General features: G+C 38.5%; 3 protein-coding genes across 4 annotated transcripts; 1 reads left to right on the top strand and 2 right to left on the bottom strand.

Annotated features, from left to right (window-relative positions):
• Positions 1-16,767: 16,767 nt before the first annotated feature.
• Positions 16,768-17,430, bottom strand: LOC110801982 (uncharacterized). The gene has a single exon (XM_022007396.2). The coding sequence runs from the start codon at positions 17,428-17,430 to the stop codon at positions 16,768-16,770; it is 663 nt and encodes a 220-aa protein (XP_021863088.2).
• A 15,986-nt stretch (positions 17,431-33,416) lies between these two features.
• Positions 33,417-52,558, top strand: LOC110801986 (KH domain-containing protein HEN4). Of its 2 annotated transcripts, XM_056840274.1 has the most exons (9): positions 33,417-33,610; positions 36,327-36,563; positions 39,055-39,789; positions 40,354-40,809; positions 40,927-41,181; positions 41,470-41,805; positions 41,899-41,975; positions 42,076-42,187; positions 52,099-52,558. In XM_056840274.1, the coding sequence occupies exons 3-9, from the start codon at positions 39,085-39,087 to the stop codon at positions 52,240-52,242; spliced, it is 2,085 nt and encodes a 694-aa protein (XP_056696252.1). In that variant the 5' UTR covers positions 33,417-33,610; positions 36,327-36,563; positions 39,055-39,084; the 3' UTR covers positions 52,243-52,558. The 2 variants fall into 2 exon arrangements, with proteins under 2 accessions (XP_056696252.1, XP_021863093.1); XM_022007401.2 differs by lacking the exon at positions 36,327-36,563.
• Positions 52,559-52,731: 173 nt separating this feature from the next.
• On the bottom strand, positions 52,732-55,189 carry LOC110801985 (pentatricopeptide repeat-containing protein At4g19890). Its single transcript, XM_022007400.2, has one exon. The coding sequence runs from the start codon at positions 54,987-54,989 to the stop codon at positions 52,884-52,886; it is 2,106 nt and encodes a 701-aa protein (XP_021863092.1). The 5' UTR covers positions 54,990-55,189; the 3' UTR covers positions 52,732-52,883.
• Between the last annotated feature and the right edge of the window lie 16,900 nt (positions 55,190-72,089).

The following is a 72,089-nucleotide window of genomic DNA, read 5'->3' as shown; positions in this document are numbered from 1 at the left end:
ACTCTCAGACTTAGGCCAATTGGACCATAACTTTCGTTGGTTGACACTTTAGATTTTAACCCTTGGGTGTTCATTTGTCATGCGCCATTTTGCTTAATGTTGGCAAGGTAGTTAATTGGGGAGATCGAATTTTTATTTTTGCAAGGCTAGAATCATTAGTGCGGCTTCTCTCTTAGTGTGTATTGCTTTTACCCCAATGGTAGCCTTATGGTATGCCGATTTGGGTATTTTCATGGTTGGTCATGTTGCATTCATGGAAAATCTTTTAGTCCGTACTTAGTAGTATTTCAAGGAGCGAGTGACTCGAGAGGACTATGATAGTCGTGACCCAATGTGATTATAAGCCTTGGGGCCATTAATTTCTCTTTGCCAATGGTATTAACACCTTAGGTTCACTTTGGGGGTTGTGCGACTATGGGGGAATGATTTCCAGAATGTGACCGTTTCCATTTCACAAATACTATAATATATTCTTTTTATTTGTGAGAGAGAGTATTGAGGCCGTGGAGTCCTAGCAAGGGATGACAATTACATATGGGTGCTTATTGATTTAAATGTTAGGAAGGGAGACTCAATATGGTTTAACCTTTTAGCTTGCAGAACAATACCAAGTATTAGGACCGATTCTATGGGTAAGACAACTAAGATTTAGGATTTAGATTGTACTTCGGCATAGCCTAGTCTAGACTCGGATTTACTAAGTTTTCATTTGAACATTATTTTTTTTCTTTGAAAACTTTATTCGAACATCATTTTTTGAATACTTTGCCCATGTGACATTCAAGGTCGTTTAATTAGCATGCTCGGTTTTGGTGCCGAGCATTTTCTTCGTAGGAGGCCTAACAACGACACAAAGAGTTATTTATTTTTATTTTTTTGTCGCTTTTAGAATCGAGTGCCTTTTCATACGCCCTTGCAGCAATTTTTACGAAAAGTTTTTTTTTGCTGCGTGTTTTTTTTTTTGCGAGGGCACCGAGGCTGCTGTGCCTGACCAAAAGGCCAGGCAGCAACTTCAGCGCCCAGCAGTGGGCGTGAGAAATTTCGGCGTCCAGCCAGGGGCGTTGAAAATGCGTCCCTGGCTGGTTCTCGTTTTCTGTTTGCGTATACTTTTGTTTTTGCGACTTTAATTTTGCGTGCTTGCCTTATAACGTCCTTTACGCATTGTACAGCGTTTGTGGGATTCGTTATGGGCCATTCCGAACGTTGCTTATTTTTGTGGCGATCGTTCGGGTTTGCGGAACGCGTATTTCGGTATAACTCTTTGGCAAATTAGTCTATGAATGTTTGGGCAATTTTTAAGGTCGTTGGTTTTCTAGGATAGTTTGTCACACACAATCACATATTTCGCTACACATAACTAACATTCGTCATGAGGCGATAATAACATGTCATGTAGTTTATGATAGGCTTCTATGGGTAGTTATTTGCGCCTGGCTTGGTACCTCTTCTATCGTAGATCCAACACATGCCCCGGTCGAGGTAGTGTCTTCAACAGACGAATTTCGCTCAAGAGGCCAACCCGCAAGTGCAAGCCAAGGGGGCATGCAGGCGAGAGGGACCTAATGAGCGAGCGATTGGGTTCGGGATAGGTGTACTACCTGCACAAGTACCGAGTGGGCAACATGCGCGGCGTATGCACCCCCCTATTGGCGGAAAAAGGTATCCTTGGTCCCAACTCCCGAGGGAGCCGAGATTCGTTATGCTGTTCTGCCCGTTCACATTAATATGTTGATTTTCAGGTCGTCCCAACTTGATGGGGAAATAAACGCGGGGTAGGATCGTTTCACCCTTCGGTTATTTTGATTACCTACAAGCACGAGTATTTCCTTCACTATCCCCAGTGGAGTCGCCACTGTGAGGGGGTCGAAAAAGCGCGAGGCTAATGCGTGACCTCGTCCCTCGTGGGTGTGACGATTCTTTTTATTCAATCAAGTGTAATTGGATTTCCTGTGAGTTTACACCCAATTGACTAGTAATATAAGAGTCGCCATTCAGTTTTTAACAACAATGAGAAAAACTGACAAACCCGGTTATCGTGACAAAAAGGGAGTGCAATTATGTTTGACCACGACGGCCGTAGGTTCTCTTGTGATCCCTGGTGTGGGGATCTCTCAACATACACCCGCAAGGTAGAGATTGGGGGTTCGGGGGACTGTAACTACCGAGAGGAGTACTCGCTCTTCGATAACTCCAGAGGCAGGATATCCTTACTAGCTCAGCATAAATAATTGAAGGGACATGCGTTAACTATTAAACTAATCTGAGTTGATTTTAGCAATATGCAACATATAATACTAGATCGATCGCGATTATCTGATTTAGACTGCATTAAGGGACCTAGCATGATAATCCAATTTTCCAAAAATATTATATTTGTTAGGCGTGGTAGAACAATCAGATTTAGTTAGTTTAACATTTCATAAAAAGGGCGAGGAAAGCGATTAAATCATCGAAAAGGGACACATTACGACGCACCCTTGAGAGGTGCGTCACGGTTCTCAGAAAACTAACCACTTTGACTTTGCTATCTCTCCTTTTTATTTAACGAATCTCAAATTACGGGACAGGATATGTTCTGTTCGATTTATGGATCGATTGCGACAGAACGCGTGATCAATTTTGTAGCGTGAGGCTTAGGCTTATGGGTTGGAGTCAATACTCATAATATGAATTGTGTGTTGTGTGTTCCTTTCACGTCGAATTTGGGGCTGTATTTATAGGGAAGAGTTCGTGGAAAGATAGAATTGCAGAGTTCTAATCCACAAAGAATTAGGAAAAAACACGTACCCAGGTATTTTCAGCGCCCAGCTCTGGGCGTCAAAGATTTCGGCGCCCAGCTCTGGGCGTTGAAAATAGGACCCATGCAATTTCAGCGCCCAGGGCTGGGCGTTGAAATTGATGTTTGGGCTGTTTTCTTAGTCAGATTCGGATTCCTGAAATCCGTAGTGTTTGAGACTTAATCGAGTCTTTTAGTGCGTATCAATTTCATGACGGAATGCGTCTGGGCCCATTACGAACTCTAGGATCGTTAGGATTTCAATCAATACATGACTCTTATTTCCGAATCATATTAGGAATAGGATTCTCGCAGTTTTCTATCTCATTTATGATTTATGTTGGAGTGCAACACCTAATTCTGACATGTTTCTATCTTTTATGACTTGCCACTTTTAGAAGCTACCCTTTACGGTAGTTACTATTTTTAGCAGGTTTCCATAAATAGCAGGTTTCGGGTGAAATGAAAAGGGGAATTGAGATTCGTTATTTTATAGGAGATGCGTTGTCAAGTGAAGATTTATGTTTTTATCATCGAACCTTTCCCTTTCGGGAATGGGGACAAAAGTAGGTGTCTACAGTTAGCCCCCACTTTGACTGAGTCTTGGAATAAGACGATGGTCAAAGTACTAGACGGAGTGCATCACACAAGCCATGGTGACCTGTTTTTGCGAGGGTCTCACGAGCCCCCGAGTGATAACATTTGACTTAAGGGTCATCACTTGAAATGTCGACATATCCCTCACGTGTCATTGGGATTTGTCAACGGATAGTATAGAACACTCCCTCACTTTGTCATTGGAAGTATCTAAAGAGGCGTAGGAACTCCCTCACTTTGTCATTGGGAGTAGCTACAGATGTTTTCGAAATCAAAGCTATAAAGTGTAATTGGGCCTGGCCAAGCCCAATCACGAGGTAAAATGTTTTTAAAAATTCTCATTTTCAAGGCTAGTTAAACGAGAAAACCCCCTTGTTTTTATAGGACGTAAAACGAAGGAAAATCCAGCACCCTGGTTTTTATAGGACGTAAAACGAAGGAAAATCCAGCACCCTTGTTTTTATAGGACGTAAAATGAAGGAAAATCCAGCAAAAGTTATCGTTGCAGCGACTAAGGACCTGCGCGGTTTAATGGCGCAGACCCCGCCGGCTAAAGATGGCGAGCCTGTCCGCTAAGGGTGGACACCCCGTCCGATAGAAGTGGACGAATCTGTTTTTGAAATTTGAAAATAAGGACCTACGCGGTTTGTGGCGTAGACCCCGCCGGCTAAAGATGGCGAGCCTGTCCGTTAAGGGTGGACACCCCGTCCGATAGAAGTGGACGAATCTGTTTTTAAAATTTGAAAATAAGGACCTACGCGGTTTGTGGCGTAGACCCCGCCGGCTAAAGATGGCGAGCCTGTCCGCTAAGGGTGGACACCCCGTCCGATAGAAGTGGACGAATTTGTTTTGAAATTTGTTTGTGCTTTTTTGAAAATAAGGACCTACGTGGTTTGTGACGTAGACCCCGCCGGCTGAAGAAGGCGAGCCTATTTTAAATTTGAAGACTTTATTTTTCGAAAACTGAGGACCTGCGCGGCTAGTGACGCAGACCCCGCCCGCTGAAGGTGGGCGAGCCCTGTCCGCTAAGGGTGGACGCCCCGCTCGCTGGAGGTGAGCGAACCTGAATTCGTCTTTTCGATTTGGGATTCGCGTGGTTTGTGACGCGATCTTGCCAACTAAAGATGGGCAAGTTCCTATTTCTTTTATTCTTTGTGATTTCTTTTGAGAATTTCTTTTTATTCATTCTTGTAGGAGCGAATTCTTTCGAGGGATGCTCGGATTTAGTTGTAACCTGAATGTGGGTTGGCAACGTGCTTAGACGGACCATTGTCTTGTGGTCATCTTCCTTCATGGTTTTGAGCTAGTCCTTACGGCTCAATTTTGCCACTACCTGGGTCCTTGATTGGGGGACCATGTATAAGTATCAACGGCGACCTTTGTCTTGAGGTCGTAAACCGGTTATTTTTCTTTTGAGATTATCCAAACACGGGACTTTGTACAGCGTAGTCTGGGAATATTGTTTTAACTTTGCATACCCTTTTTTGAGATATATTTTTTTTCTTTCGAGCCACCAAGTACTCGTGCTTGGCGGTCAGTTCTTGTCAAAGAGGTTCTTTGGGGATACGCATTTTGTAATGTCCTTGATCGTGTTTGGGATTGTGCTCGTAAGTGCGAGCGATCTTTGTAGTGGTGTGCTACTCTTAACAAAGTCGTGAGGTGCGAACTTTAGTAAAGAACTCGGCAATTTTCGAGTCGAATGGATGCGGCAGGGCCCAATAGAAGTTAGGGCCTTTTTTGAGCCTGTGTTTATTTTCGGCGCCCAGGCCTGGGCGTTAAAGATTTCGGCGCCCAGCGCTGGGCGCTGAAAATGAATCCTGACGAGGTTTCTTTATGACACAGTTGGCCTCTTGTTCGTCCGTTTTCCTTTTTTTTCTTTTGAACGTGTTCGTAAATGTTCGATACTTAGAAAAGGTGATATGTGTGTGCGAACGAGCGTTCATAGAATGGCCGTGGTGTGCGGTCCATTAATCAGTTTGCTTGAATTGTTTCAATTTTTTTTTGAGCAACGACTGATTTGAATAGTTTGCTTAGAAGCTTGATAGGGTTCAGGCCCATTCATTAAGTGGGCTGAAGCATCGTGCCCTTCTTGATCGTTCAAACATTTGCTTCGAGTTTTTTTTATTTTGCTATTGTCGTTTCGTAGCTTGGAGCCCCCAAGTATGCATGTTGGGATGCTTCCTTTTGGCGTACGATTTTTGTAGGTTCTTTCGAAAAAGATGCCTTGGGGTTCCTGCTCGTGTGGGTGCGAGCTATCCCTTCCGTGGTAGGTGATGTTTTGCTACCTTTAATCCTTAATGTAGAAGTCGTGTGGCTTGCATTTTGAATTTGGGCGATAAGTAATCTTTGCCTCTTTTACACATGCTCTTTGGTCGTGCTCGCATTAGTGCAATATGCCTCACTCTTTTTTAGACTAGTACCGCGGGATGGTTGAGCTTATGGTGCGACGTTGGCTTGTGTGGCCTAACCGCATGTATTAGAACACTTCTCCAGGTGTTGGGATATCATTATTATTTTTTGCATTGGAGTACTTCATCATGCCTCGTTCAGGTGTCCGAACAAGTGTAGCACTTTCTGCGTGGGTTTGCATGGCTTATTACTTCGTTCGATGCGAGGATTCATAGGTGTTTCTTTCTTATTTTTATATCTGGGCAAAACATGGCTAGCAGAAAGATTCAGCGCCCAGGCTGGGGCGTTAAAGATATCGGCGCCCAGCTCTGGGCGTTGAAAATGATTTCTGGGCAGAACTTTGACAGTTTTTTTGATTTTTTTTTCTTTCGCTTTTGCTTTGGAACGATGTAGACTATGTAACGGGCGCTTGTAGGGCGAGCGTTTATGTGCAGTAGTTTGATCGGAGTTTTGGTGACTCGCGATTTTCAGTTACCCTTGTTAGTGGGGTGACTTTATATATTCTAAGTAGCGCTTAGAATTTGGGAGGGGTTGTAGCCATTCTAAGGTTCGTTTTACATGATTAGACCTTAGGATCGTGCCCCTATGATGTATGTATAGCATTAGCGTCGAGAATTTGCGATAAAATCGTCATTTCGAGCATTTTTAGAGTGTTTTTCTCAAGCCCCCAATTGTAGCTACGGGATTGGCTTGGTGCTATAATGCTTTGCATACGTTTTTATGCATTCATGGTGACATGGATCATGAATAGTTTGAACCAGACTCGTTAAGTGCGAGGTACGTTCGAGTAGTGATTTTGCTGCTTCTCTTGTAAATGTCGTATTGTGCGACATTGCCATGGTCAAGGTAGTCACATGTTGAAGTGTGCCTTGTCCAAAAGCTAGGTGCCTCTCTTTACCCATAATCATATTTGGAAATCTTTTGACTCACTTGCAACATTGAGATAAACGCATACTTAGCTTAAACCAACGACACTTTATTATGTTCGAAAAAGTCTTTGAAAATTATTTTAAAATCCGAATCCTACTGTGTACAATCCGAGGTGTCCTAAGTAGGTTGACTTATAGAAGGGTTCGTACAGGATTACATGAGTGAATCAAAATACTGTTACGATTTTTGGAATGTTGTCTAAGGATTTGCTGGAAGCCAGGGTGCAGGCGTCAAGATATTACTTGTGCCCGTGTGACACATGCTTTGGGCTTTTAGGGCCATCTTTTCCAGAATTTGCGGGAATATAAACCGTTTTCAAATCGACTTATATTTACTTGGTGTATGTCTGCATAAAAGGTCAAGGTATATTTAGTTCTTTCCCTAGCTCTTCCATTTCAATTTTTTAGCCCCCAGTTGCTGTTATGTTTCCCATTAATGATGCTTTTAGATTTCGATTTTAAATGCCCGTGTCATATGTCTGCGTAGGGTGAGCCTTGGTTAAGTGCCAAGTCCTATTGACAATGTCTGTTTTTTCAAAGGGGATTCGCTACCATTTGAATTACCATGAACGGGTGCCCTAAGTTCGAAGGAACAATGGGGCAATGCCGTAGAACAATTCTCTTTATTGCAAGCTTACTGCCTTTACTACTTGTTGGCGATTATGACTATGTCTAATGGTGAAAGAAGGTCTTTAAGCGAACGACTATGTCTAGTGGTGAAAGTAAGTCTTTAAGTGAGTTAGTTCGCTTTAGGGAGGGTCAAGTCGAATACTTTAGAGGTCATGGACGCTTGCGCTAGCCCCCCCCCCCCCCCCCCATTCAATTGAGGCAAAGCGATCTTTTGAGTCTTGGCTAAGTGCCTAGGAGTGTGAGAGCTCCTTCTGGCAAGGGTACGTGCCCTTATTATTTTTCGATGTGTGCTCATTAATTTTGGCATTTTGATGACTTGGATTCTTCCTTTGACTGAAATTTTTCTTTCGACTTGGATTGCAAGTAATTAAATTTCAATAAGGGACTTCTATTTTTTATTCTTGTTTTTCTATAGGCTTTAATATTTTTGCAAATTGGTTGGACCGAATCATGGATTGCCTACGTATCCGCCTTAAATAAATTTAATTTGGAATCAGGTCTTGCGTAGTTCTTAGCCTAGAAAATGGTTTCTTAGAATGCTGATTTTAAACAAGTACGTTCTGAGGTGGAACCGTAATGTTTGAAATAGGATGAGATAAGTGAAGTTCATTATTATTTTAATCTGCTGCTTTGCCGTAAGCCAAAAATTTATTTTATATTTTTTTTGAGTACATGTATTTTTTGATGGTACGTATATCTGAATACGTGCTGTACCCGTCCAAGTGTTCGTTATTTTTCCGTGCATGTGCGGCTAAAATGACGAGCACTTCTGGACAAAATTTGGCGAGCAGAGAGAATCGGCGCCCAGGCTGGGGCGCTAAAGATTTCGGCGCCCAGCTTTGGACGCTGAAAATTATTTCTGAGCGGATCTTTTTTTGGTGCGCTAAATGCTTATTTTTCTCTTTTTTTAGACTAATTTTAGTGGCGCTTTGCAAAGTTTCCTTTTTTATTATTCACATTTTTTATATATTTTTTATGTTAAGCGTAGAATGTACTTTTCATTTGTTTTCTTTTTTTTTACTCGTGACTCAAGACGGTTTGAAAATTGGGTTGAATGAGATAGGATAATTTGTATAGGTATTGGTCAAGCATGAGGATTATATCTGCTAGGACTCACAATTTGCAGCCTCGAACTAGTGTCATGAGTTTACATCAACCAAGGCCAATGAGTATCATGGGGACGGCTCAAGGGAATATCAACAGGACGCATTCAAACAAGTTATATGGTCATTATGCTAATGGTGGTGTAATAATGGGTTTGGGCTTTAGAAATAACGGGTATGACGCACGAGTTAAGGCCGTGCGTGGTTTGCGGTTGACAACAAGTTCAAGAACAAGAGTCGAGGTAATGGTTTCTTAGGTTATGGCAATGCGAACATGGATGGGTTAAATGAGCTGAACAGGGGCCCCAGAGCGAAGGCGTCTAAGAACATAAGGATTGGAAAGGGTAGACATCGTAGAACTTTATGATTTGGATTGGTTGACTCAATTCTTTTCCTTCGTTTACTTGGGTAGATTTCGCACTTTGGGAGGTACGGGCTAAGTATTTCATGGCTCTTTTCGCTCTCCCTTTTCTCTTTCTCTTTTTTCTTTTGCTTGGGATTTCTCCCCAACATAAATCCTTCAAAAAATTTTATTTGGGCTAAGAGGTAGATGGTTGTGGTCTTTGAGTCACGAGGCGAGACTGAGTGAGCCTCGTTTGGTAGGCCTATAGTGGGCCTGTAATTTTAGTAGGCCTAGGGTGGACCTTTAATTTCAGTTGGCCTAGGGTGGACTTTTAAATTGTTTTACTTTGCAAGCGTATTTAGTCGTTTCTTAAAATGTGCAAATAGCGTAGATTCAAAATGTTATTTTTACCTTATTAAAATTTAACGAAAGAATTACATCGAAAATAATTTTTTTTTGCTTCTTTTCAGATTCCAGTTTTACGGGATTTAATTGGAAGTTGTGATTTAGACTCGAACTTTCATTAATTTTCTGATTATAACCCGTGTATGAATATAAGGAGGTGGCCTAGACTCAAAGTAATGACGTGGCGTAAGCCTATAATACTTGACCAAGCAAACTTTCAGACTTAGGCTAATTGGACCATAACTTTCGTTGGTTGACACTTTAGATTTTAACCCTTGGGTGTTCATTTGTCATGCGCCATTTTGCTTAATGTTGGCAAGGTAGTTAGTTGGGGAGATCGAATTTTTATTTTCTCAAGACTAGAATCATTAGTGCGGCTTCTCTCTTAGTGTGTATTGCTTTACCCCAATGGTAGCCTTATGGTATGCCGATTTGGGTATTTTCATGGTCGGTCATGTTGCATTCATGGAAAATCTTTTAGTCCGTACTTAGTAGTATTTCAAGGAGCGAGTGACTCGAGAGGACTATGATAGTCGTGACCCAATGTGATTATAAGCCTTGGGGCCATTAATTTTTTCTTTGCCAATGGTATTAACACCTTAGGTTCACTTTGGGGGTTGTGCGACTATAGGGGAATGATTTTCAGAATGTGACTGTTTCCATTTTGCAAATACTATAGTATATTCTTTTTATTGGTGAGAGAGTATTGAGGCCGTAGACTCTTAGCAAAGGATGACAATTACATATGGGTGTTTATTGATTTAAACGTTAGGAAGGGAGACTCAATATGGTTTAACCTTTTGACTTGCAGGACGACACCAAGCATTAGGAACGATTCTATGGATAAGACAACTAAGACTTAGGATTTAGATTGTACTTTTGGCATAGCCTAGTCTAGACTCGGATTTATTTGAACATTTAATTTTTTTCTTGAAGACTTTATTCGAACATTATTTTTTGAATATTTTGCCCATGTGACATTCAAGGTCGTTTAATTAGCATGCTCGGTTTTGGTGCCGAGCATTGTCGTCGTAGGAGGCCTAACAACGACACAAAGAGTTATTTATCTTTTAATTTTTTTAGTCGCTTTTAGAGTTGAGTGCCTTTTCATACGCCCTTGCAGCAATTTTTACGAAAAGTTTTTTTTTGCTACGTATATTTTTTCATGCGCGGGCACCGAGGCTGCTATGCCTGACCAAAAGGCCAGGCAGCAACTTCAGCGCCCAGCAGTGGGCGTGAGATATTTTGGCGCCCAGCCTTGGTCGTTGAAAATGCGTCCCTGGCTGGTTCTCGTTTTCTGTTTGCGTATACTTTTGTTTTTGCGACTTTAGTTTGGCGTGCTTGCCTTATAACGTCCTTTACGCGTTGTGCAACGTTTGTGGGATTCGTTACAGGCCATCCCGAGCGTCGCTTATTTTTGTGGCAATCATTCGGGTTTGCGGAACACGTGTTTCGGTATAACTCTTTGGCAAATTAGTCTATGAATGTTTGGGCAATTTTTAAGGTCGTTGGTTTTCTAGGATAGTTTGTCGCACACAATCACATATTTCGCTACACATAACTACATTACAAACATGGATTTGAAAATTAAATATGCCACGTAGTTTATGATAGGCTTCTATGGGTAGTTTATTTGCGTCTGGCTTGGTACCGCTTCTATCGTAGATCCAACACATGCCCCGATCGAGGTAGTGTCTTCAACAGACGAATTTCGCTCAAGAGGCCAACCCGCAAGTGCAAGCCAAGGGGGCATGCAGGCGAGAGGGACCTAATGGGCGAGCGATTGGGTTCGGGATAGGTGTACTACCTGCACAAGTACCGAGTGGGCAACATGCGCGGCGTATGCACCCCCCTATTGGCGAAAAAAGGTATCCTTAGTCCCAACTCCCGAGGGAGCCGAGATTCGTTATGCGGTTCTGTCCGTTCACATTAATATGCTGATTTTCAGGTCGTCCCAACTTGATGGGGAAATAAACGCGGGGTAGGATCGTTTCACCCTTCGGTTATTTTGATTACCTACAAGCACGAGTATTTCCTTCACTTTCCCCAGCGGAGTCGCCACTGTGAGGGGGTCGAAAAAAGCAGGAGGCTAATGCGTGACCTCGTCCCTCGTGGGTGTGACGATTCTTTTTATTCAATCAAGTGTAATAGGATTTCCTATGAGTTTACACCCAATTGACTAGTAATATAGGAGTCGCCATTCAGTTTTTAACGACAATGAGAAAAACTGACAAAACCCGGTTATCGTGACATAAAGGGAGTGCAATTATGTTTGACCACGACGGCCGTAGGTTCCCTTGTGATCCCTGGTGTGGGGATCTCTCAACATACACCCGCAAGGTAGAGATTGAGGGTTCGGGGGACTGTAACTACCGAGAGGAGTACTCGCTCGTCGATAACTCCAGAGGCAGGATATCCTTACTAGCTCAGCATAAATAATTGAAGGGACATGCGTTAACTATTAAACTAATCTGAGTTGATTTTAATAATATGCAACATATAATACTAGATCGATCGCGATTATCTGATTTAGATTGCATTAAGGGACCTAGCATGATAATCCAATTTCCCAAAAATATTATATTTGTTAGGCGTGATAGAACAATCAGATTTAGTTAGTTTAACAGTTCATAAAAAGGGCGAGGAAAGCAATTAAATCATCGAAAAGGGACACATTACGACGCACCCTTGAGAGGTGCGTCACGGTTCTCAGAAAACTAACCACTTTGACTTTGCTATTTCTCCTTTTTATTTAACGAATCTCAAATTATGGGACAGGATACGTTCTGTTCGATTTATGGATCGATTGCGACAGAACGCGTGAACAATTTCGCAGCGTGAGGCTTAGGCTTATGGGTTGGAGTCAATACTCATAATATGAATTGTGTGTTGTGTGTTTTTCACGTCGAATTTAGGGGTCTATTTATAGGGAAGATTTCGTGGAAAGATAGAATTGCAGAGTTCTAATCCACAAAGAATTAGGAAAAAACACGTACCCAGGTATTTTCAGCGCCCAGGCCTGGGCGCCGAAAAGGCGTTGAAAATAGGGTCTGGGCTGTTTTCTTTAGTCAGATTCGGATTCCTGAAATCCGTAGAGTTTGAGATTTAATCGAGTCTTTTAGCGCCTATCAATTTTATGACGGAATGCGTCTGGGCCCGTTACGAACTCTAGGCTCGTTAGGATTTTAATTAATACGTAACTCTTATTTCCGAATCATATTAGGAATAGGATTCTCGCAGTTTTCTATCTCATTTAGGATTTATGTTGGAATGCAACACCTAATTCTGACAGGTTTCTATCTTTTATGACTTGCCACTTTTAGAAGCTACCCTTTACGGCAGTTACTATTTTTAGCAGGTTTCCATAAATAGCAGGTTTCGGGTGAAATGAAAAGGGGAATTGAGATTCGTTATTTTATAGGAGATGCGTTGTCAAGTGGAGATTTATGTTCTCATCATCGAACCTTCCCTTTCGGGAATGGGGACAAAAGTAGGTGTCTACACATCAATGATCTCACAATGAATGAATTGCTCATGAGTCTTGTCAATTTTAACTGTGACAAGGCCAGGTTGCCACCCTAACCAAATCCTTCCCCTACTACAAAAAAGATAATTGTGTTCCCACTGCCATTGAGTGCCAAACTTTCTGGCAATGGTCTGAAATTTACTGCTCTTTAATCTAGTTTCTAGTATAGCTATAATAGTAACATTATTGTGACTTATAAGTTTTTTTACCTCAGTAATCTTAGAGGGATCATTCATCCCTCTAACATTCCATGTGCATAAGCTTAGCATAAAGGATCTGGAGGAAATACAATCCCATCCCCTTGTCCCACAGCAGTATCCCCATCAATATCATCATCAGTATCAGGAGTATCGGAATCATCCTCAACCAAAGTGCAGAAAGTGTTGCTAGTAGGAACAGGCACACCCCTATTTCTTGTGCTCTTAGTAGCAACCCTCCATCCTACATCAGCACCAGAATGTGTGACTGCAACTGATTGGTTCAAAGGGGTGGATGTAGGTGTGGGTGCACCAGCAGCTACAGGTTGTTGTTTCTTGGGAACCCACACCTTCTTCACTTTCTGTGTTTCTTTCCTGATGGGTTGATGGTGAGTGTAGCTCACTGCTTCACAATTGTGGCCTGGCATTTGACATTGGTGACAGTATGTAGGCCTCCAATCATACTGAACCTTCTGTTTGAACACATTGCCACTTATATCTTAAATCAAAATGTGTTCTGGAAGTTCAGCAGTGACATCCATTTCAACCAGAAGCCTTGCAAATGGTACTCTTTGTTGCTTGGTAGTACAGTCATCAACACATACAGGCACTCCCAGTAAACTGCCAATCCTGCTCAGTGAATCACAACTCCAGCAGTTAAGGGGTAAATTAGGCAACCTAATCCATAGGGGTATGACCCTAAGAACCTCTTCATAAAAATCAAAATCTGATAACCAAGGCTTGATGATTATTGGTCTACTGAAGAATGTATAAGGACCTCCACTCAGCACTTCATTTCTCTCTTCAATAGAATTAAAATGTACTACAAAATACCCATCATCATGTAAATAGATACTAGGGGAACTAACATGACTCCAATTTGCAGCAATATATCTTTTAATAGAGGCAATAGTAGGTACTTCACCCACTATGTATAACACCAGAGATCTAATCCACTTCTCAGTCAAGGCATCAACCTCAGGTTTCTGCAGTTGAGCCATTTTCTTCCCTTCCTTCAGAATTGGGGCAACAAATTGAAGGGAAGCACCCTTACTAGTTAATGGTGAATGTTGGAACAGACTGGACCAAGCAGGAGCAGTTGTAGCAGTTGCCACTACAGGAGGATCCTGCAAATTCAGCCTTCTTTGAACCTGCTGATTTCCAACAACTCCTTGAATGGGTTCACATATCTGATTACTTTGGACCAAAGTTTCCTCAAGTTGCACAGCCAAGCTTCTAATCCTCTCATGAACCTCCTCCCCTCCTTGGGAACCTCCCCTATTTCTACTAGCATGACCTGAAATCCCACCCCCCTCCAGATTTGAACCCAACGGCTCATTTCGATTCACAGTAGGAATAGGGATGCCAAGAGAGTGATGATATTGTAAAATAGTATTGTGAAGTTCAACAGGTATTAAACCAGCACTAGCATGAACCAGGGGGGAAGAAATCAACTCACCCGACGACTCCATGGAAGCAGAGCTACCAGTTGCTTGAGATTGAGATGTAGCTGAATTATGGCCTAAAGTTGCGTTTTTGTGGGTTGCATTGTGTTCCAGAGAAGCATCACTAGCTTGAGGTGAAGAACGGTTCGTAGATTTCTTCTTCTTACCCATTAATGGAGGTGGGTGCACGATAGTAGTTTCGCCCTAACGTGCGCCACCAGGTTATCTACTCATTTAGAATTTATGGTGGTTTTTAATCATAGGATCCTAATTAAATTATCAATTATTTATAAAAATTGATTTTGATTTTGTCATCAAATCTTTGATTTTGATTTTGATTTTGGCATCAAATCTTTGATTTTGTCAAAATTTTAAAACGTCGTTTATATGCGAAATTTACTATAAAAAAATAAGATTTCGACCATTATTGACAAAAAAAAAAATCTTGCGAACATATAATCAAATAATCGCACGAATTTGCAGTCAATTACATCCACGAAATTAATCACCCCTTTAATTCATTGCAAATTTATAAAATTTAATCCAAGTTAACTATAATTGACTGTGGAATTAATTAGAGGCTCGTGGTACCACTGATAGGTTATGAATAATACAATAATATAGTTAATGCGGAAAAACCATAAAGCCAAAATCCAAATTAATTGCCACATAGTCAATTAGCATAATTTAGGCTACATACAATGTGATGCCTGCCTTCCCTAGCTGCTCCCGAACCGAACAAGAACAAGTCTTTAGAGCCCCAAACATTGCCCCTCCGTAGAAAGTCCACAACACGTTCGGATCCACCTTAGGTTCAACCAACTAGGATTTTACTTAAGGTTTTATGTATTCGGGTTAGGCTATATTATGTTCTCCCTTGAACACAATGTAAGTAAAGAATATGATTTTCTATGTATGTGAAATTATGAGGGCCTATCCTCATATTTATAGGGTAGGAAATAAGGAATTTAAGTCTTACTAGGAAAAGAATTACCAACCCTACTAGGATTGAAATTCTTATCCAATTAGAATTGTAACATTAATTAAACTCTTAAATAAACCAATTCTACTATGACTAGGAAAACTAATACTTAATCCCAAAGTTACTTGGAAACTAAGTAATCGGACTTTTCTTGGAGCCCAAGACGAAGCAACCAACGCAGCCACAATGGGCCACGCTGGTGCGGGTGCCTGCCTAGGCCCAACCGCAGCCGTAATTGGCCAAAGGCCCAGCACGCAGCAGCCTTGCCTTGGAGGGCTGCTTCTCTGTTGCTGCTGGCATGCTGCTCGCGGCCCACTGCGCTTCCAGGCCCATCTGCTGAGCGCTGGCGCTAGGCTTCGTGCTCAGTGCTATGCGCTCGCCCTTTTGCTTGTCGAGCAATGGCCCGACTCGCTTGTCGGCTTGTCGCTTGTCGAGATTCCAATTCATTTTCCGATTCCGGAATCCATTTCCGTTTCGAACAAATATTTACGTTTCCGTTAATATTTTCGATTCCGGAAATAATTTCTTTTTGCGACAATATTTTCGATTCCGGTAATACTTTCGTTTCCGGCAATATTTCCGATTCCGGCAATATTTCTATTTCCGATAATATTTTCCGATACGAACCATGTTTCCGTTTCGGCAACATCTACGAATTGGATAATATTTATATTTTCGTTATGAACCACATTTCCGTTTCCGGCTATATCTTCATTTCCGTAGTATTTCTTTACTTTGCCTTTTGACGATTTCAGCTCCCACTGGAACCAAGATCCGTCATTTCCGAATGATCATAAATAGAGTACTTAATGAATAATATATTCACTTAAATACTTGATCCGTTCACGTACTCTTTGTGTGACCCTACGGGTTCAGTCAAGAGTAAGTTGTGGATTAATTCCACTTGACTGAAGCGGCCTCTAGCTAGGCATTCAGTTCACTTGATCTCACTCAATTACTAACTTGTTAATTAATACAAAACCGCATTTATTAGACTTAGCATTAAATGCATTAAATGCAAACTTGGACCAAGGGCATTATTTCCTTCATATGATGCGTGGTGTCTTATTGTTTTCCTAAGACACCATACATCTTAAATAAATGGTGTCTTCATCTAAGAAACCTAATAAGTGACTTAAGTGGTGTTATAGATGTGGTTTCTTAGCCTATTTTTGTAGTAGTGGCTGAATGTTTGAATGCATGGACGCTCAAACAAAGGGCCTAATACAGTAAACACAAAACTATGGGGAAGTCGGATTGACCAAAAAGAATAAAACAAACAAACTTCAAGAATAAACCGTAAAACAGCTTGCAGGAATTTTTTTTTTTTTTTTTGGCAAATAAAGATTTTATTAACCAAAAAAAGAACCACCAAACAACACAGCACCAACATCAGCTTAGGACAGCCCCCAAGCTTAACACAGATCAATATCTATCTTGTCTACAAGCAGCTCTAAATAGAATACGATTAACTACATTACTACAAGAATCTAACTTGTTGCTGAAAACCTTAAAGTTCCTTTGAATCCAGATTGCATAGATTGACTCAACAAACAGAATGTTCCTGTAAGAGTCAGTATCGTTAGTGCTTCTACTCTTCTTAGCCATCCATTCAATCAACTCAGGCCAATTCTGGTTCCACCTTTGATCACCACTGAACTGAATCACCTTGCTCCAAATTGCAGCAGAATACTCACATTGAAAGAACAGGTGGTGTAAAGTCTCTGGACTCTTCTGACAAAGAACACATTGACCATCAATATTCAGATTCCAACTCAATAATCTATCTTTTGTAGCTAGCCTGTTTTGGAGAGCAAGCCAAACAATGAAGGCACTTTTTGGACTGGCCCTGGTATTACAGATGATCCTTTTCCAATGCACTGAGGTAGCTTTAGGTTTAAGAAATTGATAAGCTTTGCAGATTCTAAACTTTCCACCATGAACAAAACTTTGAACTCCTCCAGCTTGAGCAAAAATGTTCCTCTGGTGCCAAATTTTCCTCATAGACCAAGTTAGGCCAGTAGGAACATCCATGGACCAGAAGTCTTTGCTTTTTATATAGTATTCATGCATCCACTTCACCCACATTATGTCTTGCTTCATAGCCAAGGCCCAACAGTGTTTCAAAACAGCTGCTTTATTCCAAATGGTTAGGTCTTTTAAATTTCATCCACCACAACTTTTTGGGAGGCACACATGTTCCCAAGCAACAGGAGCTTTCTTAGAGCCATTATCAGACCCAGCCCAAAGAAAGCATCTGCAAAGTCTCTGAATTTCTTTCATCACCTTTTTTGGCATAACAAATATTTGGCACCAGTAAAGTTGAATCCCACATAAGACAGACTTGATAAGTTGCAGCCTGCCTGCATAGGAAAGAAGTTTAGCTGACCAGCTTTGAATTCTTGCTAAAGTTTTCTCAATCAAGGGTTTACACTCAGCATAGCTCAACTTTCTTGTGGTGAGAGGAAAACCTAGGTATTTGAAGGGAAAGGATCCCCTCAAGATCCCTAGTTCATTAGAGAGCATCTCAGCAAAGGAATCTGACACCCCTGCAATATATACTTCACTTTTTTGCAAGTTGGCCACCAACCCAGAAGCTTCTGAGAATTTTGTGAAAGCATTAAACATTGCCATAACAGAGGGATTATCAGCTCTGGAAAACATCAAAAGGTCATCTACAAACATCATATGTGTGATCCCTAATCTCTTGAATTTAGGGTGATGCTTAAAGACAGGTCCAAGGGAGGAAAGACATCTTGAGAGATACTCCATTCCAATGGCAAAAAGAAAAGGTGACATGGGATCTCCTTGTCTAAGCCCTTTTTTAGCTTGAATTGGGGTAGAAGTAGAGCCATTAACCAGGATATAGTAAGATACAGTATTTAAGCATTGCATTATCCACTTCACAAATTTATCAGGAAATCCCAATTCAGACATCATGTTCTGCAGAAAGGGCCATTCAATTGAGTCATAAGCCTTCTTCAGATCCACTTTGATCATACACCTAGGAGAAATGTGTTTTCTAGAGTAGCATTTTATAAGTTCAGAGGCCAGCAAAATGTTATCTGAAATGTTCCTGCCAGGTATAAAGCCAGATTGAGCTGAATCCACAACTTCACCTATGACTGAGTGCATCCTATCAGTCAGGATCTTTGAGATGAGCTTGTATACAACTGAACAACAGGCTATAGGCCTGAAGTCTTTAACACTGGATGCATTAGGTACTTTAGGAATGAGGGTGACAGTAGTGTTATTCACCTGTTTTAACAGGATTCCTGTTTCAAAGAACTCTTGGATTGCTGTGTACATATCATCTTTCAGAATCCCCCATGTCTTTTTAAAGAAAAAGCTATTCAGGCCATCTAAGCCAGGTGCTTTGTTCACATCTATGCCTTTCAAAGCCTTATCAATCTCTGCAGCTGTCACTGGTCTAACCAAACTGTCAGCAACAGCAGGTGAAAGTTGGTTCCCCCTCCTAACAACCTCAACATCAATACCAACAATTGATGAAGCTGCAGTACCAATCAGTGCAGTATAAAAGTTTCTGATTTCTTCTGTAATCTCTTTATTGGTATTCAGTTTCTGCCCTGCACTGTCAAACAACTCATCCATACTATTCCTGGAATTCCTTTCCCTCATAGCACTAAAGAAAAACTTGGAATTTGAATCACCCAGTTTGAGCCATTGTATTCTTGATTTTTGCTTAAATGCACTCTCCTGGATTAAAAGGAACTTCTTTAGTTTGGAGCTCAAATCCTTTTCATCACTCTGCAGTTAGCTATCTGTGTGGTCAATAGCTAGTTGACTTTGGATTAGGTTTAAGTCAGCTCTAATATTTTCAATTCTCTCCTCTAATCCAGCAAATTCCTGCTGATGCAAAGCTTTGAGTCCTGTTTTGATGCCTTTCAGCTTATTCCAAATTCTAAACATAGCAGTCCCTTGAATTTCAACCTGCCACCTTTCTTGCACAATTGTCAGAAAATCTTTTTGATCTTCCATGTAATTAAAAAAAAATTGAATGGCCTCCCTCCTTGTTTCACATTAACTTTGTATCTCATAATGAGTGGGGTGTGATCTGATAAACCAGGGTTAAGGTACTCCACTACTGAATCTGCATACTTATTGTGCCAATCAAGATTACCAAAAGCCCTATCAATTCTTGAACAAATTCTCAAATTGCCTTGCCCTTTGTTAGTCCAGGAGAAGAACTGACCAAAGGTCTTGAGATCAGCAGAATTAATACATTCTTCAAAGTCTCTTGTTTCATTATTAGTAACAGCAGTGCCATTTTCTCTATCACCTGACAGCAGAACAACATTAAAATCTCCCATCACCAACCATGGTCCAGTGATGGTGTTCTTCAAACTACAAAGATCAACCCACAGTGGTTTCCTGTTTTCAATGGTGTGAAGCCCATAGACAGCTGTAAAGTGTGCTGAGAATATACCATTCTTTGCAGAAATAATCCCATGAATCAGTTGTTCAGCCACATATAATGTCTGGAAAGTTAGAATGCTATGCTTCCATCCAATCCAGATTCTCCCCCTAGGAGAGAAATTATAGTTTGTCTCCCACCTCCAAGTACCCCCAAACTTCTTTTGCACCTTTGTACAATTATTCTCTTTAACTCTAGTTTCAATAAAAGCTACCAGAATCACTCTATTATTGCTTAAGTACTTCTTCAACTCTACTATCTTTGAGGGGTCATTCATTCCCCTCACATTCCAGGATGAAATATTCATGTTGCATAGATTGGCATGACCCCCATGTCATCACCTCCCTTTCCACCACCATCATCCCCACTTCCTGGCACATCTTCATGGACTTGAGCTAACCCCACACTGCTAATAACAGGTCTGGTTTCTCTATTCCTCCTAGTAACCACTCTCCACCCTTCATCATGTGTGACAGAAGGATTGGTAAGAATAGGATCCTCCTGATTCACTGGCATTTGGTCATCCTGAGCCTTCTCAACATTCTCATCTTCTTTTTCCTCCACTTGCTGGTTCTGAACAGTTTTCTTAGGTTGCCAAACTTGAACAGTCTTCTTTTGATTTTGACCTGCTGGCTGAAATCTAGTTGTATTGCCCTGTGTCTTCCCACATACATGCCCAACAGTTTGGCATTTAGAGCAATATGGGGGCAACCATTCATACACCACTTTCTGCATAATTGTTTTACCTAGATGATCCTGAATAGCCACAGTTTTAGGTAAATCTTTTGTCACATCAATTTCTACAAGCAACCTAGCAAATGAGATTCTCATCTGCTTTGATGTGCACTCATCACCATACAGTGGCACACCAAGTAAGCTGCCTATTCTGCTAAGAGAATCATTCCCCCAACAGTTCAAGGGGAGATTAGGTAGTCTAACCCACACAGGTATCACCCTCAATATCTCCTCCTGGAAGTTAAAGTTTGCAGACCATGGCTTGATTACCATTGGCCTACCAAAGAATGTATAAGGTCCCTCAACCAACACAGTGTCTCTTTCATTTCTAGTTTTAAATCGAATGACAAAGTACCCTTCATCATGTAAATAGACTTGTGGTTTAGTAACACCCCTCCATTCCTTCTCAATGTATCTAATAACAGCCCTAATAGAAGGTTTCTCTCCTACTACATACAATATCATTGCACTATCCCATTGTTTAGCCATTTTAGCAATGTCCATTCTATCCAAAACAGCTACTGGTTTACCATCAGTAATCGAAGGTGCAATGAAAGATAGAGATGTACCTTTAGAGGTAAGTGCTGCTCCTGAAAAGAGGCTAGCCCATGGTTTCTTGGGTTCCAAGTCAACCACTGGTGGATTACCAGTCATCTCTTCCACATGCTCTGTTTCTGGGTTAGGAACTTCATTGCTCCTACCATGGTTAGCACTAGAGCTTCTAGTCAACCCCAAAGCATTATTCACACTTCTCATCACTTCTCTCATTCTAGACATCGCACCACCCTCAATCTGTTGCCCACCCTGCAATTTCTCAACTGCATCTTCGATTAATAGAGGGGTATGAACCATGGAAGCTTCGTGAGTTTGGAGGAGAGGTCTCCTAACTGAGTCATGATAAGCTTTAATGACCTCCATTAGTTCCGGCGACGGTGGTCCGTTACTTGGGTGAGGGGGCACAGGTGTTCCCAGATCCAACATTCGAACTCCAAAATCGCTGGGTATGGCATTACTACTTTGTTTAGCATTCATTGTTTTCATGGACTGTACAGGAGGTTGAGGAGATGATTCCCCACTCGAATCTCTATTTTCTGGCTTGCTTTGCTTCTTCCTCCTAGCCATGGCAGAAGTGGGCGCACGATAGTAGGAGACCTTATCCTACACCCTTATCGCCATACTAGAGAGAGCTTCGTTATGTTTTTTGCAGGAATTTCTAGCGCGCCAAAGGCTTGCGCTAGATATTATTAGCGGTGCTCATCCCATCTCTGGTTATTTCTTGTGCACTATGGTTCAGTTCATGCAAATGGCTTCTAAACATACTTAATGCCTAAAAATGATTTGTAAGTGGTTGTTAGTCTTCTAATAACACTATTGTCCAGCATAATACCGTTCATGCTAAAATAACTTTTAACGTTCACCTAAGCAAGTTTTCGAAAATCACTTTCCAAGAATCATCCCTGGTTTAGACTAAGTTCTGTCCAAGTAAAATATGAAATCCTAAAACTAGTTGTCTTATACATAGGGAAGACTCCACTGCTTGGTGCCGATCTGAAGGTCAAAGATTAACGCGTCTCGAACCTTCTACCCCAACTTTCATCCTAATTGCAGAAGTAGTAACTCCTATCTCTGCTTGTCATTCTCCTTTCCCAGGGTCTCCAATCTTTCAACCTCAATTCTTTCCTATACCAGCTATAACCATGTCGCTTGAAGATCTCCAATCATAACTCAAACAAATGGCTACCATTATGGAACATCTTCTCAATGAAAATCAAACCTTAGCAGTTGTCCAGGTCCAACATGAGCTCGATAATGAGAAGAAGATTGAGAAAATGGTCCTTCAGCAAACCATGGGTGTGAGAGGGATCGAAAAGACGTGTTTAGAATATCTTCATTCTTTCCCTCGCGGACGTGGCAATCAATATTAAGTAAACAAGGACTATCTGGGTGGTCCTAGCCTCCTCTTTACTAGACCATGGAGTCATCATTCAGTTTTCATCGACAATGAGGAAAACTGACAAAACCCGGTTATTGTGATTCGAGAGTAACAACCGAAACTCAGGCTCACATATTTTACCACAACGGCCTTAGGTTCCCTTGTGATCCCTGGAGTGGATATCGCTTAATGTACATCCGCAAAGTAGAGATTGAGGGTTCGGGGGACATTTACTAATACAGGGAGTGCCCAACATTAGCCCATGTGAAGGTCCTTACTAGTTCAATGTAACAATGACGTACGGGACATGCGTTAGACTACATTACTAATTTGGATTTATTTAAATGCACACTAATTAACTAACGGGCGTCGATAGGGTGATTTAGATTAGTTTAAGGAGCCTAGCAATAATCCGGATTGTCCAAAGAATATCTTATTAGGCATTATCAATAATCAAATTATGTTAACAGTATATAAGGGTGATTAAAGTAATAAACGAAATACGACACATTACAATATAGTTTAGGCTATATTGCGGTTCTCACAAACTAACCACTTGTCTTTGCTCGTTTTCCTTTCCTCGTCGTACTTTCCTCGACTTGACTTGACTCTTGGGTAAGATCCATAACTTCCTTTAGGATAGGGAATTGGAAATACCTTCGGCAATAACTGGGATGATTTGGATGCTTAAACGGACCTACTTTTAGAGAAAGAAAGCAGTAAACTTTACTACCTTATTTTTTAAACTTGACTCACGAGTCATCGGATATCTGTTGATTAAACTTATACCTTCTCACAATGTCATTGAAGGTGTTCATAAAAGTGGAACTTTTCGGAAACAGATATTTGAAACTTGGGGTGGACTTACATAGATGGAAAACTTAACGGTCCTGCTTTTTGAAAGAAAGCGGAAAACTTTACTTGACGGTCCTGCTTTTTTAGAAAGAAAGCGGAAAACTCTACTTGACGGTCCTACTTTTAGAGAAAAAAGCAGTAAACTTTACTACCTTATTTTTTAAAGAAAATGGGAAAAACTCGACTTTAACTCTCGCTTTTTAGAAGCGGAAAACTGTACTTAACTCTCGTTTTTTTTGGAAACGGATACTTGACTCTCGCTTTTTAGAAACGGAAAAATTGATTCTCGTTTTTTTATAAACGAAAACTTTCAAAACTTAGCTCTTGTTTTATAGAAAACGGAAACTTTTAAACTTAGCTCTCGTTTTGTAGAAAACGGAAAATTTTGAAATTAATTCCCGTTTTTTAGAAAACTAAAAATCTTGAACTTAACTCTAGTTTCTTAGAAAACGGAAAATTCTGAACTTAACTCTCGTTTTTTAGAAAATGGAAAATTTTGAACTTAACTCTTGTTTTTTAGAAAACGGAAAATTTTGAACTTAACTCACGTTTTTTAGAAAATGGGAAATTTAATTTTGGAAATAACTTGGGACTTTTTAGTTTTTAGAAATAAGGAATTCCGATGAAAATGACCGGGGTCGTGACCGGCTAGTGGATCACGATAATTTCCCGAGAGGTCGTGGTAGTTGGGCGGAGGCTAAGTGGTCCGACCCCTTTTTATCAGTTAATCTTGTAGCGCAAGATTTTTTCGACGCTTAACAGGGTTGCGTAATATTATTCTTGCGCTGACATGGTGGGCACAAGAATTTTCCTGCGTTCTGCTTCTTTAAAATCGAGTTTTGACGAAATGTTTGTCATTTCTGTTGATGTTTTGTTCGACATCTTCGTGGGTCGTTTTAACATTTCTTGCTCATTTCTGCTAGGATTTGTTGCATTTTTCACTGTCTTTTGGAGCAATGATGGAACTGCACGAACGGATATATGCAGAGTTATTGTCGTGCACGTTTGGTGCAGTAAGGTGATCAGAGTTTTCAGAAACTAACGACATTTGGAACAGTATTCGACCTCCTGGGACTTAGCTGTGCCTATGGGGTTACTTTGTATATGTAGAACATATATTATTTTTCGTATTTGCGTTCACTTGTCAGGCACGTACGTATGTAGTAATACTTTTACTTTTCAGTACTTGCATTTCATTTTTGTCCATCCGAAATCACAATTTTGCGAAAATAGGCCTATTTTCGTGGGCCTTAAATTGCCTTATTTAGATGGAGGCATTTCAACTCACCTTCAGAGAAAAAACATAAAAACGACGAGTGCGAATTAGAGTTTTAAAGTCAACGATATACTTTATTAATTTAGAAGTGATCGAAAAAAGTTATAAAAATATAAGTCCAATGGGATTTAGGCATTGCGTACAACCTGAGTTGTCCTAAATAAATCGAATTATGTAAGAGTGTGTATAGGAAATGAATTAAAATAATTCCAACAAATCACGGTTTCTTCCTATGAGTTTGTGTGAAAACTGCTACTTTGGGCGCAAGAATTTGCTTGCGCAGCTGAGGCTGTGTGAGATTTTTCTTGCGCATACTTCCAGGCGCAAGAAAGTTCTTGCGTTGTTGTTCCAGTTTCCGTAGGCTTCAAACTCGTTTCATTTTTCAGATCGGTTTAGGATGTGCTTGGCTAGGCTGTTTAAATAACGACTTGATGTGCTCATTGTTCTTCACCTTTGCTTTCATATTTGTTTTGCTTTATTTTTTGAGTAATCCGAAGGCCCCAATTCTTAGTTTCATCGTGTCTACTTCTACCACGTCTCGTAGGTCAGTTGTAGGGAAGTGGTTATGTGCACTTAGTCCCATTGAGAAATATTTGCTAAAAGAATATAATCTAGATGCATTCTTAGTTTTACAGCAAATAAAAATAGACTTTAGTTTTCTCCATGCTGGTCTGAATTTTTGGATTCTCGATCACCATGTCTTTGGTTTTAGAAATAATGAGATAGTCCATTTGCTTGACGAATTTGCTGCGATACTTGGTTACATTGTTAATGCTATTCTTGTCACACCTGCCACGACTGAAGAGGGTAGGGATACAGTAGGGAAGTTGCTAGGTCTAGATGATGATGCGATCAATGACATATTAGGAGAAAAGAATTTCTATCTCACTAAACTCATTAAACATTGCAGTGTCTCCATGAACAACATAACTACTAAAAATTTTAATGTGCATGCTCTTTGCTTTTATTTGTTGAACTGCTACTTGTTCCATAATAGTGATAGCATGTTGGGAGACATTAGGCTGATCCCGATTGTTTGTCAGATGGAGAATTGTTATTCCATAATGACCATTGTTGCTGAAAACTATTCTTTGTGCAGATGCGTTGAAAAAGGATGCCAAATCTAAAGCTTTCGGAGGAAGCCACCTATTATTGCAAGTGATCAATCATTCAATGTAAGATGTTGTTTAACTTGCGTCCAATATATATTTTTTTGTTTCTGTCGAATGCGTGAGAAATTTATCGCGCCTAAAGCTGGGCGTAGTAAATTTGTTGGGCATGCCTCGTATATTGTTGGAACTGACAACTATGTGACTGTGCGCAACAACATTTTATTGCTTGCAGTTATGCGCAAGTAATTTCTCGCGCTTAGCCTGCATGCGCAAAAATATTGTCGCGCCCTATCTCGCCCAGTTGCTTTGTTTTGTTCGTACTTCGTATTCATTTTATTTAATTTTACGAATTTTTGCGAACGATGTGATTGATTCATGTGTATTTTTTAGATATGGCTTATGGAGTGTTTTAGACTGTTAGAGGTTCCAGCGAACCCTCAAGTTTACTTCCCTAAGGCTCTTGCCGGTAGGAAATGCTTGAACAAAGGGAAAACAAGGCCATGTGGACCTCTTATTTCACCCACGGCCTTTGCTCCATTAAATGGGTGATACCATGGTGGAATCTGTGACCTATGGTAGGCGGTTCAGAGACCATTGTTTTCACCTGATTGCTTGGGATGACACATCGTACACATATATCTTTCCTTATTGAGTCTTGAGACAGTAAGGTATGAGGCAGAGCATACCTTTTGCGGACACTACACACCAAATACAAAAAATTTCCCACGGAATCGCGTCCTTGCATGGGCAAGATACTATAATGACTTACCCCGTCGGACTGTTACCGTTGACGGGAATATTTCCCTTTATGAGAGCTACAAAATCTGGATGAGTTCTGATGATGCAGCAGAGAGGACCAAGGCTCGTAATGCTGAACCGACTGAGTTACTTCACCCAAGGAGCAGAACAAAGCATGAGCACATTGGTACTTCTAGGACTCGCGAGGCTAACTCTAGGCCTCCAAGGAGGCATTCTGATTGTAAGCGTAAAGGTTACCATCAGCGTTCTGAATCTAAACCCGAAGGATGCCCGTTGAACCTGCCGTAGCTGCGCCCAAGAAGGCTGCGGTAGATTCTGCTAAGAATCATCGTCATGAGAAGAGTAGGAAACAGGCGTGGGGGAAAAGGGTTCAAGCCCTTGTTGCTATGGTGACTGAGAATCCGATTGTGGTTGCACCCATTTCAGTTACTGTCCCTGTTCCCGAAACTGAGTTGGTGGTTGGTCTTCAAGATGCTAGGGTGACTGAGGCCTTGGAAACTATGGAAGTAGGTACAAAAGATCCTATTGTTTCCATGGACATTGATGCAATAGCGGTGGAGAAGCCAGTTGATGTAACTTCTGCGAATGTCGATCTCTACAAGACTTTGTTTTCTGAACCCGAAGAATTAGAGTAGTATAATTCAGGATGCTTGTAGGGTGTATGTGCCTTTTAATTTTCGATATTGGATTTTTTTTTTGCACTTAGTTTTTTTTAGTTCAGTTTTCCAACTTATTTAAATTCAATAAAGGCATTGTTTTTATTTCCGTCCTTGCTTACAGACTTATAAAATTTTTGCAAATTATTTGGACCGAATCCTGGTTTGGATTTCCTACGTATCCGCCTCAAGTAAACTTAATTTGGAATCAGGTCGCGCGTAGTTCTAGCCAGAAAATAGATTTCTAGGTGCTGAATTTAAATGAATAAGTTTGAATGAAACGTTATCGTTAAAAATTGGTTAAAATTGCACGAAAAAACTTGGAATTTCGTATCTATGTACCCCCCCCAAGTGTTCCGATTTTCTCCGTACGTGTGCAGAAAATTTCAGAACACTTTTAGAATTGGCGCTAGAAAATTTTAACGCATAGTGGTGGAGCGCAAGAATTTAATTCTTGCGCCTACCTGGTATACGCAAGAATTTTCTCGCGCTTGGATGGGTAGTTTGCGTTGTTCCTGGTTCGTTTTTGTGTTTGATTGTCGACTTTAATTTGCAAAATGTCTGTGAACTTATGAGATCTTTGAACGATTTTTAAGGTGCTTTGAGAATCTTTTTGGTCCTTGAGTGTGAGATGCTCAATTATCCGTTTCTGATTATCCTATTCGTGACTTAAGACAGCTTTGTGGGAGAAATTTGTAAGGGTAAGATATAGTTTTCTTTTGTAGGTATTGGATAGGCATAACATCCTTTAGTCTCACCGCAATGTTAAGTATTTTTATTTTTGTGAGCCAAACTTTTGATTGCCTCTTTGTATCAACTTTTTGTATAGGTGTAATCCTGGGCCTTCCTTTTTGTTGCTCTTAGTGCATTTGGATATTTCTGTACTTTAAGGATGGTATGGTAAGGGTTATAGATTTTTTCTTTCTTTGCTTTTTTTTTCGCTTCTTTTTTGTTTTGATTTTTTTTTGCTAATAACAAGGGTATGGGTTATTTGTTTTGTCTTAAGTTACTTCGCCCGACTGAGTGAGTCTCCATTTGGTGGGTCTAGAGTGGACCCTTGATTATTTTTCTTACTTGGCAAGCATGTTTAAATTATCGTTAATTTATGAAAATAGTGTGGACTTGAATCATTGCCTTTATTTTAATGAATTTAAATTAAAAAAACTACATCGGAAAAAAGGAAAAAAACTCCCCGGATGATAACCTTCGAGACTTATTGAGAAAACATAAAGAAATGGGTCTCATATGCTAATTACTTCTAGACTTTGACTCAGACTTTGGGTTGGTTCTGGAAGAATTTTGGTCCTTCTCCGGTAGTCGTCTTGAACTCGATCCCTCTTGCGTTGATCCATTGAAACGATTTGTACCATCCGTGCTTGACCTCTTCCGCCGTTGTGGGTGACAAGACGATTAGTTGGGTTGGATCAAATCCTTCGTCTTGCAGGGCTAGGGTGGTGACAACGACTTCATCTCCTATTGGCCTCAATTCGTTAAATAGTAACCGTAAAGCTTGGTCATCCAAGGCTTCTTCGGCGTTAGATTTAGTGTTGGCAAGGTGAGGTGCCTCGTCCAACATATCACAGTCATGGAAAATCTCAAACCCCGACTTTTGTATGCCATCCTGAATGAGCGGTTCAGGAAATATATAGCAAGGGTGGTCCTCTCCTTCGCGCACAAACATACTGTTTAGAGTCCGTTGGTATGGTGGCAGAGTTTCGTGTTCGTTTTTATATTTGGCCTTTTAGAGACGTACTTGAGATAGACGTCGTATATGTCGTCTTCTGTTGGCTTATAACCCAAACCAAAGGAAGTTGAAACACTAGGTAGAGGAGATAAGAGCAATCCTTCTCTCTTAGGCCTAATGGCATCCCCGGGAAGTAGCCCTGAGATAGTAGCATGTTTGGGATGATCCGAGATGCATGTGGGTCCAGGAATACTAGATCATATTCTTTGATCACTTGGATTATTTCATCCATTTATAACCCGTACAAGTCCTCTTGCGCGTCGGGCATTTCGACCATAGAGCAACTGACGTCGAAGGGTGGGGTGTGTATGGCCATATCCACTCCGTTATGGTTAAGTTTGACCATTTGGTGCAGAGTTGATGCTACTCCTACCAAGTCATGGAGCCATGGGTGTCCAAGTAGGAGGTTAAAAGTGGATTTGATGTCCACTATTTGAAATTATGTAGTTCGTGCTACAGGTCAAGTTTGAATGGTAAGATCAATTTTGCCAAGCACTGGTTTTCAGGAGTTATCTTACGCTTGTATACGTTGGGCAGAAGGCTGAAAATCATTGCTATATAGTCTCAGGTATTGAGCGTTTCGTAATGGACAAACATTAACGGCCGAATCGTTGTCTACGAGTGGGATGTTCTAACCTTTGCATCCAACCACTAGGTAGAGTGACTTATTGTGGGAGCTTCCTTCTTTGGGTAAGTCTTTTGCAGTAAAGACCATTGCCCGTTCTTCTATGTCGCCGGTTACCTGGTTCACCAACGAATCTGGTGAGATGTCTGTGGTAACCGAAATGTTACTTCTACTTTTGACCAACGAATTTTTCATGATATTTCTAGTTCTTCTACTTTTGACGAGGGACAGTGATAACAATTTTTGGAAATTTCATTTTAGGAGGACCCCCTCTCGTGGTAGTCGGGGAATTGTAATTGAGAAGTGTGGTTGAATGGTTCCTTGGGGTCCTTTACTTGTCCTTCATTCGATTATTGCTTGTGAAAAATCCAAATTCTCATCATCCTTCTTTTTCTAGTCCATTCCCTTTGTTCTAGATACGTTTTTACATCCTTTTTCATTTGTCCTTGGGTTAGTTTTAATACTTCTATTTTAGGGAAGACCCTACTATTATTTTAATATACTCCTCTATCCACTACCAAAAACTTGGAGTCCCCACTCTCACATTCAGTTAAAAAAAAAAACCCCATTGTCTCATATCACATTTACTTTTTAAATAGAATAATACTCCACTAGCTCTTTTTTCACATCTATTTTTCCAGTAAAGAAAAATTTGATAACCAAACAACACATCACCTAAAACTATGTGCCATGTAATCAAAACTAATATGGGATGGATGAAGTTTATGACGACAAGACCACAAAGTAGGTAAATCCGTTGATTTGCATTACTGTTGGGGAAACTCATACTTGTGATAGCCTGCATTATATGTACATTATTGTATCGATTGGAATAAGATCATAACCGTCATTTTTCTATCTTATTGTCTGTCACTTTCTCTCTATTTTCATAACAAATATTTGTTATTTAAATCTTAATTATGAAAAATCAAATCAAATCAGTTCAGATAGATCATCATATCAGATCAGTTCAGATCATATCAAATCAGCAAAAATAAGCTCAGATAAAATAAGCTCGGATTATTGGATGAATCGGGAAAAAAACTGCTATTTTCGAAATGTATTGGATTTTTTGATTTTTCCAAGCCTAAATCGATTAGAATCAATGGTCTAAGTTGAACTCATGAGATTATATTTGCGAAATTCAGCCCCGAAGTATGATTTTTTGGGCGTTTTTCGTGTTCAATGAATTAAAACGTGAAATTTCACGACTTTAAAAATTAATCATAATATATACTCGACTTTGTGATGCGTGTCTTCCCTAGCTGCTCCCAAACCGAACAAGAACAAGTTAGAACGCCAACTAGGATATAATATAAGGTTTATGATTTCGGGATCTCACTTTTAGGTGATAGGCAAAGTTTTAGAAATTTACCGAAACCAAAAACCCTAAAACCCTAGGTGTTGGCCGACTGCTTGCAAGGCAAGCAAACCGACCAGCCTTGATGCACAAGCAAGGCCTCGATGCTTGCTTTCTGCGCTGGCCCAAACAACAACGCTGGCCTAGCTCCAGCTGCGCGTGCGCGCTGGGCTACTGGGCCTGGCGTGCTGCTTTGTGCGTTGCCCTTGTGGCTTGGCGTGCATTGCTATGCGTAGGGACTTGTTGCCTAGCGTGTTGCGATGCACTTGCGGGTTGGCTCGTCTAGCGATGGGCTGACCCATGCGCTGGACCGTCGCTCGTCGAGCTTCCGATTTGTTTTTCTGATTCCGGAATTTATTTCTGATTCGAACAATATTTACGTTTCCGATAGAATTTCCGATTTCAATAATATTTCCGCTTCTGATAATATTTCCGATTCCGACAATATTTCAATTTCCGATAATATTTCCGATACGAACCATATTTCCGTTTCCGACAATATTTTCGACTTCGATAATATTTATATTTCGGTTATGAACCATATTTTCGTTTCCGGTAATATCTTCATTCCGGCAAATATTCTTTCTTTGCCTTTTGACAGTTTGTTTAGCTCCCACTGAAACCAACATCCATCATTTCTGAATATCCATAAATAGAGTATTCATTGAATATAATATTGAACTAAATACTTGATCCGTTCACGTACTATTTGTGTGACCCTACGGGTCCAGTCAAGAGTAATTTGTGGCATTAATAACATTAATTCCACTTGACACTACTACAAAAATGGGAATATAGAGCTGTTAAAATAGACTTTATAAAGTGCCCGAGAGGCGCTCTCTTGCTCAACGCTTTATAAAGTTTATAAAGCTGTTGGAAGAGGCGTTTTATATGTATGATCATATATGACGGTGGTCTGAGAAGAGCGCTCTATATACCCTTCCTAAAATCAATAAATGAAGAAGGAATATAGAGCGGTTATCATAGTTAACCGTTAAATAAGCGCTAAAATATGTAACAGTTGTTGTAGATAGGCGCTTTATATGCTACCCCATTTTAATTAGAATAGAGAGCGCCTGTTATATTGTCCTTACATTGAGTTTTATTTTATGATCCAAAAGAACCATAAATTACATTATTAGTTATATTATACCTTAAGTTGGACAGTGATATTATTATTAATCGTGTATTGCCATGAAAGTATGACTAGAGAAATTTTGATCAACATTAGTGATTGCTACTATTTATGACCCCTAGTAGAAGGTTTGTATATGTCCAATATGTAAGGATACATTTTGTAATATTGTGTATGAGAAAATGTATTTATCTCAGGTGAAGATTTGTTGATCTATAGAGGTATTACTTTCAAAAGATTGGTGACATAAATATTCATCTCATCTGTTCAAGTGGAGAATTGAAGATTCAAGTCAAATTTTGGAGAAATTTCAAGGAGTTTCCTGTTGGTACATTTGAAAAGTTATTCAACAATATTAGATTCATTGCATTAGAAGATCTCAATCGATGTATTTATCAGGGGGAAAAATACGCGTTGCACTTTTTTCCCCTTAACCATGATTTTGTCCCACTGGGTTTTACTGGTAAGGTTTTTAACGAGGCATCATCTCAAGCTTATTATGACGAGTGTTGTACTCTTTTCCTTCACTGAGTTTTTATTCTACAGGGTTTTCCTAGTAAGGTTTTTAATGAGCCATCATCTCGTGTACATTATAGGACCATTGTATTGTTTTAGATAATGGACATCCAAGGAGGAGTGTTATAAATATATTGTATTGTGGATGCCCGTTATACCCTTGACATCCTTATCCCACATAATATATGTATATGTACATTATTGTATCGATTGGAATAAGATCATAACCGTCAGTTTTCTATCTTATTGTCTGTCACTTTCTCTCTATTTTCATAACAAATATTTGTTATTTAAATCTTAATTATGAAAAATCAAATCAAATCAGTTCAGATAGATCATCATATCAGATCAGTTAAGATCATATCAAATCAGCAAAAATAAGCTCAGATAAAATCAAATCAGAAAAAATCAGTTCAGATCGGATCAGTTCAGATTGGATCGATTTAGATCGGATCAGTTCAGATCAAATAAATAAGGTGAACTAAATGGTGCCTAAAATACAGAAGATGAATTATAAGTTTTTTTTTATAAAAAATTGGAAATTTGGTGAAACACTACCTTTAAGTTTGGTGGTTTTGTGAATTGCTACCTTTTAAAAAGGAAATTACATTTTACTACCTTATAAGTTTGGTTTGTTTGACTAACACTACCATTTGCCGTTTTTTGTTAATGTTTTACGTCTTTGGACTCCACTACAACGGTTATTTAATATGGCAAATGCACAAAATGACAAATGAACGGAGATATTTAAAAGAATAGAAGAAATACACGACGGAAAACATTAACGAAAAACGTCAAATGGTAGTGTTAGTCAAACAAACCAAACTTATAAGGTAGTTAAATTAAAAAAAGTTTATATAAGGTAGCAATTCACAAAACCACCAAACTTAAAGGTAGTGTTTCACAAAATTTCCTAAAAAATTTCATCAAAGAAAAATAAAGAAAAATAACCGAATGAATTTTCTCTCCTCAAACTCCAACTCGCTCCAGCTGCTCTGCATCGCTTCCTCCTCTTAGAACCCTACCTACTTTCCTCCACGAAACCACCATCTTGTAGTTGTATCACCACCTCTGGTCGGCGGCGTCTCTGCCAACCATCTCTCCGTCACTGCCGCTGCTATTATTTGGTGTGTACTTTCTTCTTTTATCTATTTTCTATCAATTTTTTTTTGGATTTTTTTTTGTATTTTTTTTTATTCAAAAAGTGTTTGATTCATTGTATGGCCTGATATGATGGTTTCAAATGGTAAATAACTTATGTTGTCTGCTTTGTTTTGGTGTTATTTTATGTGTAATTAGTCTATACCCACTTCATAATTGTACTTGGAGTTCATGTTATCCTTTACTCTCTCCTGCCCTGGCTCAGGGACATGGGCAAGGCCAATCACGGGCATGGAAAAACGGGGAAGAAAGAAAAGCGAATAAAGATAATGCAACTGAAGTATGTTTCTGGGTAGTTGTACAATAGTGAGAAATAAGGACTCTTATGTTGTTTGGTGAATTCTAATCGGTAAAGAATTCTCAAGTGTTAGTCCTCTTTAGAATCTCGACACTATTCACAGTTGAAAATAATCTTTTAGTTTCTTTCCCATAAGTATTTCAAAATATTTTCGGTTAGATCTTATTTTATTTGTGTCAACGTGATATTTACGTTTAAATGTTGAGTTGAAACGGGTGAGAAAGTCAAAAGGAGACTAATATTTAAGAACGAAGGGAGTAGTCGCTTATCAAGGTGCAATTTTTTTTTATTTTTTTTGATAACGAAAGAAAACTAGGTGGACTACCTAGCTCACCCTTTCGAGTAGAAAACTACACTCTAACATTAAACTCCCCAGCCAGCCCCGGTCCTGACATTTTGGGGCCCTGGGCGAAATAAAGGTTTGGGGCCCCTTCCAATATGATGTGTAGATAATTGAAATATATCGTTTCACTATGAAAAGAAAGACGCATCAAAAATTTCGTCCAATTCACTACACATTCAAATTCAAATCAACAAAAAATTTACTTGATTACTAGATAGTTAATATGCATATATACGTTTATTATTTGATCCATAAAATATAGATTTATTTGTAGCCGGAGAAATATTAGTATCAACATCTTCCATATTTGTCTTAAACACGTGCTAACATTAAAGTGGGAGTTTAAATAATTTGAAAAATTACATATACCCAATATTATGAATGTGAAATTAGAAAAATACATTTACACAATATTATGAATGGGAAATTTATTAGTCTCTGAAAAATAAAAGTGAATTAAAAAAAATACACAAGTTAGAAAGTAAAAAAAAAATTGAATGGACAAGATCAAAGGGAAAAACTTAGCAGGCAACAAGGGTCGAACTCGCGACCCCGTGCCAAACTGGGTACTCTCACACTAAATTACCGTTGAACCAAAGGTAGATGTCAATTGTTTAATGCGTTATTTATCTTTTATATAAATATACTGTACCGATTTTCATTTTGGGCCCCTTTTCGTCTTGGGCCCTAGGCGGCTGCACTCCCCGCCTACCCTCAGGGGCCGGGGATGTCCCCAACCCCAATTCCAATATAACTTGGTGAATAGACTACCATGGTAAATGATTAGCCTAGCGATAAATGGTTAGCCAAACGATAAGCCGAGCGATAAATGATATGCCCTCCGACTTCAACGAACCACCCCGGAGCCCAAATCTAAATACCTAAACTAAAAAGCTAAATATAATTAAAAAATTAATCAGAATAATTATAGGCACCTCCAACATTTACAAGTATTACAACCAAAGAACCAAACATACGAAGTAAAAAAAAAAAATATCAACAGGGAAGATCTACAAATTGCTGATAACAACGAGGATTATCCGGCAAGGACTAGGACCATTGCAAGACTTGGTGCAAAATTGAGGTAAGACTGACCGGAGACCGGAGTGCATGGGTCGGAGATGTTAGAAAACAATGAAGATCTTGGGTTAGGCCGGCTGAGGCAACCAAGAATGATGACCGGAGAGTTTGACCACCATGGCTATGACAACTTAATACTAAAACTCGAAAGAAAGAGATGAATTCGGATCTTAGGCTATAAGATTGAAATTACCATCTTTGAAACTGATTCTATTTAAAGGGCTAAGTTGATTTAGACTTTTGGCTGAGAAAGGTTACCTAAACCTTTCATTAGAGGTAAAGAATAGAAGTTGACTGAAAATATGGATAGATCTGCAAGCTTAAGGGGAACTAGGGGGTGGCGGCTAAGGGTTGAAGTTCTCTTTTAGGGTTTTTTCATTTTAGCTTGTCAAGGTGCATATTTGTACGTTATATGCATGTATTAAGTAAGTATGTTGGTTTTATCTGTAAGTTGTTTAACAGTTTGTAGCATATAAGTTGTTTGTGTAGTGTATAAGTTGTTTAACTGTCCAAATTAATGTGGAGCATCAAGTAATTAGCAAGTAGGTGATTTTGTTGCTTTGAATAGTGGATTGGATTTCTGTGGTTTTTATCTCAACATTTTAGATAGAGTAAAAGTGACTTGTGAGGTGCTTGGTAAGGAGTAGATAGTTGAATTTCTTTCAGGTTTTTGAGTTCTTCTCTGGACCATTTACCATAAATTTGTCTAAATTTAGTGTTACTGGGGAACCATCCAATCCATTATCTGGTATATATTTCTTCTTTTCTAGGCACCTAGGTTAGTTATCCATGAAGTACCTCATACTTACTGTGCTTTGTCTTTAGGGATAATTTCTTAAGGATTGGCTTTGGGTTCTGTTCAAAGAGAAAAGCGTTTACAATATTGGTTATGTGTGGGAAAGGGATTTTTTGAGGGACACATGTAACACTTATTTTTAATTTGCCTTTCCGTTTTAAGCAGTGTTACCCGGAATGTGGTACGTTGCCACGTTCCATGAGCCGGGTTCGTTCGTCCCGGGTTTGCTGCGGATCGCGTACCGGTACGGTGAAGCTGGCGTACCCAATTGTATGGTAGAATACCCGCCGAAGTTCTAATCCCTTCTCCAGTGAAACCGCAATGGAAAGATACTCCAGGATGGGATTTATGGGAAGACACTCGAGATTTCCATAACAAGAAAATGAGAAAATTTACGATACTGTGAAGAATTTTTTCTCTCTCCTCTTTTTGTGCATCTGTATTTAATTTTCTATGGTCAAAGATGAATACTAAAAGTCTTGAGGGTTTGACTACAGTGGGGTCATTTAAAACATTAGGTTAAAAAGCCCCAAATAGTTCTTTGGACTTTAGTTATTTGATGGGCTTCAATATACTGATCAATTGGGCTTGTGTCTATTCTAGTTGTGTAGCACTTTTATTTTGAGGGGATAACTGTATAGTACTTGGCTACTTGCACACCAGTAATATTGTCTTTTTTATTTATGAATATTACGACTTCATTTTTCAAATATTAATTGAACAAATAATATTTTGATAAAATAAATAAATATTTTTTTTATAAAAAAGAATCCAAAGTTCCGGGAACTTTAGAGGCCGCGTTCCGTGTTCCACGTTCCTGTACCACGTTCCCATCGTTCCGCGTTCCGTGTAACATTGGTTTTAAGCTTCCAATGGGTTTAGTTGGGAAGCTATCGAGGATGATGAGTATTATTTGTGGTCTAGGGTTGTTAAAGAGGAGACTTATTTTGTTAGTTGGTCCGTCAGTATGTATGTATGTATATATATATATATATATATATATATATATATGTATATATATATATATATATATATATATATATATATATGTGTGGGAGAGGGAGGTCTTGGTTTCAATAATTGGGTGTTTAAAGAGATATCCTTAATGAAATAATGGTTGTGCCACTTATCACAAGCTAGAAATGATTGGGAATAAGTATGAATTTCATAGAAATGGCTGGGGAACTTTGGAACTTTAACAGGGTCCCATCTTGTCTTCATAAGCCATTGCAAAGGTTTTGTCACCTTTCTTTCCCTGCCATGGTTAAATACATGGTGGGTAATAAGGAGCATACTGTTTTTGCAATAACCCTTTTAGTATTTTGTTTTCTTCCTTGTGTAAAAATTGTTAACTTTTCATGATATTTCTAGTTCTTCTACTTTTGAGGAGGGACAGTGATAACAATTTTTGGAAATTTCATTTTAGGAGGACCCTCTCTCGTGGTAGTCGGGGAATTGTAATTGAGGAGTGTGGTTGAATGATTCCTTGGGGTCCTTTACTTGTCCTTCATTCGATTACTGCTTGTGAAAAATCCAAATTCTCATCATCCTTCTTTTTCTAGTCCATTCCCTTTGTTCTAGATACGTATTTACATCCTTTTTCATTTGTCCTTGGGTTAGTTTTAATACTTCTATTTTAGGGAAGACCCTACTATTATTTTAATATACTCCTCTATCCACTACCAAAAACTTGGAGTCCCCACTCTCACATTCAGTTAAAAAAAAAAACCCATTGTCTCATATCACATTTACTTTTTAAATAGAATAATACTCCACTAGCTCTTTTTTCACATCTATTTTTCCAGTAAAGAAAAATTTGATAACCAAACAACACATCACCTAAAACTATGTGCCATGTAATCAAAACTAATATGGGATGGATGAAGTTTATGATGACAAGACCACAAAGTAGGTAAATCCGTTGATTTGCATTACTGTTGGGGAAACTCATACTTGTGATAGCCTGCATGTTCAAAAACCAAGTAAGGTATTATCTCCGTTTGTGTGCTTTCTATGTCTTGTGATGAGGAGTTGAGGAATACTTTGTTTTTGAATTGTTAGAAGGCGATAATTCTGTGGCACAGACTACTTAGTTTGGAAAGGAATCAGGGGTCTGCCCGTATTTTTTATTATTTAGGTTATTTGTGTGTTAAGTATTTGAAGTATGTGAAGTTTTGGAAAGCCAAAATGCAATAGTTTTTGAAGTGTGTGAAGCCTGGAAAGCGAAAAAGTCAAACGTTGTGGTGGTATGCTGTTTTGGGGTATTACGTGGGTTCTTTGGTTGGAAAGTAATGCTAGAAATTCGAGGCTTGATGTGTTCTTTGGTTTCTGCATGGGATTGAGATGTGTATTTAGCTTCCCTTAGCAAACACGCTCTTGGGATGGTTTCGTTTTTCTCTAACAAAGGTCAAGATTGGAGTTATTTTTTTGGGGGGTGATTTTCATGGACTTCTTGAATTGTTCCCCCCCTCTTTGTTATGGATTTCTTTTCTTAATTTATTTCTTACATCTAATACCAAAATTTCAAATAACCGAATTCAACAAATTGCTTCTTGAGTCAATAGGAAGTAGTTCAATCCCATTTGAATTCATTCAAATCATGGTTAAATATGCTATGAGCTATCTGCTTTTGTTCTCTGCACTCTATTTGCTCAAACAAGGCCTATACTTGACTTATGAAACACCTTTTACATTACTAGTAGCCAATTTTGCATTGTTTATAGAGAAGCTATTTGCTAGCTGCTATTAGTTGTAGCTATCCACATTCTTGTATCTCTATCTTCCTACTAAGTGCCAAACTAGGATTAAGTTGCTACCTAAGAGTTTGTTTTACTTCCATAGTGTTGGACTTACCCTGTAAGCATTATTTTAATACATTCTGCATTCCTTGCAGATAACTGCTGATTGGGCCTTCCGTCTCAACATGTCTCTTTCTTTAACACCTGCAAAGAGACAACATAGTCGAAGCCATGAGAACTCAAATGGCAAAAAATTTCAAAAGTCTGCAAGTCTTAATTCTACAAAACAACCTAGGAAAACCTCATCTGGAGGTGGTGTATTCCGTGTGCTCTGCCCATCTTCTAGAATTGAAAGTGTGATTGGAAAGGAGAACAATATCCTATCACAAATACATCAAGAAACTGGTGCTAAGGTAAGAATTGATGATTCTATTCCTGGATGTGATGAGAAGTTAATCTTTATTATGGGTCTGGATAAGGAAGCTGAGAGCAGCGGTCAACATAACAAGAATGACAATGAGGACACGAAGTCATCCAAAGAGCAAGGCAGTTCCGAAGATCACAATGTAAATGATGCTGACAAGGAGACTCCTACAAATGCTGAAGATCTATTGTCCAAGAAAGGAAATTCGTCTGTGCAGAATGCTTTGTTACTTGTGTTTCAAAATTTTTATGAAGGGGAGAGGGAGACAGAAGAACCTAATGAAGAAAGCAATGAATCTGCTGCAGTCACTTTCAGGTTACTTGTGCTTGCCGATCAGGTGGGATGCCTTTTGGGAAAGGGTGGCTCTATCATCAAGCAAATGTCTGCTGAGAGTGGTGCTCAGATTCGTGTTCTCCCCAGGGACAAACTCCCTCAATGTGCCTCTTCTACCGATGAAGTAGTTCAGGTGATTTATGATCTTAAACTTTTGAATAATTCAGTTGTTTAATATTGAGCATCGTCAGTAGGCCATTTTGCTCCAGCATTTGATTTATTAGTTGTTGCTCATGCCAACATCCTGACAATTTTTTGTATAGTTTTGGTCTTTAACCCTGAGTCCTGACTGCTTTTGATTTTTCTTTGAAATGCAAAATGGTTACAATGTTTCACTATGATGTTCTGTTATAGAACTGGTGTGAAAGATTTTCATTCTAAGTTGTTCTATTGATCAGAAACTGCAATTCTATGTTTTTATTCAAACACAGTTCATCTGAGGTAGTTACTATCAGAGTGGAGATTTTTTTCTTCTCATTATTTACATATTGCTTTACGTTCATTGTGAATCTATTAGCTTCCTTCCTTTCTTCTTCCTTGAATCACTTGATGTGAGAAACAAATTACATGTAGGGTCTTTGATGTAAATTCTGGACTTTGCTTGTTCTCATGTGCCAAAAGCATATTTGGCTCTTCCCCCCCTCATTATAACCTCAGTTAAAATTAAATTGTCTTTAAGGTCGCATTCTAATTGCAGATCACAGGATTAGCTGATGCTGTGAAGAAAGCAATCAGAACAGTGTCCAATCAGATTCTGGAAAATGCACTACATGATAACGATTCTTTTCCTTCTAATACCCCTGGACGCACATCTCAATCACACAGCAATCATGTTCCTAGGCCTGAATCCTATTTCCTTCATTCGCTGCCTTCTCATGGGCCATCGGGTGGTGGCTTTCGTGATAGTGCTGATTTTCATTCAGGTGTTCCCTCATTGTTTCCCAAGTTCCATGAAAACTTTATGCCAGGGAGAATGGATGTTCCTGACATTGTAACCTTTCGATTACTATGCCCTGACGAGAGGGTAGGAGGTGTGATTGGAAAGGGTGGAGCAATTATTAGGACTCTTCAGCATGAAACAGGGTGTGAGATCAAAGTTCTTGAAGGCCCTTCTGATGGAGAGGAACGAATGATTATTGTATCTGGTCCAGCGGTAATGTTTTGGCATATCATCAGCTGATTCATGCTTTCTATTACAACACTATCATAATTTCTTTGGATCATATACTTCTGTATGGGAAGGTTAATTTCCGTTGGCTGATTTCTGCAGCACCCAGACGATAGAATATCTGCTGTTCAGGATGCAGTTCTCCGTGTGCAGAATCGTGTAGCCAAAGCTGTACCTGATAGCAAAGAGAAGGGTGTAATGGCAAAGCTTCTTGTACCTTCTAATCAAATTGGCTGCCTTCTAGGTAAAGGTGGCTCAATCATTGGTGAGATGCGGAAAGTCACTGGGGCTTATATTCGCATCTTAGGGAAAGATCAAATGCCTAAGAGTGCCTCTGAGAATGAAGAAGTAGTTCAGGTATTCATTTTATTTCAATATTTTTGTGTTTATATAAGCATAGCTGTTTGCTTTGAATATGCAAGAACGACACTATTTTGGACTGTTATTCTGATTTTTTGTGTACAATGTCGTCTTCATCTGCTACAGCTGTCTATTTAGTTTGTTATATCCATCATGCTTGGTAAAATGATTACAAGTCTATGCAGCAAAGTTTTGTTACGTTTGCCTGTGTAAGGCCTTTATGCTATCCAGGTTGCGTAATTTTATTGTTTACAACACTCCATTCCGTGGCTTTTGTTGGACCAGATTAACGGAGAACCGGAGGTAGTTCAAGATGCCCTTTTGCAGATAACTACGAGACTTCAGCATCATTTCTTCCGAGACGCATTTCCTTCCGTTAATCATCCTTCAAATCTTGCATTCTCAGATCGAGCACCACCTTTTCCTTCATTTATGGGACGAGAAGAAGTTTCTCCTCGAGGAATGTTTCCAAAATTAGGCCCTTCATTTAGAAACACTGATTACATTGGTTTGCCTCCTTTGCATGGTGGTTTTCATCCTCATGATGAACATCCGCCGTTTCTGCACGATATTCACCGGCATGGAGCTCCAAATCTTTCTGAAAGATCCTGGCATCCCCAGGTAATGATTTGCAAACTATGAATTTTATTGACATGATGGTTATCTTATTGCCATTATGGAGAGTATTGACTGGGATCTCCAACTGGCTTGTAGAATCTAATTGAAGGTGGTCCTATGGGCTTGTTGGATCATGGTGGACCCCCGCATAGACGGATGTCTGGATTTGGAGGGTATTTTCTTTTTTTGATTGTCTGTTTCTGTTCTTGTGTGTTTTGAGACGTCGAATGATTTGCTGATGAATTTTATTTGTATATCTTTTGCTATGTGAAGGGGAAGCCAGCTAGCTGTAATCACAAATACCACTGTGGATGTAGTAGTTCCCAGTTCTATTGTACCTATTATATATGGAGAAGATGGTGGATGCTTGAGACAAATTCGTCAGGTATATTTTGACACATCATCATGCTGCATACTCAATTGTTGTTAGCCGAAAAGAATGTGATTATATGAATTAAGTTCTGTCGAGTTGAAATATGTGTTGTACTTTGGTGTCGAATCCAAATTTTCATTGTGGACGTTTTTACACAAATTTGTGGACTTTTTCACCCAGATTATGAGATAATTTAATATATAAAATATAAAATATCTAATATCCTCATCAAATACATTTGTTCAACATTGATAGTGGTACTCATTTGAGTTTTACACGAGGATATAGTAGGAAAAGTGGTCAAACTGTTACTTATTAAATGTAAAATGAACTTAGTTTAGATTATTAAAAAAAAAGAACAAAATGATATTATTGGCTTGAAGGGAGTAGCAGATTTTTTGGAGATTTATGCTTGATGAGTGATTGAGTGATGACAATGAGGGGAGGATTCTGCTTTTCTTCTTTTCACCCAATACCCCTCATCTGGACTTATTTTTTTGTTGTGAAATGAAATTGGTAACCCTTATTTAAACTTGTTCTTCCTGGAATTTTTTGTGTAAAGAACAAGGCCTTAAATGTGAGATCTGGAATGGTTGGTGAAAATAACATAATAGTCCTCCACTTAAAGTCCCTCGGTTTTAGAGGTATGCCGTGTGCCGTTTATTGTTTAAACCCGAGGAATGAGAAGATTTAAGTTCCATTTTGAGCAGGGGCATTTGAAATGAGAGGTGAGGTATTTAAAGATTTTTTTTGTTAATTTTTTCTTTTCTTCCTTTTGCAAAGTCTAGCCCTGCGGCCTACTAAATACATCTAGGAGGGCATATGCGCAATAATTAATCATGGTTAGAGAAAGATCACACGAATTCTTGCTTCTGTTTGAGTCTGATTAGTTGACTGGAGGGCCTTGATGTCAACTCCTTTTTATCTATCTGTTTGTGCTGCCAACTTTTTCCGGGTTGAGAGCAACATCTTGCTTTCTCTAAGTCTTTTTGCCTTTTGATTATTTACATTCCCATTACTCCGCATCAGCTGACACAATTTAGATGGTGCACAACTCACCCAAAGAACATAAGGGCTTATGTTGAACATGACATTATGATAAAAGAACATAGGATATGTTTTTTCATCTATAGCATTAATAGAAAAATGAAAGAATATATCTTTTTTTTACATGTGTGTTCTCCTGGTACACAGTGAACGTTTTGCACTTTTGTCCATAATTTATGAATTGGTCAGCTGGGAGGAATTCCAAGCTTATTGTATTCTTTTTTTAATTTTAAAAATGTACATCAAGAGGACAAGGTGTCGTCATAAAGACACCAAAAATCAGAACTACAAGTTCGCCCAACTCATTCAGTAGAGTACTTTGGGAAAGCCTCTAACGCCTATCCGCCTTCGCCCATAAATAAGCTAATAAAGTTATTCTATCCTACAATAGATCACGTGGGACAACAATTCCATTAAAAGTATGCCCATTCCGCTCCAACCATATACACCACAAAATAACCATATTCGTATTTCACCTAAGCAACTTTTATTCCTTCCCTTCACAAAAACCAACCCTAAACCCTGCAAAGCTAATATGCAACCATTCCTCTGGATAACTGTATACTCGAAGGTTTGACACAGATTCTTCATGAAATGCAGTGTGCAAAGTCGTTTTTAATGGTGATACAACTGTTCTTGGCCCCGCTACTTTTGGAGCATATCATTCGTATTGGGCTTTCCCAAAGCTGAAGCGCATAAAAAGCCCTAACCTTACGGGGCACCTTCGAGTTCCAAATGAAGTTCCCTAGGGAAAAATGTGACATCTAGGGTAACAACTCAAATAATTAAGAAAGGATTTTGCATGAAAACCCCTAGAAGAATGTCCTATCCTAACTCTTGAAACCTTCACATCCTTTAATTGAATACCTGATACGTTACATATAGAAATGAGGTCCTCTATCTCTTGGGCATGGGGGGTCTCCTTAAGTGTAAGTCCCACACATTGTCATTATTAAAACTTTTAACCAAGGTTGTGGAGAGAAGATAGGCCAAAAAGGGAGGAAAAAGGACACAAAGAGGCTGCTCGCCTATCCAAACATCTTCTCAAACCAGATTCGCTTAGCAATCCCCTTTTTGAATATCTCCAACAACTTTAATAGAGTACAAACTTGTGAAATGAATTTCTTGTACAATGGTACCACCCGAACAAAGAGGCTGCTTGCCTATCCAAACATCTTCTCAAAACCGGATTCGCTTACCAATCCCCTATTTTGAACATCTCCATCGGCTTTAGTAGAGTACAAACTTGAGAAATAAATTTCTTGTACAATGGTACCACCCCAACAACATCTTTATGACCTCGCCCATTTTGGCACAAACCATACTTTCTTTTGACGACATCACACCAAAGAGACTGCTGTTCTAGAGGAAACCTCCCACGTGTAAACTAGACCTCCTTGCCGATATTTCTCCTTTCCACATTAAACTCGCAATTTGAATCCTTAAACATAAGAGATCACTTATTGAATTCTTATGCACGGGATTTAACACTTAAATCACACCTGAAACTAAGTCCTAGATGTTCTTGATTCTAAACCACTCGAAGAATTAGAATAAAGCTAGTAAGTAAGCATCAATTTTTTTATTTGTCAATAATCAGACTACAATCTCCGCTATGTAGGAGTATTGACTACGAAGAAACCTAAATGATACAAAACTCTAAAAGATAATTCTAAGCTTCTAGCTAAATAAAATACCAAATAATAACGTCCTAGATAAATACAACTGAAATTAAATCTGAAGAAGATACAACTCTATAGTAGGACTAAATGTGAACTTGCTAAAGAGAGCCAGTCCAAAAATATTACTCATCGTCACACTAAGCTTTTCACGGAGTTTCATGCGGTAAGTAGATGTTGGCTTATCTATTATAATAGAAAAGTAGGTGTGATGAGAGATAGTGGATGAATATTTTAATTGAATGAGAGAAGTGAGACCGTATCTTTTGATAGTGGGAAGAGAGAGGTAGTAAAATATTAGTGGGTCTATGCCATTAAAGGAAATATGGCAATTATATCGAGACCGATGAATAAGGAAATTGTGACGATTAAGTTGGGACAAAGGGAGTACTTGCAACCTTGAATTGTAAAACAACCCAGATCGAATATTTAAAAAGATCAACTAATTTAATTATTTTAGTTTCCTTTTCATTTCTGCATTATTCTCCCCTTCAATTCCGTATTATACTACCTGTCCAAAAGTAGTAAAAAATACTATTTGCAACCTTGAATTCATAAAATAACCCAGATCCAATAATTAAAAAGATAAACTAATTTAGTTGTTTTTTTGGTTTGCTTTTCATGTCTGTATAACATCCACCACCATTTACACACAAGCATATTTAAAATCACCCTCCCAAACCCCAAACCTCGGATTTCAAAAAAATGCTAAATCCAGCTTACGTGATCTTTTTTATTCTCCCCTGTGGACCATTAGACCGTAAGAGCACCACTATGGTAGGATACTCCTCCCATTTTCTTCAATTTTGGGTGATTCTCTCATTGTGGGTGGCTAAGTAGCATGGAAACTTTAGGAGTTTCGGAAATGGGAACGTTTCCGAAACGGAGTAACGATAATTCTAAATTAAGGGAACGTCGGGGAAATGTTTGATAAATAATAAAATAAAAATTAAACAAAATTATATCTTACATAACCATAATCAAACAAAATAAAAACAACATAACATATAATAAAATAAAAACAACATTTCATCTAATAAAATTAAAAGAACATAACATAAAACTACACGTTTATCACATCTTCTTCAACATTTTCGTAAGTTCCGCACTCAAGAACTCCGGTATCTTCTAAATTACCAAATGTTTCACCACAAACAACCCTAAATTTGGTCCTCTCATCCTTATATTGAGAACTTCTTCTTGACAAGAATGGAGATTGTTATGGGTGAAAACAAAATCCTCCGCCCGCTTTGGAGTTAACTTTTTTTGGAATCATTTGAAATAGAAGAATCACTCCCTACACTAGCAATACTACTTCCCGAAGCCGTATGAATGAACAAAAACTTTTAAGAGTTGAAGAGATCCTTGTAAAGAAGTATGCAACCATCAGCGAGGTGCGAACTGAGAAATTGAGAAAGATGTGAACCACCACGTCCACCATCCCAAAACATAAGAGTTGCCAACTTGCCGGTGAGAAATAGAGGCGAGCGGGAGAGAGAGAGGGGCTTAGCGGCGAATCTGAATTTTGTGATTTTTGGTGTTTGTCGGTCGGAGAAATTAGGTTTTAAACTATTTTTTTTCTTTTTTAAAATAATAAAGAACTGGGGTGTGAGCTTTACTCCTCGTGTCTGAAACGTTTCCCATTCTGCTACGTAGAGGAAATTGACCAAGTCAACGATCCATGAAATGTTCCTCCGGGTTTCCCCGTTTCCTCGCATTACGAAACGCGGAAACTTCACCCAGCAGGCGCGTCCATGCTTCATAGGTGGGGTAGTGTATTCATACTCTTTCCATCTTTGAGTATGGAGTATCAAAGTGCCTGGCTCTTGTGCCCCTCTTCCCTTCCCCTTTTGACACATGCCAATTATCTGCTCTTTCTCTCCAATATCCTTTTGACACATGTTGCATTATTAGATATTGGATTCAAATGTTTCCAACAATTTTTATAATGTTTATAATAAAAGTTGGTACATTACGTTTTATGAAAGAATCACCAATATCCATAAATTGTTTTCATCTATAAAATGAGCAAAATTTATAATAATGTTTCTTATTATAATTTTTTACCATTTTGGCAGAGGATCAATTTACTTTTCTTTGTTAACATGCATTTTATGTGATTTAAATTAAAGGAAAATTTGTCATAAAAGACATTTTAAAACACAAAAATTGTGAAAAAGGACCTTTTAAAAAAAAAGTTGTGACATAGGGCCCAATTCGTTTTTTTAGTTAGTTGTGAATAAGGGCCAAAGGCTATTTTCCGGTGGTCAACGCCAATTTTCCGGCGTTGACCGGCACGTGGTCAGCACGTGTTCATTTTTTAACTAATTTTTTTTAAAAATCATTCCCTCCAATCCCCCCCCCCTTTGACCCAACTAACTTACTGGGATAAAAAAAAATCGATTCTCTCTCCTCAAGGCTCTGTTGCATCGCCATTTTCTTCCTCCTTCAATCCACGAATTTCTTCTCTGCAGTTCAAATCAACCAAATTCGCGCAACCCTTTTGCTTTTCGTACAATTTCGTACAAGGTAGCAGTAAAAGCCCTAATTTTTTTACTCAAATTACTCCAATTTTTTACTCTTGAAAATAGGGTTTTGAAAATGACAAATCAATTTTGGGTAAAAATCAAGCGAAAATGACTGAGGAGAGAGAATTCGTACCTTAATCAATGATGAGATTCTTTAATTTCGACTTCAACAACTCTTGTTCATTGAATTCTGACGGGGGTAATGAATTGCCATTAATGATGTAGAGGAAGGAGAAGCAGCAGACCATCGAGGAGAGAGAAAAACGAAGTTTTTTTTTATTTTATATTTTAGGTTACTGAGTAGTTGGGTCAAATAGGGGGTGGGATTGGATGGAATGATTTAAAAAAAATAGTTAAAAAATGAACAAGTGTCGGTCAATGCCGAAAAATAGGCGTTGACCACCGGAAAATAGCATTTGGTCATTATTCACAACAAAAAAACGAATTGGGCCCTATGTCACAACTTTTTTATAAAAGGTCCTTTACCACAATTTTTGTGTTTTAAAAGGTTATTTCTGACAAATTTAAAAATGGAGATGATGATGTAGAGGGTGGAGGTAATGGGATGTGGACCTTTCGAACGGGCCAGTCGGGTCGGGTCGGGTCACCGTTACCTGATTCGTGGCACCCCCACGAACCGCAAATTGGTTCGTCCATACCAATTCGCGGTACGACGATGATCCAATTCTTGGTGGTTCGCGATCTGAATCGCCGTCATTGGCGTACCAAATATGTAACCCTAAATCAAGTAATTGAGGGTCGGGGAAGTCGAGAATAGAAAAATTAAGTCCGGGTTTTTTTCCCGGCTCCGAGATAAATACACTATATGATTGTTGTTTTCCTTGGTAAAAGAAAAATTCAGCCATGGCTGAAAGATCTTTCGATATTTCTTTTGTCCTCGTGCTGTCTTCGGTCCAAATTACGATAAAGCATTATGTTAATTTTATTTATTTTAAAAAAGGTTTTCATTGTTTTTTATTGTTTTAATTGGCCTATTGGATTGTCTCCTTTCTTTTGTCTTTTGAAAATTGGGCTTTGTCTTTTGTAGTACTTTTTTTAGAGTAAATTGAAAATAATTATGTACTATGACCAAGAACAAACTTTGACAATTTGATAGTAAATTTTCTATTAGTTTATAATTGAACCGAATATTACAATAGTTCGAACCATGATACAAAAATTCGTACTAGAAAGTACCCAACAATCCGAAATCAACCCACTCGCGAACCGCAAACCCGAACCTGTCCCATGTATCGAAGAGAACCGCGAAATAGGTTACTCTTGGTCGGGCTGTAAAAAAATACTTTTGGGTTCGGGTTAATTCGGGGCTGGTCTCTTTCGGATTCTGGTTTACAAATGCTTGTTCAAGACCCAGAAAGTTCTGGTTCGGTTCGAAACAACGGGTTGAGAGATTTTAAAACGCGTTATATTTTTCATTAATTTGGGTAATAAAAAATACAAAATATGTGCATAAATTAACAAATTTTCATACACAAGTTTATATTTAGTTAAATTCAACCATAAAATGACGTATAATTCAAATCAAAATCATATTACACCCAACAATAGTAACAACAACGTGTTTAATGTGCTTAAAATTCTTCATAATTTCATTTATTACTATAAATACAACGATTATTAATCGGTTGGGTCAAAATCGGGCTCGGTTGGGTTTTGACAACTTTCCATATAACTCAAAAGACAACTTTCCACTGGACACCTGATCAGAGTAGCATGACTATCAAGTACAGGAGATGCAAGGTTCTCAACCAAGATTCCCAGCCAAACTGCATTTGGAGAGATTGATTCTTAAACTAGACACCACCTCAAAGTCTCAAACACTTGTAGCACAGAGAACAGAATAGTGTTGTCAACATATTTCAAATGTCAGTTCCCACCTAAAAACCTCAAATAACACCTCACGAAAACTTGGTTTTAGAAAGGCGCGCCTGCATAAGTCACTCCGCCTTGGCCATGGCAGGCGCAACAACCTACAAATGGTGCGTGCCATGCCTTTGTCAACTCAGGTCCTCATGTTCGTGTTATGAGGCGAGAGGAGATAATCTGAGTCAAAAAATATCAAAAAAGCCCAAAACATTTTCAAATTAAACCTTACCCACCCTTTATAGGATGCAAATTCGAGCATAAACCCTCAACTAATTGCATGAATTTACTTCAATTTAACCCCCCCAATTGAAAATCCCTAATTATAGTAAACCCTAATTCGTGGGTGGTGACACAATTGGAAATTTGGTGGTTTGATATGACGCAGAGATTGCTGGCGAGAAATCTTTTTACCCCTTTCTTTTTAGTACTTCTTTTTTAATTGCTTTTTACTTAATTGCCAAAAAACAAGTAATAGCAAAATAAGCCTCTGGTATAAGTAAAATAAAAAGACAAAGCTGCCTTTTGTTTCTGAAACAAATTATACAATATGTATTTATAATAGAAAAATTTGTAAAAAATTATCCAACATTTGGCCGCTCTTTTGAAAACAATACCATCTTTGATTAATTCGGGGGATATCTTACCCAAACAGTACATTTTACTTATGACCTCTAGTAGCAGATCAACTTCTTTTTTTAAAGGTGCGGGGTTGTGGATAAGGAGAGAGGCTGCAGGAGAGAGAAATATTGTTTTGGGAGATTTATTCTTGAAATCATCAAAGATGGTACTGTTTTAAGAAAAGCGGGCAAAGGTTGGCTTATTTTTTACAAATTTTCCATTATAATATTATTAACTAGATTTTAGCCCGTGCGATGCACGGATTTTATAAATTGTTAAATTAAAATAAAACTCCTATATACATACCAACTACTATATATATTGTATATATTAGATTAAATTATTTTTTATATTGGATTGAATTTCATTTTAGATTTATTTTTTTAATTATTAGAGTGTTTGATTTTGGATGAAATTGTATATGCGTAATATTAATAATTAATTAATAAAAATATCTACGTGAAAATAAAACTCCTATATATATACCAATTGCTATATTTTATATATTATGTAGTAGATTATATTAGTTTTTGATTTTGAATTGAATTTTATTTTAGATTTATTTTTTAATTATTAGAGTGTTTGATTTTGGATGAAATTGTATATGCGTAATATTAATAATTAATTAATAAAAATATCTACGTGGAATTCGACATTTTTTAATTAAAAAATAATTTAGAAATATTATTTTTCATTGGCCGAAACCATTACATTTCCTAAGTGACGCTCTAATATTGGATTAATGTTTGATTTTGGATTGAATTTTAGTTTAGATTACTGTTTGATTTTGGATGATTTTTATTTTAGATTTATTTTTAAATTATTATAGTGTTTGATTTTGGATAGAGTTGTATGTATTAGTAATTAATTAATTAATTAATTAATTAAAATATCTACGTGGCACCTAATTAATTATCTACGTGGCACTCGATTTTTTTAATTCAAAAATAAATTAGAAATCTTATTTTTCATTGGCCGAAACCATTAGTAATCCTATGTGGCGTTCTAATAGTTCAGCAAAAATGCCTCCTTTATATATATATATATATAAGATTATTATGATGTTATATGTACAAAGTATGTTTTAGAAGTCATTATTTTAAGTTTTCAACACTTTTGGTGCGCCTCACCTACGAAAGGCGCACTGTGTGCCTTGGTGCGCCTCACACCTTTTAAAAATAAGCGGTGACGTTGGATCTCCTTGTCGCAGTCCTCTAGATGAAGAAAACCATTCCCTATGGGCCACATGAACCATGACTGAAAAATAAGCATTAGACAAACACACTTTTATCCAACGCCGAACCCTTTTGGTCAAGGACGTCCAGCCTATCACGATTTGGCAACCTCACTATATAAAATACCTAGTCAATAGAGTTTATTCTACAGTTGTATCTTGGTATTACAAATTTTCCAAAGATGGATGTGGCAGTCTAAAGGTGTAATTTTGGCTGTAAATTTAACTGCAACCTACTCCCTCCATTTCTTTTTGATGTATCCATTTCAGAAAGTGGGGAGTTTTTAAGAAAATTGGAATCTTGGTTTGTATTGGTATAAGTGTAATGATTGGGTGTAAGAAAAATGATTGTATATAAGAGATTATAATAAAAAAAGAAGATAGAAAATAATAAAGAAATAAGGTAAGAGAGAGGAGTGATAATGATGGGTGATAAAAGAGGTGAGAGAGTGGGTATATGGGGAAGGGAAAAGAATTAAATAATAGGGGTGGGGAAATTTAGGTGGGAATATGGGTAGAATCTTTAGGTATTTTGGTAATTAGAAATGCAAGGGTATTTTAGGATAAAATGTATGTCCAAAAATAGAAACGGATACAACAAAAAGAAACGCTTAAAATGGAAACGGATACAACAAAAAGAAATGGGGGGAGTACTAGATTAGCGAAACAAATCCAAAGAAATGGCTAATCTTCATATGCTGTTCATGAGAGCTATATCAGTTGTATTGATGATTAGATTAGTCTACCTAACTAGATATAATAACAGAACTGGTGAGCTGTGTCTGTGAGTACAACATAATTTCCTTGAGTTGGTTCTTACGATAGTTTATCCTTCAAATTTGAATGCTTAAATTGGCCGTATTTTATTTCTTGAATGCTGCTTTTGGTTTGTCGAGTGAGAATTATGTTTATTTATTGCTGTTTGTGCAGATTTCTGATGCCAAGATTACCATCACTGATCCCAAACAAGGTGCGCCTGAAACTGTCATCATAATTTCTGGAACTCCTGAACAAACTCATGCTGCACAAAGTCTTATTCAAGCGTTTGTAATGCTTGAGAATGAATCGGGTTGAAAAAGCTCGTGGCTGCTTTCATGCTCACATTTAAGGAGTAATCATTTTTTTGCTATCTACAAAATGTAACTCTAGACCTTGCGCGTTATTTTCAACATATTCATGACATTAATACGGAGTACTTCGTATAGATTTTAATATATTTTGGGGAATACTCTTCATTCTAGAGGGAGTATTCCATACCAATATCTGTGTCAATACATCTCCTTTACAATTGTATTTTTTCACGATGACAAATAAATAGTTAGAAGAGAAAATACAGTAGCGTGAATGATGAAATGCAACTCGTTTTCCATTACAAATTCATTAGTATTCATCTATCAAAGTTTTCATGGGGTGATGCTGAATTTGATACTAAGCCCACCAATTGTGTACACAATGTAATGTCTGTTGGGTGTCGGTTCATTCCCATATGCCCACCAATTGTGTACTTGTTTGTTCATGAATTACATATAAACATTTGATTACCAGATTGTTTTGGCCCTATAATAAAATAAAATAGGAAAATTGACATAAATAATCTCAACTTTCATACATCTTCTAAAAATAATCTCAACTTTGGATATTTTAGAATAATCCAAACTTTAGGGATTACCTTCTCAAAATAAATGTCAAGATCTGATGGAACTTTTGAAATTCTTTTATCTGTCGAGAGATTCTTTTAGTAAAAGCCTCTCAGAGAAAACAGAAACAAGTTGATACTTCTTATCATTTTCATAGCATGCAGTCATAAACGCTGCTACACTAACACGGTCAACATTTTGCTGCTTATCCAACAGCTTTCGGAAGAACAATGCTGCCATCTCTACTTTCCCTTCACTAGAAAGTTTCCTGATTAAAGTTTTCACTGTTCGGATCCACAGCTTTTCCTCCAACCTTTCCAAGAGTTTAAAAGCATTCTTAACATAATTGTTTTTGCAATACTCGTAACAAAGAGCAACTCGAGTCACTTCACAAGGTGACAACCCCTTGTCAATCATAGCATCATACAGTTTGTGAGCCTCTTCGAGTTTCCTTTCCTTGCATAGTCCACTTATTAAAGCACCATAAGTAAAGCTATCTGGAAAACAATCATGTTCATTCATTTGATGGAAATACTTAATGGCTGATTTGATATTACCCAATCCACAATATCCACATATCATGGAAGTGTAAGTTTCCTTTGTTGGAACAAGGCCAAGTTTGATAGCTTCTTCAAACCACCACTCACTATCCACCATATTTTTCTGCCTAGAAAACAAGGCAATTAGGATATTACATGTGTACATATCATGATCAAAACCCGCTTTAGTCATCTTACAAAGCCATGTCAAGGCTTCTTTAGTATCATTGCGCTTTGATGAAGCAGACATGAGAATCGTGTAAGTGACTTTATCAGCTTGCAGCCCTTGTTCATTACCCTCCTCAAGCAGTTGATAAGCTTCCTCAAATCTTCCCTTCTTGCAGAGGCTACTTATAATGGCATTGTAGGTATAAATATTAGGAGTCAACCCTTGTATCATCATTAAATCCATCAAACTATATGCTCTTTCAAAATTCCCTGATTTACAGTGCCCATCAATGAGGGTTGTATAGGTGTCAACATTGGGTACTAATCCTTGTTCTCTCATTCGGCCAAGTAACATCTCTGCTCGATTCAATTTACCCTCTTTGCAGTAACCATTGATCATGGCAGTATAAGTGTACTCATTTGGCTTATAGCTTTCACTCCTAACAAGCTTAAGGAATAGCCTAAATGCCTTTTCTGTCCATCCCTTCTTGCAAAGACCATCGATCAAGGTTGTATGTGTATACACATTTGGTTTCCATCCTCTCTTAACCATTTCCTCCAACAACTCAAACGCTTGCTTAATATTACCTCTCTTGCATAACCCATCAACCAAGCACGTGAAATTGATAAGATTCGGACTAAATCCCATCTCCATCATCTTATCAAAGAACCCAAATGCCTTGTTTACATTACCCACCGAGCAAAACAAACTCATAACCATCGTACACGTTGCATTATCAACAACAAACTTCCGTTGGATCATTCTACTCAACCACTTATCCACCTCCGAAATCTTCCTTAGCTTACAATAACCCACAACCATGTTCACATAGCTACAACAATCAGGACGCACACCTCTCTTAGACATTTCGTCGAACACATAATCTGCATACTCAACCGACCCAAATTCACAAGCAATTTTAAGAATGCAATTCAACGTACAAGTACTCGGACTCAATCCCTGATTATGCATCTCAATAACCATACTAACAGCCTCATTAAATCTCCCAACCTCAGCAAAATTCCTCACCATATGAACCATCAACTCATGGGCTCGCTCAAAATTCTCATTACTAATCAAACAAGAGGCAGCAACAATATAAAGACGCATAAAATAGCGAAACCTCGAAAACCCAATTGCCCAATCCAAGAAACCCAATGCCACAACCGAACCTGCCTCGTCGGCGAGCGAAGCGACAATGGTAATGACCTGATCATGGGAAAGAGACTCAACATCAATGTCAAGCTTCAATTTAAGGGGTGAAAATCTGAGGTGGGTATGTTGATGGTATGATTGGATGACATGTGAACAGACTTTTTTGACAAGAGATTGTGGTGATGTTGTTGAAGATGATGGGGGAGATATGGGATGTGTTTGGATAGAGATTGGTCTGAAAGTGAAGATACGAGGAAACAGAATTGAGGAAATGGAGGAGGAACATTTCTTAAAAACTCCATTGTATCTGGAAGAAAGCATGAGGGATTGAGTTGAGTTTGGAGCACAAACATCTAACTGGAAATTTTTTCCTCCCTTTAGAGCTTCAAGTTATCGTAACCTATTTGAACTTTTGAACTTTGGCTCCTCGTATAGTCGTATGTATGCTGGGATTGTTGGCAACCAAATACTTTTTCCCTTACTAAGTACGGAGTGCAGAGTACCTAAAGTACGAGGAACTCTGTGCGGCTAACCGTAATTTGTTAGCAAATACATAACACCACAAAATAGAAAAGAGGTAAACGATAAATAATAGAGCACTTATATTTTTTTTTTTTAAATGATGCTTTTCTCTAATGAAATGGTACTTTTTTTTTTAAGAAATTGTATTATTTTTAACGAAATGATACTCCTTTTTAATAAAATAATGAAATAGTACTTTTTTTATTAACGAAATTGTACTTTTTTTTTTTAATAAAATGGTAATCTTTTTAACGAAATGGTACTTTTATATTTTTGTCTTTTCCCTCCTACCATTTTCCTCTTTTGTCTTCTATATATTGTGATGTAAATGGCTTTATATCACAGTTAGCGCATCGACAACCTCACTAAAGTAGTTTTATAAGAGCATGTACATTGGTTGACTATTCAAAAGAGCTCTTGAAGGGCTCTCCACTCTCTCTTTACCACTATCTCTCTACAATCCATACTCAAGAATTCATTCCTAAAAACACCAAACATTGGTTGGTTACTCAAGTGAGCTCTCTAATCTTTTTTTTTTTTACCATTCGATGGTCCATAATTAATTGTCTTTTAACTAAAGTTACTATCCACTTTTCAAAGTTACTCCCCACTTTTCAACAAGAATCAACTCTTGGAGGGCTCTTGGGCAAGAGCTACCTTGAAGTAGCTTTCCATGAAGAGCTACTCAAGAGCCCATCAAGAATCACTCAAGAGCCCCAATGTTGGCCAAGAGATAGTTCTTGTTGGAGAGTGCTGAGATGTTATGATATTTTTAGGAAAATATTTGCTATTGTTTAGGATTGTTATTTCCTATACTTAATTAGAATGTTACAATTATGGATGATATGTTATAACGTAATTGCTATTGTTTAGGATTGTTTCCTAAACATAGAATTACATTAATTAGGATAGCTTCATGATGTACTATATATATGCATGCATTAATATCAATCAAGGCAAGACTTTAATCCTTTAATCATTTTTCACATGGTATCAGAGCCTGACATAAACACACAATAAAACAATGGCCTAACACCAAAAAAAAAAAAACAATAAAACAATGGCCGACGACGATGAACAACCACCATCGCCGCCACCTAAAAGGGAGATGAATTCACCTTTTTTTCTCGGCACAGGAGACCGATCAGGTGACTTCATCACTCCCACTCGCTTACATGGAGACAATTATGATGATTGGGCTTCAGATATTCAATTGGCACTGCAGGCGCGCCGCAAGTTCGAATTTTTAGAAGGCACTATTACCGGACCGCAAAACTCCTTATACCCAATCTGATTGGAACACCGTCAATGCAATGTTGGTTTCTTGGATTACAAGCACAATCAATCCTGAGGTAAAGTGTACCTTGTCTAAATTTCGTGATGCGAAACTCTTATGGGAGCATCTTAAGAAACGATATGCTATGGTTAATGGCCCAAGAATTCAACAGCTAAAGACTTCAATTGCCAAGTGTGAGCAAACAAAATCTATGTCTGTTACCAATTACTATGGAAAATTGAATGTATTATGGGAGGAATTATTTAAGCATGAACCACTAATTTCTTGCACTTGTTGTTCGTCTTGTACTGCCGCATCATTGCACCGAGAAAGACGTGAACAAGGAAAATTACATGACTTATTGATGGGACTCAATACTGATTTGTACGCTCAATTAAGGACCAATATCCTTTCTCAAGATCCCTTGCCTTCTCTTAATCGAGCGTACTAACTGGTAATACAGGATGAGCGTGTGCGGCTCGCTAAGGCAGTCATAGAAGATAAGCCATCAGAGGTCCTTGGCTTTGCTGTCCGTACAGGCGCTGGAAGAGGACGAGGAAAAATGGAGAGGCCCGTGTGTAGCCACTGCAAGAAGCCGGGGCATGATTCCTCGACTTGTTGGTCCCTCATTGCTTGTCCTCACTGTCACAAGCATGGCCATGACAAAAATAATTGCTATGAAATAGTGGGATATCCTGAAGGGTGGTCTGATCAAAACAAGGCTGATGTGGGTTTTGGTCGTAGTCGTCAGCAGGCTGGTCGTGGACGTGGTTCAGCTCGTGCTAACGCGACAAGTAGTACACTTGGAGCATCCTTTACTAAAATTTCAACCGATCAACTCTTCACACCCGAACAATGGAAAGCTCTTGCGGGCTTGATTGGTAATTCTCAAGTTTCGGATGACAAGTTGAATGGTAAGTTTGACACGGAATCATGGATCATTGACACCGGGGCAACTCATCACGTGACCGGTGATTTGTCTTGGTTATTTGACACTATGGCGTTGTTTGAGTGTCCGGTTGGACTTCCTAATGGTGAATATATTGTTGCGACCCAATCTGGTTCAGTTCGATTGTCGGACAAAACCACTCTTAAAAATGTTCTTTATGTGCCGAAACTCAATTGCAATTTACTTTCGGTTTCACAATTGAATGATGACTTACATTATATTGTCCAATTCAACTCTTATATGTGTGCTATACAGGACCACACCAGGGAGCTGATTGGAACGGGAGTTAGGAGAGATGGACTTTACTACTTCGACGGAGCTGAAGGTGATTCGGTACAACATGTTTCTGTCTATAGCGCAACATCGACTTTGGAGTTGTGGCACAAAAGGATGGGGCACCCTTCAGAGAAAGTAGTGAAGTTACTCCCTCCAGTTCGCAATCTCAAGGGTAGTTTAAATAAAGCTTGTGAAATATGTTTTCGTGTTAATTCCTAGAGACAAATTTCCTTTAAGTGACAATAAGGCAACCAGAATTTTTGAGAAAATACATTGTGATTTGTGGGGCTCTTATAAACATGTCTCTTCTTGTGGAGCTCGTTATTTTTTAACTATTGTTGATGATTTCTCAAGAGCTGTGTGGATTTATTTGTTGGTAGATAAAATGAAAGTTTTTCGGATGTTTATGTCTTTTATTGCAATGGTAGATCGACAATTTTCTCAAACTGTGAAAGTTGTTCAAAGTGATAATGGTACGGAATTTAAATGCCTACTTGACTATTTTCTGCAACTGGTATTTTATTCCAAACTTCATGTGTGGGAACGCCGCAACAAAATGGGAGGGTTGAGAGAAAACACAAGCATATTTTAAATGTGGGGAGGGCATTACTGTTTCAATCAAATATGCCTATTTATTTTTGGGGAGAAAGTGTTCTTGCCGCCGCTCATTTAATAAACCGCACTCCCTCTCCTTTGTTACACAATAAAACACCATTCGAAATCCTATTTGGCACCCCTCCTTCATATGAGGCAATTCACACCTTTGGTTGTCTTAGTTTCGCTCATGATCAAAAATCCAAAGGTGACAAATTTGCAAGTAGTGTGTTTTTGGGTTACCCGTTTGGAAAGAAGGGGTGGAAGTTGTTTGATTTGGACAAAAAGGAATTATTTGTTTCTCGTGATGTCAAGTTTTTTGAGGATATTTTTCCGTTTGGTAACCCAAGTGTTGTGAATATTGTCCCGGAAAATATTGTGCCTATGATAACTGGTGAAATTGATAGTGATTTTGCTGATTTTGTTGATTTGCCTAACCTACAAGCCCAAACACAAAACCCCAACCTCATCCAACCTGAACCCCAAGCCCACTAAGACCAAGCACTCCACTTTGATACAGATCTAGACCTGGGCTTGAGGGAGGGTGGTCAGGCCCACACCGAAGCTTCATCAGCGCCACAAACAGAGGCTTCTTCAACGAGTGTTTCACCTGGGCCAGATGTTGTTCCTATTGCTAGGCCTGTTTCATCAGAGCTTGACAATACAAGCAATGGGCAGTCTGCTCGTATGGGAAGGGGAATGAGGGATAAATTTCCTTCGGTTCTATTAAGATATTTTGTTACTCATATGATGGTTCTTGAAAGTCCATCTCCCGTCACTCCGTCTCCACATCATCCCTCAAGTACTCCTTATCCCATTTCACATTATATAAATTGTGACAATTTTTCTATAAAATACCGAAAGTTTCTTGCAGCTGTTATTTCGAGCAATGATCCTAAGTCGTTTAAAGAGGCTATGAAAGATGTAGGTTGGCAAAAGTCAATGCAGGAGGAGATTCGTGCTTTGGAGGAAAATGGTACATGGACTCTTGAACCTCTTCCAAAGGGTAAGCGTGCTTTGGGAAGTCAGTGGGTTTATAGAACCAAGTACTTCTCAAACGGTGATATTGAAAGGCTCAAATCCAGATTAGTAGTTTTGGGGAATCATCAAGAAGCCGATATTGATTATAATGAGACATTTTCTCCCATTGCCAAAATGACTACGGTGCATGCTTTCTTGGCTATTGCGGCTTCCAAAAATTGGGAACTTCATCAAATGGATGTTCACAATGCCTTTTTGCATGGAGAACTTGAGGAGGAAGTGTATATGAAGCTACCCCCAGGATTTGAGCGTTCCAATCCAAACTTGGTCTGTAGGTTACAAAAATCTCTTTATGGGTTGAAACAGGCTCCGAGATGTTGGTTTGCAAAGTTGGTCACGACTCTTAAAGGGTATGGTTTCTTACAAGCCTACTCTGATTATTCCCTTTGTACTTACGCTAAGGGAAATGTTCACATAAATGTGTTAGTGTATGTCGACGATCTTATTATTTCTGGAAATGATTCCACTGCACTTAAGACCTTTAAAGCCTATCTCGGTGATTGTTTTAAGATGAAAGACCTTGGTGCTTTGAAGTATTTCCTCGGAATCGAGGTGGCAAGGAGTTTGGCTGGTTTATTCTTGTGTCAATGCAAGTACACGCTTGACATTGTATCGGAGGCCAGATTATTGGGAGCCAAGCCATGTGGTTTCCCTATCGAGCAAAATCACAGATTAGGACTCACAAATGGGGAGCTCTTATCGAACCCTGAGTCCTATCGCAGATTAGTAGGTCGACTCATTTATCTGGCAGTGACCCGTCCAGATTTGGCCTACTCGGTTCATATATTATCTCAGTTTATGCAGGAGCCTAGAATTAAGCATTGGGAGGCGGCTTTGAGAGTCGTTCGTTATTTGAAAGGTACTCCGGGACAGGGTACCTTGTTACATGCAGTTAGTGATCTGTCCTTGCAGGGTTGGTGTGATTTTGATTGGGCAGCATGCCCAGTCATTAGACGCTCTTTGTCCGGGTGGATTGTGTTCCTTGGGCAATCTCCTATTTCTTGGAAGACAAAAAAAGCAATACACAGTTTCCCGCTCATCTGCAGAAGCGGAATACCGATCTATGGCAGCAATTACCTATGAGCTCAAATGGTTGAAAGGGTTGCTTCTGAGCTTGGGTGTGCACCACCCAAAGGCAATGAAGCTCTTTTGTGATAGTCAATCAGCCCTTCATATGGCCAAAAATCCAGTGTTTCATGAACGTACCAAACACATTGAGGTTGATTGTCACTTTGTTCGGGATGCGATAACAGATGGTTTGATTGCTCCGTCATATGTTCCTACTATTACACAATTGGCGGATATTTTTACAAAGGCTCTTGGAAAGAAACAATTTGATTATCTTCTCGCCAAGTTGGGCATTTTTTAACCTCATGCTCCAACTTGAGGGAGGGTGTTGAGATGTTATGATATTTTTAGGAAAATATTTGCTATTGTTTAGGATTGTTATTTCCTATACTTAACTAGAATGTTACAATTATGGATGATATATTTTAACGTAATTTCTATTGTTTAGGATTGTTTCCTAAACATAGAATTACATTAATTAGGATAGCTTCATGATGTACTATATATATGCATGCATTAATATCAATCAAGGAAAGACTTTAATCCTTTAATCATTTTTCACAGATAGCTACTTTGAGAGCTATTTGGAGAGCCACTCCAAGAGCCCCAATGTACATACTCTAAGGCTCTAAAAATCACCAAAGGGAAACTAAACATCCAAAAGTTGTCAAAATAGAGGTATGGAGTATAAGAGCGAGTGGTGTCTTTGATGTCCAAAGAAGCGTGTTACGTGCAAAAAGAAATGTTGTATTTATTGTAGAATAGATGTAGTATTTGAGATTCTAGCTCTATTAAGCTATAAGCAGCGTCATTTGGTAAATTTTTGCTTGCCTCACATTCAAGTGACAAACAGAAGAGCGAATCAAACAAATAAATATTAGTGCATCATGAATTACAATCGCTTGCATCATTGGTGAAGTTGCACAACTTGCCCGCACCACTAATATTTTATATTATTACATATTATCTCTCTATATACTACGTACATAGTGATGTGCTTGTAATTTGCACATTTTTAGAAGCCATTAGAGACTCTTTTGTGTACATATATTAGCGTAGTTTAGTTGCATATGTGTTGCATTTAGAGTTATTCCTATTCTATTGCCTTTCTTTGCTTATTTTCTTTGGAGAGCTCCTCTCTCCCTATCTTCAGGCCAAGCTAATGCGACGGAAGGAATATGGATGTCTCGCTAATCCAAAACAGAGAACAACCACATTCATGCGGAACGAGTGTAGCTCTGCGACCTCCTCATTTTCCCATCTCGTCACCATCATCGGAGACATGAAGGAAGAGAAGCAAGAGTAGAAAGCTTACACCAAGTCGATTCTATGGGCTAAAGAGTGAACTCCATATCTATGCAAAGGAAAAGATAAGAAGAGAAGTGGAGTAGTTAGGGCACGGTCCTTGCACGGACCGTGCATCCCTTATACTCACCCTGCAACATCCATGGAGAGCAGTGTGGCACGACCCGTGGAACTCATGTACAGTGCGTCGCATGGACCATGCATCACTTGCTCTGCCACCATTCGCAAAATCGCACGACCTGCCCGCACGGGTCATGCGGACCTGCTTAACCCCTTGCGTATCTGACGGCTACCCCCATTTCTTGGCACATGATTCCCCTTGTAAAGCCCATATGTTTAGAGTGTGTGTAGTATAGTTTTTCTGACTTTTCTAGGTTTTGAAACTTTTTTAGTTAACTTAAACACTTTTATCTTAGTTTAGTTTGCTTTCAAGTTCATTTCAATTCTGCACTTTTGGAGCAAGATGATCTCCACTTTCAATTCAAGTCAAGTATATTTCTTTACCTTAATCTCTTTATTCCTTACTTTACATTTTCTGAATTTTTAGGTCAAGATTTGAGGTTGAGTTTATTTACCCAATTTGGTATGTTCTTGGTGCTCATCTTCAAGTTCATCTTTTAAGTTGAGTTTCTTTACCCAAAATATAAAGTCGTATTTTCATGTATTATTTGCTTAGGTTTTCTAGGTTTAAGTTCTGTTATGAGTGAGTAGTTCCCTTAGGCTTATGTGTTAGAATCCAACCTTCCTTGCATTGTACTTTTCTTATATTTCCTTATATTTTCCTTATCTAAGCTTTTTAGGAATTTATTTTATAAGTGTATAGGCTTTAGATAAGATTATTATGTTTTTGTCAATATAGTGTTCACTGGAAGTTTTTAAGCTAATTCAAAATAAACCTCTATGAGGGGTATGAACCAATACCTCTCACCAAAAGTTACCTTTTCTTAATCACTAGTGTTGTTGTAATCCTTTATTGATATTGTGATATCGTTTATTTTAAGCTTTCTAAACTCAACAAAGTCTCCTCGAACAGATACACTCGCGTCGTCGGCCCCTCTTATGATTGATGTGCGCACATAAGTGCCCAATCGGTGCTTGTGTCTCTCTCTTGCTGCCAATAGACAAGAGTGTTTCTTTCATACACTTTTGCTCGTTCATACTTCACAAGATTTCGTCTTCGTTCCACACAAGGCTTTCTCCCTTACTTCCTACTAGGTAAGAGCGCGCCGCAAGATTCGTTGCCCAAACTATTTGGATCGTGACAATATCAGAGACAAGGTTCACACCTCTCGAGAGACACTAGCCAGTAAGTAGATCAAGATGGAAGAGATCAAAGAAAGACTAGCATGACTAGAGGTAAAGTAAGAAACATGGATCCAACTAGAGGATGTCATCATAAAGCAAGATATGTGGATTGACGAGCTCGAAGCTGGCGTCGAGGAAATGAAAACAGAAAGAGACTCTTTGCGAGAATCTCAACAATGTGCAAGGGTTAGGTGATGACTTGCTGGACAAGTGCATTAATCTAATGCGTGCTAACCGAGACAATTGTGGTGGCGGTGCAAGCCGAATCAAGCTACCCGGGCCTCGTACCTTTTGTGGTGCAAGGGACTCTAAAGAGGTCGAGAATTTCATCTTCGACATGGAGAAATATTTCATGATTTTCCAACTGAAGGAAGATTTAATGGTGGCACAACACCAATCTATTTGGCAGATGATGCAAAACTTGTAAGGATTTACAGTTAAACAATAACATGATAGCGGAAACAATCCCAAAGCCAAGAACCATGTATAAAGTACAGTTTAAGCAATGTATACGTTTGTGGCGTGTATTCCCGTTTAGTCTACGAACACGAACAAGAACTCCAATTGTAGTTCCTCTACTTGGTTTAACGGCACGTTCAGACCCGCCTTGACGTTGATAGTTTAGATAATATTCAAGGTTTTGTGACTTTGGGAAGAACACTCTAATGGAGGCAGAATGAGAATTAGGGTTCTCAGAATGTCTAGGGTTAGAGAGTAATGAGTGTAGTGTATGGAAAAACATGAGTATAGGTTATTAAAATAACCTAACAAGCAAACAAGCCAATCAGCCAAGCCAAGAGGCTGACGGTCCAACAAGGCCCACAAAGGAACGCGCGCAACAAGCACGTTGTTGGGCCGCATGCCACAATTGAATTGAAATCATATTCTTTATTCCCATTGTGTTCAAGGGAGAACATAATACAAGCCTAACCCGAATACATAAAACCTTAAGTAAAATCCTAGTTGGTTAAACCTAAGGCGGATTCGAACGTGTTGTGGACTTTCTACGGAGGGGCAACGTTTGGGGCTCTAAAGACTTGTTCTTGTTCGGTAAGGGAGCAGCTAGGGAAGGCACGCATCACATTGTATGTCACCTAAATTATGCTAATTGACTATGTGACAACTAATTTGGATTCTGGCTTTATGGTTTTTCCGCATGAATTATATTGTTGTATTATTCATAAAATAACATAAATCTGTTCACTTTAATCTGATATATTACTCACGCCAAAATCAGATAATTCTTGGACAAGCTGGTTTATTGCTAAGAACCTTGAATTGACCTAAACCATTATTTTGACATCTGTTTAGTAAATATCTGTGCATTAAAATCAATCCAGGGTAGTAATGTAGCATAACGCATGTCCCGTCACTGTTACATTGAACTAGTAAGGTCCGCCGCGTGGGCTTATGCTGGGCACTCCCCGTATCAGTAAACGTCCCCCAAATTCTCAACCTCTGCTCCGCTGGAGGTACGTTGAGGGATCTCCACATCAGGGATCACAAGGGAACCTATGGCCGCTGTGAGTCAAATTTGTTTGCACTCCAGGCATATCACGATAACCGGGTTTTGTCAGTTTTCTTAAACTTAATGGCGACTCCTACATACTAGTAAAAAAGAGGCTAAAGCCCACAGTTAGTTCCTATTTAGTTAATATGCTTGCCACATCCAGAGGGGGAAAAGTCGTGCGGGGCGTATACTCTTTTAGAGGCATCACGTCGTATTTTTCGACCCCCTCACAGATGGCTCTAGGGTAATGGTGACTAAATTTGATAACATTATCAGTATATATGATCGTAAGACCTATAAGTAGATCAGATCCACTAAAGTTCCAAACTTTGCTGCTGCGAATTTATCACCCCGTCGAACTTACCTTCAGACATTTCAGAACAATCGTTACCTCGGGAGAAAAATGTGAACTTATATGGAGTGTAGAGACTGGTGCTTCTGTGTATAACTTTTCTCAAAAGAATATGAGTAAAACAACATGGTACGTAGGATACACTTGAAGTTACTTTAATATATATATTCGAAAGTCTAGACTAATTCTTGATTCAGTTTCGTGCATTTGATTGTTTGTAAGTTATTCTTTATATTATTGCATATCTGAAATTGTTGTTCCCTTTCCGTTCTTATGAATCTATTTGAAGGCAGAAGTTGGCTAAATTTTAATTTTAAAGAAACATCGGGATATCAGGTTATGTAATCGTCTGAGATGATTTTTTTTCCTATTCTTTTGACTAGGTAGAGGAATGACTTGATTTATCATGATGGATGATGTTGTGACTATATATTGTCTATTATTATTTCCCCCTCTCCTTCAATAGCCCTTGTTCTCTATTTTCCAACATTTCTCCTGTAGCCAGTCTAGTGGATCTTGTGATTATCATATATCTTATAGTTTTTATTCAAAGAATAATAGGGTTTGGGGTCATGGATTCATGGGACTACAAATTAGGATAATTATAGATTAACTTGTATAGGATGATGGAAGTGATAGTTTTGTTGGTATATAGTTTTATTTTCTTTTTCGAAGTCTGGTTAAACATTTGTACCCCCCAGTGTAAATGTTTGTGTACTACCTCCAGGCCTTCTATTCGGTCCAGCTCTGTTGAAGCTGATGCATGTTGGCTTGCTACTATAAAATACAGTAGTTTGATCCTGCTGATTTCTCTAAAGGATTTGTATCTCGTCTCAAAGTTAAATGAACAGATATTGGTTTGATCAAGTGTCTCAGTTCCAAAATCCAAATGCTGTTGATGCATGTAGATTCTCATTCAAACCTTTTTTTTCTTTTGCTAACGTAATAAAATTTGTATCCATGTTTTGTAACTGACATATTTCACTTCTTCGTATGACTTAGTTTCTGATATCTAATATCTCCATAGATATTACTGATTACCTCTGGGTTTTTTTTTGTAGAGTTCTTGCAAGGAAAATCACATCAATTGTGGATATTTTATGGGATTCATGAAGGAGATAATCGAACACAAGTGACTTCAAATTCCTGAAGTTCTAAGGTTTTTTTTTTTTTTTTTTGAACATCTTTGTTTTTGCAAATCTTAACTTAGTTTTGCTGAAAAAACGTATTTTTCAAACACATACAAAGATTAGGAGAACTAAGCCTAAATAGCTTTATATCTAGTAAACTCAATAAATTCAATGACAAATAAGTTATAAGAGGGTTGTCAAACTGCTATATGAACAAAAGTGAGCAGTTTGAGCACATTACCAACACTACAAAAATTTATATCTTTTATGACAACCTAATAACGACGGGTAAAAATCCCGTCGCAAAAAGGGCTTTTGCGACGGGATAACAACCCAACAAAGACGGGAACAACCGTCGCAAATGTCTTTTACGACGGGTTCATGACGGGATTTTCCATTAACGACGGCCTCCTTTTATGACGGGTTCGCGACGGGAAATCCCGTCGTTAATCAACAATTATTGGCTTTAGCGACGGGATTTCCCGTCGTTAATGGTACAATTTCTTGTAGTGCAAATTTATCTGTGACCAAGTTACTTTTAGCAGATCTCACGGAGAGAACCGTGCTAGGAAATTCTAGTTGTAGAGCAGTATTTTAACTTAAGTAGCTATGTGTAGGGTCCCAAAGTGATTGGTTGCATTTCACTGGAAAGTTTATACATTAGAGTAGTGTGCCTAAATGTCTACAAACGAAATGCAGGACAGAAAAGGGAACATGAATGGCTAAAGAATGGAACAAGAGTGATTATTACAAGTGCCAGTCGTCCAGGATTTTTGGTGTTTACGGCCTGGGAACATGAAGGGATAAAGAAAGGTTGTGTTCTGTTGTTCGCTCAGGGGCAGCCTAAGGGAGTAAAGACCTAAAAACTTGTGCTTGGAAGATGTAGAAACTTTTAGTAGCATATTTTCTTCCTAAAGTTTTATCTAGATTAGGATAAAAGATTGTAGAGTAACTTGTTACAAAGACCTAAAAGAACATACACTTTGAGTTTAGAAACTCGCTTTTCCACGTCTTTCCTTGTGCTTCTATCTGTAAAAATTAGAGTAGATGTGTTGTGTCTTTACTTGACAATTGTCATCTATGTTGGATTCTCATATATATTTGAACTGTAAATCTAAGTGGAGTTTTGCTTTCATATATGGCACTTATCTAGACAAACTTTTGTTAATTTTATTGTTAAATATAGTGTTCATGATTGTTGAGTAATTAGGTTTTGATGATTGTAAAAAAATTATGATTATCTATTTAACACGTGTGTTAAGATGCGCAAAGGATGAACAAGTTATGATTGAACCAAGAAACAAGGAACACGAGCAATGAGAAGTTATTGTTCACTAAAGTGGAGATGGCTACGTCATACATGTTGTTTATATGTAAATTAGCATTTACATTGGTAAACTTCATGTGGTAAGTACAGTGACAAATGAGGAATGAAAATGATACATTATATGGTCCAGCAGGAACAACCAGAAAGAGATCAGAAACAGTTAACAGAGTTCCTAGTTGTCTGACTGTTCCTGTTCCTAGTCACCTGTACGAGATATACTTGTGTGCATTAATAGAATTTAGGAGTGCACATAATACTTTCATATTTGCATCCTAATATGTTTGTTATATTATAGGTAAGAGTCCATATTGGGATAAGTTGTTTATTAGACTTAGAACTTTGCATTAGTCTAGGTCTCTTATATTATCCTATCATAAGTACATATAGTTGTATATTCTTAGGACTCTTCATATAGTTAGATATGCATTAGGTCTTCTAGGAATGCATATCATAGCTGTTCTCATTTATCATATATTATGATGCATTGTAGACGGTTTAGGAGTCTAAGAGTTTTAGTTTGCATAAGCACTTTAGGAAAGATTAAACGCTTAGAGTTTAAGCTTTCTTAATTAGTACTATGCATAATATATGACTGTCTAGATTTAATGTATTTTAGGTATTTGAGTCACATAATATTTGCCATAAGTATTATGTTCATATTAAGGTAAGAATATTATTTATGCATTAACATATTATATTCCATATTATCCTATGTGTATTTTAGTTAAGCAAATATTATAATATTTGATTTATGCATATCTATCATACTTGACTCAATATCTAACGTGGTTTATTGTGCATGCAAAGAAATGATAAATGACATGTGTAGGTAAGACTTTGAAGAAGACTCAAAGACTTACAGGAGGAGCGAAAATTCAAGAGTTAGAGAATCCAAGAGAAGAGGAACTTGGACTCAAAGAGAATCAAGAGTACAAGTAAAAAGAAAGAGAAGAGAAGAAAACCTAGTAGCGTTAGTGTTCTTAATAGATTTGCTTTAGAAACTGAAAGTTCGGAGCTGGTGGAACAACGTACGTGGAACAGTGTCAATGACGAGGGTACTGGTCCTAGTCTGCACGGAGTATATAGAATTGCATGAGTATATATGTTAGATCGCATTACCTTAGAGTTCACGTCCTAATAAAAGTCTAAACATAATAATACTAAGTCACGTACTAAGGAGTTTTAGTATAGTTAGGATTATTTGTTTGATATTAAATAGGATTGCATTAGTTAATGGTTAAATTAGGTTTATCTTATTCTAGAGTCATGATACGATAGGAGTGTTATTAGGATAGAGTTTCGTTAACATATCAACTGCATAATAGTTATTATTCTATCATATGTTTGTTAGAGTCTTAGAAGGACAGTTTATCATGAGAGAGTCCTATTAGGTCTAAGAGTCCTAATTAAAAGATAAACATAAAATATATCTTCTAGGGTTATTATTTATTATGCATCACTATATATACTGCATTCATAAGTCTAGAAAAATTGTCTGACTTAGTGGTGTTATGTGCTTAAGTTAAATCTACATTATAACCCACGTCAGTACCGTCAGTTCCTGTTCCACATACGTAGTTCTTGTTCTAGCAGAATTCCAGTTTCTATTTATTATTCTATCTTTTATATTTGAGAGTTGGGAAAGGGGTTTGAGTGAACCTTGTAATTGAGAGAATCGGCTTGAGTCAGGCTGAAGAGTTGAGAGAGAAGATCTCTAGAGAGATCGGTGAGAAGGAACGGTTGAGGGGCTGTTCCTAAGGAACTTGTTAGGCTTTGATACATATGAATAACATAAATCATGCGGAAAAACCTTAATACCAGGAATCATATTAATTGCACATAATCATATAATTAGTCTAGGATGCATACACGTTGTAGCGTGCCCTCCCTAGCTGCGCCCGAATCGAACAAGAACAAGTCTTTAGGACTCCAAGTGTCGTCCCTCCGTAGAAAGTCCACAACACGTCCGGATCCGCCTTAAGCTTGACCAACTAGAATCGCCCTTAAGGTACTTAGAATTTTCCGCTAATATGTGGCAAGTGTTTGGCTGATTTTTGCTTGAAAATCTTACCTTTGAATAGTTGAAAACTCGTCCATAAATTGTGAACCTAGGCACATATTTATAGGGCTATGTAAAGAGATTTAGAATCCTATTAGGATACCAATTAGTTTAATTAGAATCTCATTAAAACTCTATTAAACAAATTCTATCTATTAGGATTAGGATTTAATCATAGAACGAATTCCATTAGCTTTAGGATTCTTATTGAACACAAGAGTTGCACGAGCACCAGCCGAGCACGAGCCGCACAGCCCGCGCAACCCTTGCGGCCTACGCGAGATGCACAGCCCGCAGCCCACGAGCTCGCGCGCGCTATGGCCTTGCCGGTCCTGGCCTTGCGCTGGGCCTGGCGAGGCTTTGGCAGCGTTGTGTTGGGCGCTTGGCTTGCTGGATGCGAGCCTGGCTTCGTGCTGGGCCTTCGTCTAGCAAGTCTCGTCCGATGCTAATTCGTACGATGCGCTTCCGATTAATTTCCCGATTCCGGTATTCATTTCCGATACGAACAATATTTAACATTTCCGATTCCAGAATTAATTTCCGTTTTGAACAAATATTTAATATTTCCGTTTCCGGAATTATTTTCCGATTCCGATAATATTTCCGATTCTGACAATATTTCCGTTTCTGGTAATATTTCAGATTCCGGCAATATTTCCATTTCCGATAATATTTTCCGATACGTACCATGTTTCCGTTTCCGGTACCATCTATGACTTGGATAATATTTATATTTCCGATAATATCCATATTTCCGTTTCCGGCAATATCATCGTTTCCGGAGTATTCATTGTTTGCCTTTGACGATCTTAGCTCCCACTGAAACCAAGATCCGTCGATTCCGAATATCCATAGATGGAGTATTTAATGCCATTAAATACTTGATCCGTTTACGTACTATTTGTGTGACCCTACGGGTTCAGTCAAGAGTAAGTTGTGGATTAATATCATTAATTCCACTTGAACTGAAGCGGCCTCTAGCTAGGCATTCAGCTCACTTGATCTCACTGAATTATTAACTTGTTACTTAATACTGAACCGCATTTATTAGACTTAACATTAAATACATACTTGGACCAAGGGCATTATTTCCTTCAGTCTCCCACTTGTCCTTAGGGACAAGTGTGCATTTCCTAATTCCTTTGTCGCTCGATGCTTGCTCTTGAACATAAACTAAGTGTTGTCATCCTTATTATGTCTAGAGGTGTTTCTCAGTTTCAGAGTTCAACTGATCAAATAAACAGATAATCATAGCCTATGATTCATCTGAGCACGGCCATGCATTTTACAGTTTCTAGCTCTCCGAGTGGCCTTGTACAACTTTCAGCATCTCATCCCGATTTATGGGAGGACAATTCCAATCTTGCGATCTTGAGATTAGACTTCGTTTGATAGGTGATTACCTAAGCGTTGCCTTTATAGCCTCCTTTTACGGTGCTACGGTTGACAACGTCAAAGTAAGCAGTTCTCAAACAAGTAATCTCAAATCACTCAGGTATTGAGGATTAGTGTCTAATAATTTTAATGAAATTTACTTATGACTGATTTTCATCTCTTATAGTAAAGTTTCATAGGTCTGTCTGATACTAGTCTTCCCAAAGTAAGTATCAATGCAAATGATTACGACATTGCCATGTCCACATAGTTCAAGAAACAGAATTACTAGTCATCATTCTAGTCGTCTAACGTTTTCTATGCGTCCATCTTTATAGAAAACTCCGACCAGGGACCATTTTCAATTTTTGACATTCAAGTTCACTTGATAGACATTTCTTAGTCACAGGACTGGTCCTGACAGTCTATCTTGAATATATCGTCAAATTGAAGGGACTCATCATTTAATAAACCACAAATTAAATGGAAAAATGAATTCTATTCATTTATTGTGAATTATTAACCAATAATGTTTTACAAAGAATTAAACTCTAAAACTTTAAAACATTAAACAAGGACATCAAAGCCATTCTCCAATATGCTTGATTCTCATAGCTGCAGTGTGCGAGTTGTGCTTCGCCTGCGGCAGAGGTTTAGTTAATGGATCTGAGATGTTATCATCAGTTCCAATCTTGCTTATCTCGACTTCTTTTCTTTCAACGAACTCTCGTAGAAGGTGAAATATACGAAGTACATGCTTGACTGTCTGGTGGTGTCTAGGCTCCTTTGCCTGTGAAATAGCTCCATTATTATCACAATAGAGGGCTATTGGTCCTTTAATGGAGTGGACTACACCAAGTTCACCTATGAACTTCCTTAGCCATATAGCTTCCTTTGCTGCTTCATGTGCAGCAATGTACTCCGCTTAAGTTGTAGAATCCGCAATGGTGCTCTGCTTAGCACTTTTCCAGCTTACTGCACCTCCGTTGAGGCAAAAGACAAACCCAGACTGTGATCTGAAATCATCTTTGTCGGTTTGGAAACTTGCGTCCGTATAGCCTTTAACAATTAATTCATCATCTTCACCATAGACCAGGAAATCATCTTTGTGCCTTTTCAGGTACTTCAGAATATTCTTGGCAGCAGTCCAATGTGCCTCTCCTGGGTCTGACTGGTATCTGCTCGTAGCACTGAGTGCATACGCAACATCCGGGCGTGTACATATCATAGCATACATTATTGAACCAATCAATGATGCATATGGAATCCCATTCATTCGTCTACGCTTATCAAGTGTTTTTGGGCACTGAGTCTTGCTTAGAGTCATTCCATG

The sequence above is a fragment of the Spinacia oleracea genome, chromosome 3 (genome assembly GCF_020520425.1).
Source record: "Spinacia oleracea cultivar Varoflay chromosome 3, BTI_SOV_V1, whole genome shotgun sequence".
In the NCBI taxonomy this organism is placed as follows: Eukaryota; Viridiplantae; Streptophyta; class Magnoliopsida; order Caryophyllales; family Amaranthaceae; genus Spinacia; species Spinacia oleracea.
The sequence above is the reverse complement of the archived record's forward strand: the minus strand, read 5'-3'. Positions and strand labels throughout refer to the sequence as shown.

Bases quoted from the DNA above. Each gene is read 5' to 3' on its own strand.
- LOC110801986 (XM_022007401.2), top strand. From the start codon at position 39,085: ATGTCTCTTTCTTTAACACCTGCAAAGAGACAACATAGTCGAAGCCAT. The intron at 41,182-41,469 runs GTATTCATTTTA...TTGTTGGACCAG, and splicing joins AGAATGAAGAAGTAGTTCAG to ATTAACGGAGAACCGGAGGT. The intron at 41,806-41,898 runs GTAATGATTTGC...ACTGGCTTGTAG, and splicing joins AAAGATCCTGGCATCCCCAG to AATCTAATTGAAGGTGGTCC.
- LOC110801982 (XM_022007396.2), bottom strand. From the start codon at position 17,430: ATGTGGGTGAAGTGGATGCATGAATACTATATAAAAAGCAAAGACTTC.
- LOC110801985 (XM_022007400.2), bottom strand. From the start codon at position 54,989: ATGCTTTCTTCCAGATACAATGGAGTTTTTAAGAAATGTTCCTCCTCC.